At 49.4% G+C, this 69773-nt stretch overlaps 2 protein-coding genes across 18 annotated transcripts in view; both read left to right on the top strand.

Annotated features, from left to right (window-relative positions):
• Nucleotides 1-11172, top strand: part of TFRC (transferrin receptor) — a 26544-nt gene extending 15372 nt beyond the window's left edge. For all 3 annotated transcript variants that reach the window (XM_087439779.1, XM_087439778.1, XM_087439780.1), the window contains 8 exons: nucleotides 398-483; nucleotides 970-1033; nucleotides 2122-2189; nucleotides 3121-3179; nucleotides 3674-3755; nucleotides 5565-5786; nucleotides 6694-6834; nucleotides 8242-11172. In XM_087439779.1, the coding sequence (XP_087295905.1) occupies nucleotides 398-483; nucleotides 970-1033; nucleotides 2122-2189; nucleotides 3121-3179; nucleotides 3674-3755; nucleotides 5565-5786; nucleotides 6694-6834; nucleotides 8242-8484 (965 nt within the window). In that variant the 3' untranslated portion in view covers nucleotides 8485-11172. The remainder of the gene's footprint in view (nucleotides 1-397; nucleotides 484-969; nucleotides 1034-2121; nucleotides 2190-3120; nucleotides 3180-3673; nucleotides 3756-5564; nucleotides 5787-6693; nucleotides 6835-8241) is intronic.
• A 17499-nt stretch (nucleotides 11173-28671) lies between these two features.
• Nucleotides 28672-68629, top strand: TNK2 (tyrosine kinase non receptor 2). 15 transcript variants are annotated; one of them, XM_087439771.1, is made up of 18 exons: nucleotides 28672-29319; nucleotides 29470-29490; nucleotides 49075-49255; nucleotides 50293-50363; nucleotides 52198-52452; nucleotides 53386-53538; nucleotides 54067-54344; nucleotides 55828-55954; nucleotides 56373-56519; nucleotides 56602-56696; nucleotides 61763-61957; nucleotides 63439-63530; nucleotides 63844-63969; nucleotides 64107-64151; nucleotides 64889-66234; nucleotides 66337-66432; nucleotides 66592-66719; nucleotides 67842-68629. In XM_087439771.1, exons 3-18 carry the CDS (start codon nucleotides 49093-49095, stop codon nucleotides 67846-67848), a joined length of 3324 nt encoding a protein of 1107 aa, XP_087295897.1. In that variant the 5' UTR covers nucleotides 28672-29319; nucleotides 29470-29490; nucleotides 49075-49092; the 3' UTR covers nucleotides 67849-68629. The 15 variants fall into 15 exon arrangements, 14 of the variants coding, with proteins under 14 accessions (XP_087295897.1, XP_087295895.1, XP_087295893.1 ...); XM_087439768.1 differs by lacking the exons at nucleotides 28672-29319; nucleotides 29470-29490 and adding an exon at nucleotides 45395-45772 and having other exon boundaries at nucleotides 64889-65280; nucleotides 65371-66234; XM_087439769.1 differs by having other exon boundaries at nucleotides 28672-29490.
• The last annotated feature ends 1144 nt before the right edge of the window (nucleotides 68630-69773 follow it).

Genomic DNA, 69773 nt, shown 5'->3' with positions numbered 1-69773 from the left:
AGACTGGCGCTGGGCTAACATCCGTGCCCATCTTCCTCCACTTTATATGGGACGCCGTCATAGCATGGCTTGATGGGGGAGGTGTGTTGGTGCGCTCCCGGGATCTGAACCTGCGATCCCTAGGCCGCTGCAGCGGAGCGCACTTAACTGCTACGCAACTGGGCCGGCGCCTGTACTTGACCTCTTATTTGAGATCAAATAATCTCCTATCCTGTTCTTTGTAGATTACTTTTAAAATTTATTCGTATTCCTTTTTTCGTTCCTTCACCTGGGGACTCAAAGGAAAAGAAATATTGTTGAATCTGCTGTCTTGAATTAGAAGTTTCTGATTTCATCTTAAGTCAGTTGCTGCCTATAACCTTTCCCAAGATAAAGCTGACTTTTTGTTTTCTTTTAGGTGGGTTTAAGCCCAGCAGAAGCGTTGTCTTTGCCAGCTGGAGTGCTGGAGACTTTGGAGCTATTGGTGCCACTGAATGGCTAGAGGTATTGTCATATATCTTCCATACCCACAATGTGCACCCAAACTTGTATTTGCTTAATTTGTTCTCCAGAAATCATGCTCTTTTAGATTTGATTATATCATTTTTGCCTTTGTATATTTAGTCTCAGTAGAATCTAAATTTAAAAAGAGATTCCTAATAATAGCTACTTTCAGGCTGGGCCGGTGGCGTAGAGGTTAAGTGCGTGTGCACCGTTGCGGCGGCCTAGGGTTCGAATCCCAGGCGCGCACTGACGCTCGCTTGTCAAGCCATCCTGTGGCGGTGTCCCATATAAAGTGGAGGAGGATGGGCACAGATGTTAGCCCAGGGCCGGTCTTCCTTAGCAAAAAGAGGAGGGTTGGCAATAGATGTTAGCTCAGGGCTAACTTTCTTCACCAAAAAGAAAAAAAAAAAATAATAATAATAGCTACTCTCTGTCATAATTAGACTAATATATATTAGTACATTAGTATTTTTCCTTCTCTTCTAGGGATACCTTTCCTCCTTGCATTTAAAGGCTTTCACTTACATTAATCTGGATAAAGCTGTTCTTGGTAAGTATCATTTTCATTAGCTGCTTTTGAATTCAGGTAAACTACTTATAAAACAGCAGAAGAAAGCTTTCTAAAGCAGCGGTTGTTATATTTTACAATTTACATTGGCCATACCCAGCTTGAAAGATTGACTTAGCTTTCTCCTAATAGTCCAGTAAGTTATAGAATGGGCGCAGATTGCCTTCTCTAGAGCAGTGGTTCTGAAGGCGGGCCCCAGATCAGCAGCATCAGGATCACCTGGGAACTGTTAGAAATGCAAAATTTCAAGGCCTCCACCAGACCTTTGAGTCAGGAACTGGAGCATAGGTCCAGCAAACTGTTTTTTGGGGTTTTTTTTTGTTTTTTTTCTGTGAGGAAGATCAGCCCTGAGCTAACATCTCTTGCCAATCCTCCTCTTTCTGCTGAGGAAGATTGGCCCTGGGCTAACATCCGTGCCCATCTTCCTCTCCAGCAAACTGTTTTAACAAGCACAACAGGTGATTCTGATGCACTAAAGTTTGCGAACCACTAGTCTGGACAATATTTTAGACCAGAATGGTACTTCTAGAGACCAATTCACATCTTGCTAGCTTGTGGCATCATGGATAGAAATACCAGATAATTAAACTGCTAAAAGAGTTAGAATGTTATTAAAAGTGTAGATGTAGCCATTGGATGAACTGAGAATGGTGAAATGTCTACCTGGGGAAGAAAAAGGAAGGAATTACAATTAAACGAAATCATCATTAGATTAGTCATCATTGCTGTTTACCTACACAGCAGAATGTATTGAATACAGCAAGCTTACTATAGCTAGCAGATGACTGCCCTAACATGAGTGAACCAATAAGGTACCATAAAACAAATCATTAACATTAAAGTATACAAACGCAAGGAGTAAGAGCTTCAGTTGAGTCAAATTGAGGTTAGCAGTCACTAAAGAACTTGACTTGTAAATCACTTTTTTTTTCTATTTCATTAAGAGGATAGTTGTATATGCCACTGATCTAGGTTATTGTCTTCCAGTTGGTCAAGTGCTTTTAGTTGTAGAAGTAGTGTGAAAATTGCTTGACTAGAGATGGGGTAATGTTAAAATAATCTCTTTGCAGGTACCGAGAACTTCAAGGTTTCTGCCAGCCCACTGTTGTATTCGCTTATTGAGAAAACGATGCAAGAAGTGAGTGTATACCTAATTACAAAATTATATAACTTAATTTTTTGTCTAATTTGCTTAAGATGAAAAAAGTTGATTTTTAAACCATTGTAAGTAACCAATAGCAGAAATTTAGAATAAATTCTATATCAGCATTATTTAAGTCATGCTCTTGGCTTATTTGCCCCCAGCCTATTGAACCATGTGAAGTGAGGGAGGTGGTATATGAAGGGCTCTGATCTCAAACAATATGTAGTCTGTTTAGGAATGTTTAGCAGAATTCCATGAGACCTTAGCTGTAGAGTAGATGCCCACAGGGGCTTGACTATAGAGTCAGAATGTTAAGGAAGATTTGAATGGACTTGAACTATACCTAACACTTAAATAAAAGGCCAGATGAAATATTCATTGAATAAAGACAGACGTGTGAATGCCCATAGTTTTGAATGAGAGAGGAACAAGATTTGCCTAATGGGATTAGAGACTATATATTGGAGTGGTTAAAGTTGGAGGGAAATAAGAGTCAGAGAACTTGACTTGATCCCATGGGAAACTGGGGATTACTGTAGGGTCTCCAACAAGGCAGTAATGTGTTTGCAGGTTAGGCTGGCAGTAGTAGAAAATGTGCTAGAAGGAAGAAACCGTAAACCATACAGGCATATCATGAAGGCTAGAGAGGGCTTTTAAAATTATGGTTAAGCCACCTTTAAGATGTCAATTAAGAAGGAAAACATTTTTTTCTCACCACAACTAAAGGAACTAACAGCACAGCCTAGTAGGAGTAACTTCAGCAATTTGAGATCATTTTAATTTTCTTAAAGAAATTTTTTTCAAGAAGATAAAATAAAACTTTTATATTTTTTATAAATGTTTATAGAGAGAAACATGTTAGTGACTAGCCTGAATAAGTTCAGAAAGGTTCGTTTTAGTGATACACTAATTTCTTATTTTACAGGTGAAACATCCCATTACTGGGTTGTCTCTATATCGGGACAGCAACTGGATCAACAAAGTGTAAGCTGAGAAAAGTGAATCAGCGGCTAATAGAAAAGCAGAATCACCGAGTAGCGCTGACTATGTTAGGGGGAGATCTAAACCTAACCTTGCAGTGAGCTTACCTATACCTAGAGAGATTCAGTGTAAGAGTTTATTTGGGGGGCTGGCCCAGTGACATAGTGGTTAAGTTCACACGTTCCACTTTGGCAGCCTGGCATTCACATGTTTGGATCCCGGGCGTGGACATATGCACCGCTTGTCAAGCCATGCTGTGGCAGGCGTCCCACATATAAAGTGGAGGAAGATGGGCACGGATGTTAGTCCAGGGCCAATCTTCTGCAGCGAAAAGAGGAAGATTGACAACAGATGTTAGCTCAGTGCTAGTCTTCCTCACACACACACACACACATACACACACACAAAGAATTTATTTGGGGTAAGGGTAGGGTTGCATGGTAGCACAGTCTTTTCTTTAGAAAACTTTCTAAAGACACATCTTGCTTTCCTTGCAGTGAAAAACTTTCCTTTGATAATGCTGCATTCCCTTTCCTTGCATATTCTGGAATCCCAGCAGTTTCTTTCTGTTTTTGTGAGGTGAGTCTGAAGAACTCTAAAGTGTTGTATCTTAGATCTTCTTTCATCAGTTACGAGACCAAGTTTCCTGGAGTGCTTAACATGTTTTAAAAAGTTATACATATGCAGTTGTTGCATGCTCCTTTATAATCAGTCTTAATATAGAATTATCTCAGTGAGCTTAATTAGTCTTTGAATTTATTTCCTAAAACTTCTTCAATTAAGTATGATGAATTTTTATAAAAAGGCTATATTTTGGACAGTGCGGTTATAGAATATTTCCATCAAACAAAAAGTTCTACTGGACAATGCTGTTCTCGATACCTGTTGAAATGTGGTTCTAGATCTTTGTCCACAGGTGTTAGTCTCTTAAGCAGGGATTATGGGTAAAAGCACAAAAACCAAACAGAGGTAAGATTGTTATGAGACAGAACTTTGAACTGACCAAGTTGTAGGAAAACAAGATTGGCTTGGTACAGGAGCCAACTAGAAGGCACTGAAAGCCAAGCATAATCAACAGAATCATGAAGGCTTCTGTGCTGAAGTGCCAGAGAGTTGGGAAACCAGCCCTGTAGCAGGCTCTTCTGAGGGGTGAAGAGATCCTAAAGTTAGTATAGGGGGTCAGGATGGAAGCTGTTGACTTTGGCCTCTAATTCATGGTCCAGTAGAGGCCAGTTCGTTACTAGACTTCTTAACGTTGGGTGTTTTAGCCTGGGACTAGGATGGGAAAGGTCTGAAGTGAGGGAATGATGAAAGATCTGGATTTGGAGATTAATATAGCTGGAATTCCCTTGACCTTCTGCTAGAGCAGCAGTACGAATAGTAGTGAAATAGGCGGTCATGGGGCTGGCCGGTGGCGTAGCAGTTAAGTGCGCGCGCTCCGCTGCAGCGGCCCGGGGTTCACATCCCAGGCGTGCACCGCCACACCGTTTGTCAACCCATACTGTGGTGGCGTCCCATATAAAGTGGAGGCAGATGGGCACGGATGTTAGCTCAGGGCCGGTCTTCCTAAGCAAAAAGAGGAGGAGTGGCAACAGATGTTAGCTCAGGGCTAATCTTCCTCACGAAAAAAAAAAAAGAGCGTGAAATAGGTGGTCATGATATCTATCTAGTACATTAGGAAGAACCGAGTGTTGGGTCCTATGGTTGAGGAAGTTTACCTTCAGAAGTCATGTTTTTTAAAAACTTCTTAATGGCTTCTTAGATGTCAAAAACCTAGCAGTGCTGGTTCGGAGGTACAGGTAATACAGAAATGTACAGTCTAAAAGTAAAGGATTGTCAGTGACATTGTCACCAAGGACAATGGTAGGGAATAGAGTTGAAGAAATAGTTACGCAAGTTGTCTAGGGAAGGTAGAGAGAAGTTCTTGTGAGCATCAAACGTTAGAAAGGTAATGTGTATGAATAGATCTAGTGCTGCATGATTGGGAAGAAGGTAAATTTTAATCTAAGAGTAACACTTCATATTGAAGGTACTTTTGATGCATGCCTTCCTCTTTCCTCGTTAATGTGGACCGAACTTCCCAGAGAAGAGGACAAGGATATAACCTCAAAGAATTTGACTATAAATCTGTTCAGGGTATGTAATGTGATAGAACAGGGATTCTATAGAACCTAGAAGAAAGTAGTCATTCTAGGAGAAGGTTAGGTTGAAAGGAAGTAGCAAAAATGGTATCTTCTTAAAGTAGTAGATTTGAGATAAAATTGGAGTAGGAATATATTAGAAGCAAGGGAACAATTGCAGTTACTGTTACCTTGATGGTGAAGCTGGAATGTGAGGCTCCTACTCCTATAACCCACCTGAATACATTAACCTAGCTTTGTTTTCCAGGACAAAGATTATCCTTATTTGGGTACTACCATGGATACCTATGAAGTACTGAATCAGCATGTTCCTCAGTTGAGCAAAATGGCACGTGCAGCAGCAGAAGTAGCTGGTCAGCTCATAATTAAACTTACCTATGATGTTGAATTGAACCTGAACTACGAGATGTATAATGACAAAATACTTTCATTTGTGAAGGATGTGAACCAGTTCAGAGCAGACATAAAGGTGAGCACTAATTAAAATCAAGTTCTTACTGAAGTATTAAGCAGTTTGAAGAATGATGTTTAGCCGTTCCTGGGAAAGGACATGATTGGTAGCCGAAGTACAGTTTAAAGTGAACTAAGGTATAATTTTGCTTAGAATCCATAACTCATTTGAAAGGGAAGTTGAAAGGCTGTGAGTGATACATCTAGGATAGACCACAGCAAGTATTTCTGAATCTAGAACTGTGTTAAGTTTTCTGTCATTCATGTATTTCAGGCAACCCGTCGAGAGATAGGACTCAGAGAATATAAAGATCTCAACCATGACTTTGAACCTATGAGTTTGGGCCATATGCCTGTCAGAGATGACACAGATGGAGAGAGAATATAGCCAATAGTTGCAATCTTATTTGGTAGGATACAGGATACTAGACATATCCTGTAGGTCTAGTATTCAAACTTTTGATAAAATCAAATTGTAACTCATCAAGAAATGGGACTTACCACATGGAAATAACTAAATTCTGAAGTTCGTTGAACCACAGTGTTTGAAGTTTTCCTGCATAGGGAAATTGAACTGGAAATAATATACTACACAGGATTATATACTTTTACCAGGATTATATACTTTTACCAAGTACATTAAGTTAAATTTCTTGATGAGGATGATTTTCTTAGGAGGCTAAGAATGGATAATTGTACTGTCTGCTGGGTTTAAGTATGAGTGTATTACTATAGTTTGTAGAGCTTGGAAACGAACCTCCTGTGCAAGGTGCTTAAGTCTAGCTTTCTGAGTCTGGAACTTGTCTGTGAGTCACCTCCCTTTATCAGAATCATCTCAGTTGCTACACCTCAATTAGGAAGGTATATAGAATAACATCCTTAGAAATATAACGTCTAATAGTGAATTTAATGTCTTTCTGCTTCAGGAGTTGGGTCTGAATCTACAGTGGCTGTATTCTGCTCGTGGAGACTTTTTCCGTGCAACTTCCAGACTAACAACAGATTACAAGAATGCTGAGAGAGCAAACAGATTTGTCATGAGGGAAATCAATGACCGTATCATGAAAGTAAGTAAACTCTTAGAAAAGGAGGGACTAGAGTATGTTAATTTTTAATTGGTAAATCTTGCATTTCTTTTTTTTTTTAATAGAGTTTATTTATTTATTATTTTTATTTATTTATTTATTTATTTTTTCCCCCAAAGCCTCAGTAGATAGATGTATGTCATAGCTGCACATCCTTTTAGTTGCTGTATGTGGGATGCGGCCTCAGCATGCCCAGACAAGCGGTGCGTTGGCGCGCGCCCGGGATCTGAACCCGGGCCGCCAGCAGCAGAGCACGCGCACTTAACCGCTAAGCCACAGGGCCGGCCCAAATCTTGCATTTCTAAAAAGTAGGGTAATAACTCCAGAAGCCTAGAATGTTTTGCTGCTTTAGAATTCACAGATTTTGACTTTTAACTTATTTATTAGCAAGATCTAGAACCAGCACATCTAAACTGGAAATACAAGAGACATTTGACCTAGTATTAATTTTGTTAGGTCAAATGTTTTAAAGTTAAAACATTTTTTTTTGTGTGTGAGGAAGATTAGCCCTGAGCTAACATCCGATGCCAATCCTCCTCTTTTTTTGCTGAGAAAGATTGGGCCTGGGCTAACATCCATGCCCATTTTCCTCTACTTTATATGGGTCACTGCCACAGCATGGCTTGACAAGTGGTGCGTTGGTGCACGCCTGGGATCGGAACCTGCGAACCCCGGGCCGCCGAAGTGGAGGACTCACACTTAACTGCTATGCCAACCAGGCCGGCCCTTGAAAACATTTTTAAGAAGAGATCATTAGTAATTTTTTAGCTGTTATTTGCTCTGTATTTCTGCTGTCTAACTCAACCCTTAACTGCTTTTATCTTAGTCTACTTGGAAGAAGCATAGACTTTTTTACAGTGGAAAACTTGTAAGCCTTCCATATATATATTCTAACCCAAAAAAACCCCAATACAGTTAGTTCACTTTTACAAAGGAATTGATAGTTTGTTTTACAGTTTTAATGTTAGAATATTAGTATCCTGGTTTTCAACATACTTTTTTTTTTTTTTAAGGAAGATTGGCCCTGCACTAACATCTGTTGCCAATCTGCCTCGTTTTCTTTTTTTTCCTCCCCAAAGCCCCAGTACATAGTTGTGTATCATAGTTGTAGAGTGGTAGCTCTTCTATGTGGGACGCGGCCTCAGCGTGGCTTGATGGGCAGTGAGTAGGACCGCACCCAGGATCCAAACCGGTGAACCCCTAGGCAGCCGAAGCAGAGCGCGTGACCTTAACCATTAGGCCACCGGGCCAGCCCCTCAACCTTCTTAAATCCAGGGAAATTTTAACATTTGAAGTGGGAGAATGACAGTTGCTTTACTATATCAGGTCCTTTCCTCATAAGAAAAGTCATGGCATTGTGTCAGCTCTCCTGTATGTTTTGTTTTGTAGGTGGAATATCACTTCCTCTCACCCTACGTATCTCCGAGAGAGTCTCCTTTCCGACATATCTTCTGGGGCTCTGGCTCTCACACTCTGTCAGCTTTACTAGAGCACCTGAAGCTGCGTCAGAAAAATAGTGGTGCTTTTAATGAAACACTGTTGAGAAACCAGTTGGCTCTAGCAACTTGGACTATTCAGGGAGCTGCAAATGCCCTCTCTGGTGACATCTGGGACATTGACAATGAGTTTTAAATGTGGCACCCATAACTTATGTAAGAACGTCAGGGTAGTGTGGTTTTTAGACTTGTGCTGGTTGTGCTACATTTTCAGTAGAGCTACTAAACCTCATATTGTTATAATTCTACCCAGTCATTTTGGTACTGCTACATGTTTTTAGGCAGCAGCTTTTAATACAGGGTAGGTACCTGCACTTCAAGTTAAAGTGAATAACCACTTAAAAACCTTCACGATAGAATATTTTCTCTGTGATCATTTCTAGAGTTTTAAGTGTTTTGTAATAGTAACTGCCTCTTGCCTGTTACAGTTATGAAAAAGTCAGAGCCAGTTACGTGAACTATTGCTCTAAATCCTGAGGACATGAACTGGTATCTTTTGAGTGGGAGGAGGAAGGTGATATTTGCTGAAGGTTAAGTGTTAGCTCAGTGTGTTCCTCCATCCTCATTTGATGCTAGATAGGAGATAACCGGGTTGTAAGACCTTATTCTCCAAGTGAGATATATTCCTTTCTTTAAGGATTTAGCTGGTTTCCACATTCCTGCATGCAACAGTTAACTTCCAGAAGAGATGGGACTTGTTTTCTTGCCAGTGAGATCTGAAATAGAGGTCCTACAGCTGGATAAAATGAGATTCAACTGTTTATCGCAGGAGTAAGGCCTTATTGTGTTAACCTCAAGGTCATATATGAAAAGAGGAGACCAGAAGCCAAAGACTTAGTATATTTTCTTTTCCTCTGTCCCCTGCCCCATAAGCCTTTGTTTACTTTTTTGTTGTTTTTATTTTTTCCAAAGTATTTTGAAAGAGAACCAGTTTTAGATGTTTAATTTCAAACTCAGTTTGTCAGACTTTAAAGAACACACTGCCAAATTTTGGCCAAAGTGTTAATTTTTTTGGAAAAGCTTTCTATCATTTTGGCACTGAGATATTTATTGTTTATTTATCAGTGACAGAGTTCACTATAAATGGTGTTTTTTTTATAGAAGATAATTATCGGAAGCAGTGCCTTCCATAATTATGACAGTTATACTGTCGTTTTTTTTTAATAAAAGCAGCATCTGCTAATAAAACCCAATAGATACTGGAAGTTTTGCATTTATGGTCAACACTTGAGAGTTTTAGAAAACAGCGGCAAGCCAAATAAAATTATAAAGCTCTCAGTATTGGAGAAGATGAAATTTAATGAGGGGTTGCTAATCAAGTTAGACTTCTGTTTAGCCAACCAGATCAAAATGGCAGTTCTCCTAAATGCAATGAATTGTGACCAAGTTATAAATTACAGGCTGTGATAGTACTCATATGTTTTACAGCTCAGTTTATCCAAGGTGTAACTTGAATTCAAATTTTGCAAAATTTCCAGTACCTTTGTCACAAACCTACTCACATTATCGGGAGCAGTGTCTTCCATAATGTATAAAGAACAAGGTAGTTTTTGCCTACCACAGTGTCTATATCGGAGACAGTGATCTCCATATGTTACACTAAGGGTGTACATAATTATCGGGAACAGTGTTTCCCATAATTTTCTTCATGCAATGACATCTTCAAGGCTTGAAGATCGTTAGTATCTAACATGTATTCCCAGCTCCCTATAATTCTCTAGTTTTAGTTGCAGAAGCATTTGTGGTCATTAAGCATTTGGTGGGTAAATTCAACCACTGTAAAATAAAATTACTTCCTTCAAGATTCTTTGTTTTTAAACTTAACACAGTGTTTGTTGTATTTGTGGTTTCTCCAGGTCTTCTGTTTAGCAGGATAGTAGCATACATTTATAATGTTTGCTGTTGACAAATGAATTTAACTTTATCCCCTTATTTGCATGTTAGCTTCTATAAACATAGTTATACAAGTTTGAATCCAAAATTGACCTTTTAGCTTAAAGCAGGGGAAACTTGCATGGGAGGTTTGGGGGGAGGGGGGAGCGAAGGGTTTTGGGAGGCAAAGCTTGCAAAAGGACCTGTGATCATGTCTACCTACCTGTTAGTATATGGTGATCGTAAGTTAAATGTAGATGTGAACAAATAAGTTTGAGGCTACATGAGTAAAGACTTTATTTTCTAGTACTTAGTGTTACTTACCTAAGTTAAAATAGATCTAGATTAGCCTCACTGAATTGTTTCACTACTCACAATCTATTTAGTCTTCACAGTGTTTTATCTTGAACTGATGTTGAGTGCAGCTAAGTGAAAAGGTCATAGCTGGGATTCCTGGTTTGGTATCATGCTTCATCGTACTTTAATGAAAGCTGAGTGACTTCAAGGCATAATATGAATAATGGGCATATATTTTACAGCAGTAAATCTCTTCAAAAAACTCTTTTCTATGGTTAGTGTTATTAACAATCAAATGAGCCATTAAGTGGTAAGAGACTTATATTCTTGAATGAAATGTTTATCTGACTAGTGACAACCTGCTAGTCTTCAGATTTTTTATGGCTGTAGATATCATGTGCTTTTTGAAGGTAAAGGATAAAATGAGTGAGCTCTGTCATGATTCACTATTCTAGAACTTGCATGACCTTTACTGTGTTTCCTCTTTGAATGTTCTTAAATTTTAGTTGGCTGAAGTTGGCTTATTAGACCTGCCAACCTATTGCTCTGCTGTATCTTTGTAAACAAGTGATATGCCCTTATAGTTGTATACAATCTGGTATGTGCGACAATGTGGAGATTTCTTATCTGATTTAATAAAGTGATTGAACACTGAGTTGTCATTTTTTTAATAGATTTTATTTTTTTAGAGCAGTTTTAGTTTCACAGAAAAATTGAGCAGAAAGTACAGAGAGTTCCATATATTCCCTGCCTCCACACCCCACTCCCAGCTTCCTGCACTGTCAGCATCGCCTGCCAGAGTACATTTGTTACAATTGATGAAAGCTACACTGACACATCATTATCATCTGAAGTCCATAGTTTACATTAAGATTCACTCTTGGTGTTGTACATTCTGTGGGTTTGGACGAACGTGTGATGGCATGTATCCACCATTATCATGATACAGAAGGGCTTTACTACCCTGAAAATCCTCTGTGCTCTGCCTCTTAATCCTCCCTGCTAACTTCTGGCAACCACTGATCTTTTTACTGTCTCCATAGGTTTGCCTTTTCTAGAATGTCATGTAGTTGGAATCATACAGTATGTAGCCTTTTCAGATTGGCTTCTTTCACTTTGTAATATGCATTTAAGCTTCCTCCATGTCTTTTCATGGCTTGATAACTCATTTCCTTTTAGTGCTGAATAATATTCTGTTGTCTGGATGTAGCACAGTTTATTTATCCATTCACTTACTGAAGGACATCTTCGTTGCTTTCAGCTCACTTGGGTAATACCAAGGAGCACAATTGCTGAATCATATGGTCAGAGTATATTTAGTTCTATAAGAAATTGCCAAACTCTTCCAAAGTGGTTGCGCTGTTTTGCATTCCCACTAGCAATGAAGGAGAATTTCTGTTGCTCCACATCCTTATCAGCATTGGTGGTGTCATTGTTTTGGATTTTGGCCATTCTAACAGCCCTTTATCAGATATATGTTTTACAAATATATTTTCCCAGTTGGTAGCTTGTTTTCTCGTTCTCTTGACAGTGTCTTGCAGAGCAGATAAGTCCAACTTAAATCACTTCTTTCTTTCATAGATTGTGCCTTTGGTGTTGTATCTAAAAAGTCATCACCAAATCCATTGTCATCTAGATTTTCTCCTACGTTGTCTTTTAGGAGTTTTACAGTTTTGCGTTTTACATTAAGGTCTATGAACCATTTTGAGTTAATTTTTGTAAAGGGTATATGGTCTGTGTCTAGATTTGTTTTTTTGCATGTAGATGTCCAATTGGTCATTGGTTTTTGTTAAGAATATTCTAGCAGGACTGTCCCCCCAAAAATATGTGAGCTACCCACGTAATTGTAAATGCCCTTGTAGCCACATTAAAAACTAAAACAGGTGAAATTAATTTTAGTGTATTTAACTCAGTATATCCAAAATACTATCATTTCAACATATACACATTAAAAATCACTGAGATAGAGGCCAGCCCGGTGGCGTAGCAGTTAAGTGCGCGCACTCTGCTTCAGAGGCCCGGGGTTCACAGGTTCGGATCCTGGACGTGCACTGACGCACTGCTTGTTAAGCCATGCTGTGGCAGCATCCCATATAAAGTAGAGGAAGATGGGCATGGATGTTAGCTCAGGGCTAATATTCCTCAAAAAAAATTACAGATATTTTATATTCCTGTTTGCATACTAAGTTTTCAAAATCCTTTGTATTTATAGCACACCTCAATTTGAGCTACCCATATTTTAAGTGCTCAATAGCTACTTATGGTTAGTGGACATTGCTGCTCTGTATCAAAGGGCATAATTGGTAAGGGTTTTCTTTTATAGGCTTTTTATTGTGCAATTACCAAAAAAGTTTTTATGCAATTTAATCTCATTGCTACAAGTGCCAGCCAGGATTCTTCGGTGTGATTGCAGGAATTGCAGCCACTACAAATTGGGAAGTCTTTTAATTGCCTCACCTATGTCCAGGCTTTCCTCTGTCAAAATTAGTAGCCACATTCATAGCCTTGAGGAGAAGCAAGACAATAATTAAGCTGCTGTTTTCTACAGGAAAGTGCCTATGTGAAAAGTGATGGGCCAGGAGGCAGCCCTAAACAAATATTTGAAGACATCTGATTATCTGTAAGATATACCTTAACTTAGAATTTAACACATCAGATACAAATATCTTCATGTGGATATCAATGGGTTCACCTCCTTAGGTGCTTGAGTTAAAGCCTTTGCAGTTTGCTACATCTGCCTTTTAAATTGCCTAAGGCTTAATCCATCCCAAATGGACTGTTCTGACTAGTTGTTAATGCCTTTTTTGAAAATATTCACATACTAATGGTAATAGTGCAGAAGGGTCTGGATTGAAAAGTAAGTGTTTCCTCTTGGTCTTCACAATTTCTCCCTGTAAATATCCATAGTCACCAGTTTGCTGTGTGCACTTTCAAAGTAGTCTGTGCCTAAGTGGGACTATCCATGAAACCTTCATAAAAACACACATGGGGGATTTGGTTCCACTATCACAATGTAAGCCCCTACGACCCATACTTGCCACTGCTTATGATGATAAACTCTGGGTAAAATAGAAAAAAAGAAGGGAAAAGAAAACTACCTGAAGACTTAAAAAAATAAACAAAGGCAAGCAGACTGTGGAGGGGAGGAAAACTTGGAGAAGTGACCTAAAAAAATACAAGGTGAGATAGTTGGCTAGAACAAAAAGAACGGACAAACAAAAAACTAATAAGATAAAATAATGATATGCCGAAGTCCAACCATATCAATAATTACATTATTGAAATGTTGACATTCTAATTAAAAGACTGAGAGTGGGTTTAAAAAAAGACCATTTATATGCTGCCCACAAGAAACACTTTAAAGACACAGATGAGTTGAAAGTCAAAAGATGGAGAAAAACCAAACATGCAAATTAGCATAATAAGCCTAGAGTGGCTATATAAATACCAGATAAAATAGACTTCAAGACAAAGATTATTACCATAAATAAAAATAGACATATTTCATAATGATAAAAGGGACAATTCATCAGGAAGATAGTACAATTATAAATATGTATGTGCCTACTAGCCTTAAAACACTTGAATAAAAGTTTATAAAATGGAAGGGAAAAATAGACAATTCTGTCGCAGATTTTAACACCTACTTAGCAGTCAATAGAACAACTAGACAAATCAGGGCAAAAGGTTTGAACCACTTTATCGGCCACCTCAACCTAATCGACATTTACGGAACACTACATCCAACAACTGCGAAATACTTTTTTTCAGGCATGTATGGAATATTCATCAAGATAGACCATATGCTGGGCTATAAATCAAGTCTCAATAAATTTAAAAGTGTTACAATTTCACACGGTGTATTCTCTGACCACAATGAAATTAAATTAGAAATCAGTAACAGGATATCCAGAAAATCCTAAAACATCAGGAAATTAAAAGGCATATTTGTAAATAATTTACAGATCAAAGATGAAATCACAAGGGAAATTAGAAAATATTTTGAATTTAATGATAATTACAACATAAAATCTGTGGATGCAGGTAAAGCAGTGCTTAGAGATGCACAGCTCAATACAGTAGCCACTAGTGACGTGAATAAATTAAAATGTTCAATTCCTCAGACACACTGGCCACATTTCAAATGCTCAGTAGCCACATGTGGCTAGTGGCTACTATATTGGACAGCAGAAAATAGAATATTTCCGTCACTGCAGAAGGTTCTATTGGGCAATCGTGGCTTAGAGGGAAATGTATAGTTTTAAATATTAGAAAAGAAGAAACATCTAAAATCAATGACCTAAGTTTCCATCTTAACAAGTTAGAGAAAGAAAAACAAAGTAAGCCCAAATGAAATAGAAGAAAGGAAATATAATAAAGCAAAAATCAATGAAATGGAAAAGTGACATAAAATTGACAAAGCTAAAATCTGTTTCTTTGGAATGAAAAAATTGAAAAACTTCTAGCTAGACTAATCAAGAAAAAAAATAGCAGAAAACAATTACTGATATCAGGAATAAAAAAGAGTTTATCACCACATATCCTATGGACATTAAGGGATAATAAATGTATACAATGAATAACTTTATGCCAACAAATTAGACCACTTACATGAAGTATACAAATTTATTGACAAATTCAACTTAACAAAATTAACACAAGAAAAATTGGGAAATCTGAATGGCCCTAAATCAAAGAAATAGAATTTATCAAAACTTTCTGAAAAGGAAACTCTAGACTCAGTTTCACTGATGAAGTCTATTAAACATTCAAGGAAGGAATACCACCAATCTTACACAAACTTTTTCAGGAAATAGAGGAGGAAACTGCTGAGGCCAATATAACATGCCAAAACCTGACAAAGACATTACAAAAACAAAAATTACCAATATTATCATGAATATAGATGCAAATTAACAAAATACTAGCAAATCTAGTCCAACAATACATAAAATGATAATATGTCATGACCAAGTAGAGTTTATTCCAGGAAAGCAGGGTTAAGTTAATATTCAAAAATCAATGTACTCAGGAATTACACACCTATGTATATACCCAAGAAAAATGAAAACACATATCTACACAAATGTTTATACGAGTGTTCATAGTAGCATTACTAATAAAATTAAAAAATTGAAAACAACTCAAATGTCTATTACCTGATGAATGAATAAACAAAATGTAGTATAAGCATACAATGGAACATTATTTGACAAAAAGGACAGAAGTAGAATGGTGTCACAGAATATGCAGAGCAGGAAGCCATTCCCCCACCTAAACAACTGTTGAGCTGGCAAGAACTGTCTAAAGTAACTATTTTGGAACTCTGGAGTCTAGTTGAACACTTGCACAGTCTCAGTAGAGCTTGATGAAAAGGCTGGTAAATTTCAGTAAATTCTAGTGAATTTTGGCTTTTCATGGTGGCTACTGTTCCCCACTTCCCAGCTCCACAGCAGGTAGCTGAGAGGAGAGATGGTGGCCCAAATTCCTGGTGCAGCTTCCTGGACCCAGAGTAGGCAATAAAGACCTTGTCCTCCAAATATCAGGATTCTGTGTTTTGATTGATGATTACTGCTTTTGATCACCGAGGCCAGCACAGAGGCTGGCCATTGTTCCAACCCCCATGGGCTGAAGTGGCTCACAGGGGATTTAAAGAGAAAGTATTTCCCTTTAGGAGCCAGACATTTAAGGAAATCTTTGTCAGGTCACTGGCTGATTGCAGAGATAACAGAACAGAAACTTCAGTGACCACACACAACAAGGGATACACACTCGGCAAAAATAGTTTGGCAAAGTCACAAACACATGGCTCTAGCCCTTAACAAGAAAGATTTAGCAATCTCTGAGAAGTGGGAGAAAGATTCCCAGAGTTACCACAATATAACGCTCAATATGTCCAGTTCTCAATAAAAAATTACAGAAAACAGAAACAGAAAAGTATAGCCCAATCACAGAGGAAAAAAAGAATTTGACAGAAACCGTCCCTGAGGAAGCCCAGACATTGGAATTATTAGTTAAAGATGTTAAATCAATTGTCTTAAATATGTTCAATAAGCTAAAGGAAACTGTGGGCAAAGACCTAAAGGAAATCAGGAAAACTATGTAAAACAAATGAAAACATCAATAAAGAGATAGAAATTATAAAAAGGAACCAAACGAATTCTGGAGTTGAAAAGTAAAATAACTGAAGGGAAAATCTTGCTACAGATATTCAACAGCAAATTTGAGTGGAGAAGAAAGGACCAGTGAACTTACACATAAGACAATTGAAATCATCCAGTCTGAGGAGTAGAGAGAAAAACGAACAAAGAAAAATGAACAGAGACTAAGGGACCTGTGGGGCACCATCAAATGTACCAACACAGGCATTATCGGAGTCCCAGAAGGAGTCCCAGGGGAAGAGAGACATAAAGGGGCAGAAAAAATATTTGAAGAAATGGTGGTTAAAACTTTCCAAATCTGAGGAAAGACATGAATATACACATCCAAGAAGCTCCATGAACTCCTAAGGAGATAAACTCAAAGAGATCTACATTAAGACACATTACAGTCATGAGCTGAATAATGACATTTTGGTCAACAGATCGCATATATGATGGTGGTCCCACAAGATTAGTACCATACAGCCTAGGTGTGTAGTAAGCTATACCTTCTAGGTTTGTGTAAATACTGTAGGGAGGGAAGAAATCTTCCTCTGCCCTTCTAGGTTCTTCCAGCTGGTTTAAGAATTAAATTGACATGAAACTGATTAACAGAAGAAAAAACCCAAAAGTGTAATAACATGTGTATATGGGGGAGACCTAGGAAAACTGAGTAACTTGCCAAAATGGCCAAAGCCCTCACCTTAAATACCATCCTCAGATAAAGACAAAAGAAGATGTAAGATGTTGGGGGTGGGGAGAGTCAGGGACTTCAAAGGGAAGGAAGGCAATTCACAGGTAGGTGAAAAGAAGCAAATGTTTGGAAACAGGTGTTTGGCCACACAGAAACAGAAGAACACAGAGGGGAGCCCAAGAAACAGGCTTTTCTATGTTCCTCCCTGTCCACCACCTAGTTCATGTTGTACTAAGGTAATAGCTTGCTTCCTGAGACAAGTTTTTTATCCGAATTCTTTTAGTAGTTAAGGGGGAGGTATCAAGAAAAACTTCCTGAGTCCTTTGTTTCCTAAAAATAATCAGCCGAAAATAATCTTCATGTTAAAGAGACACATTTTGGGGTAGCAAATTTTTTTCCCCTTCAGTACACTCTATGATGTTTGCGCAATGACGAAATCACTTAACAACATATTTCTCAGACATATTCCCATCATTAAGAGATGCATAACTGCACTCTAGCCTACGTTTGGTTTCTAATTTGCATAAAAATGCTGTACAAGAGGCCTTAACCATTTGTCTTAATGGTGAAGTGATATAAGAGGGTTTCTGTTCTGAGCCTCCACCCCCCAAATTTCATCCTAGGTTCCTTATTTGTGGTCTAGTAGTTAGGATTCAGTGCTCTCACCACCGTGGCCTGGGTTCATTTCCTGGTCAGGGAACCACACCACCCATCTGTCAATTATCATATTGTGGCCACTGCATTTTGCTGTGATTTTGAAAGCTATGCCACTGGTATTTCAAATACCAGCAAGGTCACCCATGGTGGACGGGTTTTAGCAGAGATTCCAGACTAAGGCAGACTAGGAAGAAGGATCTGGCCACCACTTCTGAAAAAAATAGCCATGAAGACCCTACGTAGAGCAGCGGAGCAATGTCTGATATAGTGCCAGAAGGTGAGAGGATGGCACAAAAAGACCAGGCAGGGTTCTGCTTTGCTGTACACAGGGTCACTAGGAGTTGGAATCAACTCAAAGTCACTAACAATAACAAATTTTTGTTTGCTTTGTTTTCTATTTACCTTTTATTATTTCATCCCCAAACTCTTTGACAGAACCATAAATCTCCCCTCCATATGTTCAGACCCATAAGCTAATTGATCAGTTTCATATTTATTCCTACAATTGTCTCTTCAGGAGCTTCCATTCTCCTTCTAGCCTCCTGACTAGTGGTTCTTTGGACTGCTACACAACTATTGCCATTTTTCCTAGATCTCATATCTTTTTACTTTTTTGATTTCTTCTCTTATCTTGGTGGATAAGATATCCACCAAGATAAGATACCAGCCTTAGGTATCTTCCTAAGAAAAGATGCATGGGATGTAAATGTTGGGGGGTCTTGTATGTCTTAAAAAGCCTTTATTCTACCACACTTTATTAATAATTTGGCCGGATATATAATTCTACATTTAAATAATTTTTTGAAGTAATTGCTCTGTTGTCATCTACGAAGTTCTGTACGTTGCTGACTCCTAATTATATATAACCTGTTTTTCTCTCTGGAAGCTTTTACTTAGGGTTATCATATTTCACAGAGATGTACCTTCAGGTGGGTCTTTTTCTAATCAAGGTGCTAAGTACTTGGTGAATGCTTTTATTTAAAACCATGTGGGGACATTTTTTCACGTGTGATTATAATTTCCTCCCTTCTGTTATTTTGTCATATAGGAACTCTTTTTTTTTTGGCTGAGAAAGATTTGCCTTGAGCTAACATCTGCTGCCAATCTTCCTCTTTTTTTGTGTGTGAGCCACTACCACAGCACGGCCACTAACAGATGAGTGGTGTAGGTCTGCGCCCGGGAACTGAACCCAGGCCGCTGAAGCGGAGCATGCCGAACTTAACCACTAGGCCACTGGGGCTGGTCCATGGAACTCTTTTTATTTGGATATTGGACTTTTGGGACTGATCTTCTAATGCTATTTTTCCTCTACAATTTTCTATTTCTTTGAATTTTTGATCTACTTTCTGAGAGATTTCCTCAACTTTATCATCTAACCCTTCCATTGAATTTTTTTGCTATTACATTTTTTTATATTCTTTTTTTTTTTTTTTTGTGAGGAAGATCAACCCTGAGCTAACATCCGTGCCAATCCTCCTCTTTTTGCTGAGGAAGACCGGCCCTGAGCTAACATCTATTGCCAATCCTCCTCCTTTTTTTCCCTTTTTCTCCCCAAGCCCCAGTAGATAGTTGTATGTCATAGCTGCACATCCTTCTAGTTGCTGTATGTGGGACACCACCTCAGCATGGCCGGAGAAGCGGTGCATCGGTGCATGCCCAGGATCTGAACCCCGGCCGCCAGTAACGGAGCACATGCACTTAACCGCTGAGCCACGGGGCCGGCCCTGCTATTACATTTTTAATTTCCAAGAACTCCTTCCTATTCTCTAAATATTTCTTCTTCTAGCCTTCTGTTCTTGTTTCATGGATGCAATATTATTTCATCAGACAAAATTAATGTATTTTTGAATTTTTCTCCTGTTCCCATTGTTTCTGTATCCTCTAAATTCTTTTTTTAAATGTTTATTTATGTATTTATTTATTTATTTATTTTCTGAGATCAAACCATTTTATTGAGGGTCTTCGGGAGGGGGTCGAAGGGCTGCGAGGACAGTGAGATATGACGTCCCCCGCCCGGCGGGGATCTCCCCAGCTTCACAGTCGCCCAAAGCTCTGAATTCTTTTCTTTTACTCTGTCTTTCATGTTGAAGCTTTCCCAAATATGTGGTGTGACGTTTGGTGGTCTGTTTATGCTTAAGACAGAGACAGTAAATGCTATGTATGCATGGGTGGCATTTTGTCACCTGGGGAGCCTCTCACTAGAGTGATCAGGCAGGGGTCCTGACATTTCATTGGGCATCTCCCAAAGGTTAGTATCTGTAGGACTTATTCCTGGATTGGTCTGTTTCTTCGGAGAGGAGTTTCTGGGGAAACTTTATCTGGGGAGTTATAAGCCTGGTTCCTAGCATTCTGGGTCCCAAGGAGGGACCACTGGGGCATCACCATTCAGTTTGCACATACTCATTTGACCAGTGTACCTTACTACCACTCATGTGTACCTGGTGTCCCCACCCAAAGCCCCTCTGTTTCATCCTCTCTGGACGGTAAATCTCTTGTCTTCCACCTGGCTGGGGAGGAATACTCATCTGATTAGGTGGATTGGGGAAGGGAATCTGCAGATCCAAGGATTTTTGGTAAAGACTCTCCACCAACCTGCATATCCTGGATTTGGTCTTCTTTTCCCTATTTAAATTAACATCCTTCGTTCTCTAACACTATGAAGACCTCAGCATAGCTTCTGGTTTCTGGCAACCATGGTGTTATCTCCCCTCTGTAGTGATTAAAAAGTGCTTCTGAGAGTTTCTAACCCTAAAACAAAGCAAAGCTGACAGTAGCCATGTGGAAAAATAAAATAAAATTGGATTCCTACTTGAATTCTTACATCAAAGTACATTCCATAGGAACGAAAGATTCACATAAAAAAATGAAACCATAAACGTTCTAGAAGAAAATACAGGAGAATTTTAAAATAATCTTGGAGGAGGGAAGGCCTTTCAAAGCACGACAAAAAAACCTCAGGTGCCATGTGGGAAAAGACGGATAACTGATTTCATACAATCGGGGTTGCATGGCAAAGAAATAGCATAAACCAAATCATAAGGTAATTGACAAACTGCTAAAACATGTTTTCTCCACACATAAGGGGCTTCCTTAATACCTAAAGAGATTCTATAATACCTTTCTGATGCAGCATCACTCCCAGGGCCCCTTCTTTTTCTGTACTTGCTGCCCTGTTTTCTGCTCCTCTCCTTGCCAAAAAGTCTATCCTGTGTAAGTGCTCACACCAAGGACCAGGAACCTCATCAGCTCAAGTGTGTTTGACTGTTATCCATGTGGGCTTCTAGTACTCAAGAGGAAAGTGTGTGCGAGTGCATTCGTGCATGTGCGAGTTGGGAGATAACAAAGAGGCCTAACGGTCCAACCTGTCCCCATGTTAGAACTCAGTCCCAGCCTTCCTGAACACCCAGCTGGTCCCCTCAACTAATTCCTCTTTTTTTTGTGTGAGGAAGATTAGCCCTGAGCTAACATCTGATGACAATCCCCCTCTTTTTTTCTGAGGAAGATTGGCCCTGGGCTAACATCCGTGCCCATCTTCCTCCACTTTATATGGGACGCCGCCACAGGATGGCTTGACAAGCGGTGCATCAGTCTGCGCCCAGTATCCGAACCTGCCAACCCCGGGCCGCCGAAGCAGAGTGCACGCACTTAACCGCTACACCACCGGGCCGGCGCCTCAACTAATTCCTTAAGGTGCTTTCTCATCACCCCAGTCAAGCATAGAGAGACTAGGCCGTATATAATCCCTACGTGTAAGTCCTCAGAATATTCTAAAACATTCACTAAATATTTCACTAAAATATTCACTCTCTTCTGTTTGTTTTTGCAGCTCGGCTTTGGCGTTGTATATATTTATGTGCTCTAGGGGTTAGGGAGTTGGGTAAAAGAGAATTAGTACAGTAGCTGTCCTGGATTTGTATCTGGGTAATGGAGATTCTAATCCAAGTTCAGGCACCACCCTTAAGTTTCTGGGTGTCCTTGGGTAACCTGCTATACCTCTCGGAACCCCAGTTTCCTCACTTCTCAATGAGGGGGTTAGGCCCAGTGTTCTCTCAGATCCTTTCTAGCTCTAACATGAAATCCCTCTCCCATTGAGAACGTATGTTTCCTCCTTCAAACCCACATTCAATTCTATTTTTTTAGGGTACCTTTGTAATCCTTTCTTCCCCATGCCAATAGCACAGATGTAATGAGACTGTGTTGATCTGTGCTTATCTTGTGGACATTCTTCAGCACTGTGCAGGCGCCCTGGGTCTCCCTAGCTCGTGTTCCCCTTGGTCGAACCAACTGATCACCTCTGTTGCTATTGAGGTGTCTTGGATGACTCAAACTAATGTTCCCGGAACTTGTCTTTTTACTACAGGCAAGCCCACTATTGCAGTAGCTATAGGTTAGTATCCTTGCAGATGGTGACTTGTATCTGCTGTTCCAGCTGCTTCCCTGATTTCTGACATGACTGCCTTGTCTTCTGGAAACAGAATTTCTAATCCACAGACTTGTCTTGACCTCTAGCTTCAGCTTGTTGGGTCTTCTGGACCCACTTTCCCACGCTGTTGCCATGATGAATCACCTGCTATGATTTGCAGAACACCTAGGGGGAACTAGGGAGCAATGACGAGTTCTTGAGTCAGGGAGTGATGTGCATGATGTTTTCGGAAGATTAGTGGAGAATTAACATGGAGGCACAGAGACTGAAGTCAGCAAGTCATCTAAAGAACGTTTACAGTAAAACACCATTCAAGGGTATAAATATCACAGTATTATCTCGTTTAATCCTTATAATCTCCCAGTGAGGGGAGAAACAGAGGCCCGCTGATGAAAAGATTTGCCCCGCCTCTCAGGGAAGTAACTTCATAGTTAGGTATGTGGCATTCCAAAGGTGCTTGGTTACCATTTAGGTGAAGAAATGGTGCGCTGAAGGTAGGACCTGGACCCAGGTTCTCCCTACCTACACTGAGGTGGTAGCAGAGACGAAGTGAGTCAGGAGAGGAGGCAGGAGGATGGAACCATGCAGTGTTTGGGGCCTGCATAGACTGCTGAAGGAGGAAATGGGTAAAGAGGCTGGCAGGAACCTGAGTCTGGTTTCCAGGCAAATGAGAGAGCCAGGGGAGTATGTGAGAGAGGGCTGGACTTGAGAGCTTGGATTCTGTTGCCACTTGCTCAGATCAATGTGACCAAACGGAAGTGTCTGGTAGTCAATGAACACAGTCGCTCAGGAGGACAGCCACAGAGCGACCTCTATCCACGTGGGCCTAATGAACTCAGACGTGTGGGGGGGGTGGTGTGGCAGAGTGGAAATGAGCTCACCAAGCTGGAGAGGGTGGCCAGAAAGGCAGCAGAAATGGGCTTGCCTGGGATGGTCGTCATCGGAGCAAAAGGATGAAGGAACAGTCAGCTAAGGATTGTGCTGTGTCTACACTATGGACGGGGAGATTTAAACAAAGAAGGAGAGAGGAACAGCAGTGAGGTACAAAAGTGAAAAAATACCTCCCCATTTAAGGGTAAGCCCTGACGGGTCCTCGTTTCTAAACTTAGTGCATGAGTGCCAGGGGAAGCCGGATTTCAGGGACGTAGAGTAGGTGAAGAATAAAAGGAGACAGACCTTCATATGTTTAGTCTTGTCTCCCCCTCTAGCAGTTTCTTGATTATGCATTTGGGGCCATGTCGTATATGACTGTGCCTAACACCAGCTGGACCCAGGATAGATCATGAGTGCCTGTACCCGCTGGTCCATTTGTTCGTTACCAACTTCACTCTATGTGTCCACCAGGGGGCATCAGAACACAGGACTACGGCACTCCAATCTGAACAGCCCATGTTGATCCAGGGCTTGTAAGCTCCTGGTTTGTTTGGTCCTTTCTCTAGCTGGGCAGAGGAGACAGGCCCATAGGATCAGCTGGCAGCGCCTCCTCCCAATGCTCTAGAAGGTTTTGAAACAGTCTAAATTGATGGGGGCATGTGAGCCCGGCCCCTGAGTAGCTCCGGGAGCTCTGCCTTGCTGGATAGGGTGAAGGCATGGTCTGTTCTTGGTCCTAGGAGGACGTGGCCTGGGTTAGTAGATATCTAGCCCCACGCCTAGGAATTCCTTCAGAAATCTCGCCCTTCACCTCCACTAAGAGGCAGATGCTCCCATCCTGACTAAGAAATCTTTTGCCCTTTGTCAAATTAGATTGTTTGCTCAGATACCAGTCCTGACCCCACACCTCTCTTCCTCCCCCGTCAGCTCAGCTCAGGCATTGTCCTAGGCACTGGGGGTGCACCTGCTGTTTCTGGCTGCCTCCTGGAATCACCTACGGAACTTTTAACAACCAGGGAAGCTAAGCCCCACCCCAGAGATTCGAATTTAATTGTTCTAGGGTAGGTCCTGGGCATCAGTGCTTTTCAAATCTTCCCATCTGATTCTTTTTTTTTTTTTTTCATGAGGAAGATCAGCCCTGAGCTAACATCCATTGCCAATCCTCCTCTTTTTGCTGAAGAAGACTGGCCCTGGGCTAACATCTGTGCCCATCTTCCTCCACTTTATATGGGACGCCGCCACAGCATGGCCTGACAAGTGGTGCGTCGGTGCACGCCCAGGATCCGAACCTGGGCTGCCAGCAGCAGAGTGTGCACTTAACCACTACGCCACAGGGCCGGCCCCCCATGTGATTCTTTTTTTTTATATATAATTTTATTTATTTATTTATTTTCCCCCAAAGCCCCAGTAGATAGTTGTATGTCATAGCTGCACATCCTTCTAGTTGCTGCATGTGGGACGCGGCCTCAGCATGACCGGAGAAGTGGTGCATCTGTGCGCTCCCGGGATCCGAACCCGGGCCACCAGTAGCGGAGCGCGCGCACTTAACCGCTAAGCCATGGGGCCGGCCCCAATGTGATTCTTAATGTGCAGCATTATTGAGACTCTCTGGGTCCAAGGCCGTGCTCCTCAAAGTGTAGGAGCTTGCTAGAAATGCCGAATCTGAGCATCTGCTTCCCAACCTGCTGAATCAGAATCTGCAACAATTTCAACAGGAGCCTCCGGTCATTCAATGGCACACTGAAGTTGGGAAAGGGTTGATCTAGTTAGCATGTCGTCTGCTTCACCCATGCTAATTTCCGCGGCCTGAATCACAGCCTCCACAACTTTCTCAAGCAGGAGCAGTGGCTTTCAGAAGTGTTTGTGATGAACAGAAAGAAATCGAGTTTATATTAAGGTGTAGAGGACACACGTGTATATATGAAACAAAAATGTCACAAAAACAATACCTTTACTCCCTGTGATGGACTCTCATTTATTCAGTAGTTGTTGTCAGCACCTACTGGGTGCTAGGAATTGTTCAAGGTGTCCATGCCACTGTGTTCCCAGACAAAAATCCCTGTCATTGCAGAGTTCACATTCTGTGTGTGTGTGTGTGTGTGTGTGTGTGTGTGTGTATGTGTGTGTATGGGGGCAGGGTTGTCAGAAAGTTAAAAAATAAATCATGAATATGAAGGGTATGAATGAATAAAGAAGATGAATATAATAAAATTTCTTTTAAAAATTACATTTGGGGGGACTTCCGGATGCTGGTTATGTTCTGTTTCTTCATCTGGGTGTTGGGTATATTCACTTTGTTAAATGTGCAAGTTTTTGCACTTGTCTGGACGTATGTTATACTTCAATAAAAAGTTCAAAAAATTACATTCTGATATTTTCTATTCTATTATTGTCCTCTTTCATGAAAAAAAAAAAAGCCAGTCAAAAGCCACTAAATTCAGTTCACTTCTTAATAATAGGTTGTAACATTAGTTTAAAAACATTGCTCTATTTTAAAAAACAAAACAGAACAAAAAAAGCCTTCAGCCCTGTCACTCAACAGCATCCACCACTCTTGGCTGAGCACCTGCCTGCAGGTAGGAGGCAGGCTGCCTGTCACCACCCCACAGGTGCCTTCCTTGCCCTCCCTCTTACCCCGCAGTGCAACCATCTCTGGTGGAGATTCTTACGGACACCGCCACAAGCCTCCCTTGAGCAGCTTGGTCCGCCTCCACTTAGAACTAGACCCGACAAGCCCTTCTCCCTGCAGAGTCACTCTGCTGTGGGCAGCTCTCCTGACGTTCCAGATCTGGGAAGAGACTGGCACAGGCACGTTAGAAGATTGGGGTTATCCCCGCAGCCACCTCCTGAATCTCCTGAGCCTTATGCTTCTAGACTGTGTCTGGTTTCCTCCATTATGCTGTCAGCTCCCTGGGGCAGAGCAGTCCCCTAGGTCTCTCCCTGTACCGGAGTCACAGAGCAATGCAGAGAAGGAGACAGCTTCAGAGACGCCTCCCAGCACAGCCACAGTGCTCAGCGTGGTGGTGAGGACAGTCTAGGAGCTGGGACTAGGCAGGATGGGGGAAGGGAGCAGGAGACCTCTTTTCTGTGAGCCTAAAGCTCCAGCTAACCCTGCATGAGGGATAGAAGAGGCATGGATCTGGCTTGAGGGCAAGTGGAGGGGAGAATGGGGGGCTGGGCTCCCCTAAGAGAATCACCTAACAGGACCAACCAGAATGCAGGTGCTTTGACCTCTTGCTTTGTTTGATTTGGAGCTTCATTTACCGGCAGAGAAGCTTGCTCCAAATCAGCTGTTTGCATCTATTGACCCCAAAAATCCAGTCAGACCTGATGCTTCCCAAAGTGAGGCTTTGGCGTTGCTTTCTTGTGCCTTAGTGGTTCAGAGCAGACTTTGGAGTCAGAAAACTGGATTAGAATCCTGGCTTCACTACTACCAGCTGTATGACCCTGAGCAAGCTACTCAACCATATAGAGCCTCAGTTCTATCATCTATAGAACGGGGATGATACTGTGCACCTCATTAGGTTGTGATGGGGGGTTGGATGAGAGTAAATGCCACGTGCAGGGTCTTATCCATAGGAAGGCTCCATAAACTTTAGCAATTGTCACTACTGAGGTAGTGTGAGAGAGGGTGGGGAGAGGGCCCCCCTCAGGTTCCTTCCCCCTGATTTTTCCCTTCCTGAGGCCAGGCAACAATGGGGAAGATCCCAGCCTGGCTGTGCCCAGAGATGGGTTCAGGAGTCCTGCCTACCCTAGACCCTGTCTTGGCCCAGATAGGGTGCATTCACCTCCTGCTCCGTGGCCCTGGCTCCATGGCAAAAGGCAGCTGTTACACACGCTGTTATCAAATGATTTAGTAGAAAGTTGTCCTGCCCACCTCACAGGGCAAGAGGCCGTGACCCGAATCCACCCAGTCCAGCCCCCCGTAGGTGTCTGGAACCCATCCCCTTCTCGTCGCCCCGTTGTCCTCTGGCCAGGGTCCTTGAGCCCAATGCTGGACAATGGGAGTGGAGAAAGAGCCATCCTTACACAGTTCTCTGATGTCTGATCTTCGGGACAGTTTCTGTCTGGAGTTGTTTTATTACTACACCCATTTTATAGATGAGGTACGGTCAGTACCTCAACTGGCCCTAAGCCTTTGGGTTCTAAGCTCCAAGGCCCAAGGCTGCCTCCAGCTGGGCTGGGGTCTGGGTCTGGGTCTGCAGGCTGCACTGTCACCGGGAGGAGGAGCTCTGAAGTTTTTCTTTCTTTGAGAGTGCAGGGAGGAGAGGGCAGGGAGCAGTGCAGGAGGAAGACCCCTTTGCCTGGAATTCTTTCTGCCTGTGTTCCCAGCAGGAAGTGTCACAGGCCTGAGACCAGCTCTCCTCTCATTCAGGTGCGCCCTCCACCCTCCGTTGGCCCCGGGGAAAGGATAGAGGTGGCTCTGGGCCCCTGCTGAGAGATTAGGACTAGAGTCCCTCTGCAATCACCTGATTGTGACCTTTGAAACTTTCCAATCCAACCTTTTCATTTTAGAAACGAAGCAACTGAGGCCAGATGGAAGTGAGTTTTTACACTGTTACATGATAAGTCAGCAGCAGCTGAACTGTTACTTAGAATTCAAGACTCCTATTTCAGTGCTCCTCCTTTGAGCCCAGTGACTACACCGTCTCAGTGTGAGCTCCCTGCCTTCTGCTTCACCTCTTCTCCCTACGGCACCTCAGGAAGGCGCAAGGAGGGCCTGGGGTATGGGGTTGGGGGTGGGATGAAGTGGGAGCGGTAGAGGGACTGAGGAGACAGCAGGAGGAGTACGCGAGAGCTGGCCCTTTAAGAGGGCGGGCCGACCCCGCGGGGCCCCACCCCCCCGGGCGGCGCAGGCGCAGGGGGGCTCCAGGAACTCAGGCGGGAGGGCGGGCGCTCCTGGCTCGCGGGCCGGCGCGCGGGGCCGCAGCACCTGCGGGGGCCGGCGCGGGGCGCGGCGCCCGGCGGGCGGACGTCGACGTCCCGAGGCCAGGGCGGGGAACCGGTGGGGGACGCGACCCTGCAGCGCCGTCCCGTGGGTGACGGGGCGGAAGGAGCCGGGGGACGGGCGGTGTGAGCGGGCGCCGAGGGCAGCACCATCTGGAGGGGCGGGACCGCGCGGCCTGTGGGGGGCAAGCGAGTGCGCTGGGCAGTACGGGCGGAGGGACGCCGGCCGGGCGCGCAGGAGGAGCGCGGCGGGCTCAGCCCCGCGCTGCCGGAGCAGCAGCCGCAGCGGGTGGGGGTTCTCAGCTGGGGCCCGCAGCAGCTCCGCGGGCTGAAGCTCGGCGTGGAGGAGCAGGGGGGCGTGGGTCCGGCCGTGCAGGAAGAGGGCGGGGTGGGCTCGGGGGTGCAGGAGCGGGGCGGCCGCGGCCACGAGCCCAGCCTGGGGGTGGTGTGGGGGCCCCCGGACGGCGCGGACTGGAGGCGCTCGCCGCTGTGGACGGGCTCCGCGGGCTGGCCTGTGGTGCAGGAGGAGGGGCTGGGACCCCGCAAGCAGCACCAGGAGAAGGGGGGAGGCAGCCCCGCAGTGCAGGAGTGGGGGGAGGTCCGCGCCGGGGTGCAGGAGCGGGGGGAGGGGAGCCCACGCAGGCTGCTGCAGCAGCCCGAGCAGCCGTCTGAGTTCGGGGACGGCTCCTCGGAGCGCGGGGAGGGGCTCGAAAGTTCCGGGGAACAGGGGGCGCAGTACTGGGAGAGCTGCGGGCACCTCGGACGGGAGGCGGTTGTCCTGGGAGCGGCCCCGGCGCGCCGCGGGAGACTGGAGGTGGTGGGGAGGGCCCGGCCTGTGGGGCCCCGGGGGCCTGAGGGGGAGGGGCGCCCCGGGGTGCAGGAAGCAAATTGGCTGCCCGGGGTGCAGGAGGGGCAGGTGGTGCGGGCTGTCCAGGAAACATACCTGGACGGGAAGGGGTCCCAGGAGGGAGGGGGCCCCCCTGAGGGGCACAGGATCCGGAGGCGAAGGCGGAGGAGGCGGTGGTAACCCACAGGCAGGCTGCCCAGCACCGGGATCGCTCCAGGGCCGAGGTGAGCGCAAGATGTAGGGGTTTGGGGAGTGGGGAGCAGAAGAGCGCTGTGAACCCGGGAGCGTGGGAAGCCACTGCCCGAGAGCAGGCTGTGCCTGCTGGATCCTCTTTTGCCACCTCAGCCTGGACATCATTGAAGCTGTGTCTACAGGAAGGCAGCGGAAGGCAGCAGGTAAGGAAGCCCAATTCTGTTCTCAGCTGGAATTGGTGTGTTTGGAAGCAGGGGCTACAGTTACCTCAGGAGAGGGTGGTCTCCACACTGCCCCTGTTCACTCCCCTGAGTTTAAACCTGGGGAGAGAGGAAGCACTGCAGTTTTCAACAGCGAGGCAGGCCCCTCCCCCCCGGTACTCTGTATGCCAAGTGGAGTGATGGGGCATTTCCTTAGAGTCTAGACTGGAGGTGAGACTGTCTGGGCTGCTGCCAGGCCTGGGCAGAGAGAAGAGACAGGTAGCCCCAGGCTGTGGTTGCAGAGGAGGCAGTCACCCCTCCCCCATCTACCTGTGGAGATAGGGGTGCCTCCATGCTGTAGCTGGGATGGTGCAATCAGAGTAAGTTGTTTCAGGTTCTCAAAACACATTCCAAAAAAGGGAAGTGGGTAGCACTGCATAACAAGACCTTATCTTGTAACCCTGTTGGCCATGTGAGCTAAGATGTGAGCGTGGCAGCCAGTGACTTGGGCACGAGCCTGACCTGCTCCCGCCACACCTTCTTGTCATAGCTGATTAATACTGAGGGCCCAGAGCCAAGGATGCATCGTGGGCAGAAGGGCGGAGAGCTGCGGGTGAGGCCGTCTGTCTCCTGTGGGCTCTCAGGACCCCAACCTGAAAGGAGTGGGAGGGGAGAGGTATCTGCACTGCTGGAATCTGGGTGTCCTCTGTGGCCCAGACCTCAGCCCCACCCTGTAGAGGTGGACTGATGGGCAGTTGTGGCATCATGGATTCTGTACCAGCCAGGGCCCAGCTTCAAGCACGGCCGAGAGGTGGGGCCTGCAGGGATGGGAGCTAGATTTGGCTTCCTGCTGACTCCCTCATGGCCTGGCTGCCAGGCCTGCTCGTTCCTGGCTCACAGTGGCTTGGTTGGCCAGCCTATGGGCCTCATCCTAGAGCTGTTCAGCTCTTACCTGGCACTGTCTGAGTTCTTGCTTCCTAGCTCTCAGGTGGGGTGGGTGCAGAGTTGTTGCCTACCTCAGGGCATTAGTTGGGACCCATCTCTGCCCCAACCCAAGGTGTGGCTCTGAGTCAGATGGCCCCCAGACCCCTGTCCGAACCAAACTGGGTGGAGGTAGTCCTCTCCTGTCGGGGCAGGGGGAGTGGTGGCGTCCTGGGCAGGCAGCTGCTGGGACTGTGCTGGAGGAGCCGGTTAGCCTGCTCGTCATGCAAACCCAAACCCGACTGTCAGCTTCATCCCATGCCTGCCTCTCACACTGCCACCGCAAACACTCATGCACCAGAAGTTCAGCTGCTGTGTCCATGGTGCCTGGCTCTTCTGGGATGGCCAGACTGGTTCTGGCTCTCTGGCTTCAATGGAGAGAATTATCTGTTCTTAACGCATACACACTAGCACACATCTTCACTTTATTTCAGGGCGACTTTTTTGAATTTGTGGTAGATGAAGAGAAGGACTGACAGATCTGGGTTTACATCTGTTTAGACTGACTTACTAACTGTGTAACGTCCTGGGGCAAGATCACATCTCTGGGCTTCAGTTTCCTGTCTGTGGGGTGGTCCGTGGCTTTCCCTACGTTGTCCTGAGTGCAGAAGGCTCAGACCCTTCTTTACCAGTCTTGGTGCCCACCTTCCCAGGAGCTCTGGCTGGCGGATGTTGGGGAGGAGCGGCTACGATTATCCCCCTGCCCTGTACTATTTTTTGGAAGATGAAGGGCTTTTGGTTTTTGTTTTTGTTTTGCTGGGGAAGATTCACCCTGAGCTAACATCTGCTGCCAATCTTCTTCTTTTCTTTTTTTTTTTTTTTGAGGAAAATTGGCCCTGTGCTAACATATGTTGCCAGTCTTCCTCTTTTTCTTTTTTTCTCCCCAAAGCCCCAGTACATAGTTGTATATCACAGTTGTGTAGTTGTAGCTCTTCTGTGTGGGATGCCGCCTCAGCATGGCTAGATGAGCGGTGAGTAGGACCGCGCCCAGGATCTGAACCGACGAACCCCGGGCCACTGAGGTGGAACGTGTGAACTTAACTGTTCTGCCACCAGGCCAGCCCCGCAATCTTCCTCTTTTTGTTTGAGGAAGATTTGCTCTGAGCTAACATCTGTGCCAGTCGTCCTTTATTTTGTATGTGGGTTGCTGCCACAGCGTGGCCGCCGACGAGTGGTATAGGTCTGCGCCTGGGAACCAAACCTGGGCTGCCGAAGCAGAGCCCACCAAACTTAACCACTAGGCCATGGGGCTGGCCCCTGGTTTTTGTTTTTAGTAGCAGCTTTATTGAGATATAATGACATACAGTAAATGGAATGTATTTAAAACATATAACTTAATAAGTTTTAGCATATGTGTATACCCGTAAAACCACACCACAATTAAGATAATGAACATACCTATTGTTCCCAAACCCCCCAAACTTTTTTGTGCCCCTTTGTAATCCCTCCATCCCACCGCTCCTTTGCCATCTCCCTTCTCCAGGTGACAGACTGGTCTGTTGTCTGTCAGTATGTGTTAGTTCGCATTTCCTAGGATTTTATGTAAATAGAATCATACAGCATGTGCTCTTTTTTTGCCTGGCTTTTTTACTCAACATAATTATTTTGAGAGTCGTTTGTGTTGTTGCATGTATCAATAGCTCATTCCTTTTTATTGCTGGTTAGTTGTATGTACATTGTATGTATATACCACAGTCTGTTCACCTGTTGATGGATTGTTCTCAGTTTTTGGTTATTACAAGTAAAATTACTATGAACATTTGTGTAAGTCTGTATGGACATATGCTTTTATTTCCCTTAGATTTCTAAATCCTTAGGCCTGGAATGGCTGGATCATATGGTAGGTGTACATTTAACTTTTAAGAAACTGCCAGACTGTTTTTCAAAGTGATTGTGCCATTTTACATACCCACCAGCTGTGTGTGAAAGTTGTAGTTCGTTCACTTCTTTGTCAGCGCTTGGTATGATCAGTCTCTTTCATTTTAGACATTCTAATAGGTCTGTAGTGGTATCTCATGGTTGTAATTTGCATTTCCCTAATGATTAATGTTGAGCATCTTTTCATGTGCTTTTTTGCCATCTGTATATCTTTGATGATGTGTCTGTTCAAATTGTTTACCCATTTTCTAATTGTGTGGGTTTTTTTCATGTTGAGTTTTGAGAGTTCTTTATATATCCTGGATACAAGCCTTTTATCAGATATGTGATTTACAAATATTTTCTTCCAGTCTCTGGCTTGCATTTTAATTCTCTTAACAGTGTCTTTTTTTTTTTGCTGGGAAAGATTCACTCTGAGCTAACGTCTGTTGCCAGTCTTCCTCTCTCTCTCTCTCTCTTTTTTTTTCTTCCCCAAAGGCCCAGTACATAGTTGTATATTCTAGTTTTAAGTCCTTCTAGTTCTTCTGTGTGAGCTGCCACCATAGCATGGCTACTGACAGACGAGTGGTGTGGTTCTGCGCCCGGGAACTGAATCTGGGCCGCTGAAGTGGAGCGTGCCGAACTTTAACCACTAGGCCATCAGGGCTGGCTCCGTTAACAGTGTATTTTGAAGAGCAGAAGTTTTAAATTTTATCAAACTCCAGTTTACCAACTTGTTCTTTATTGGCTTGTGCTTTTGGTGTCGTGTCTAAGAAATCTTTGCCTAACCAAAGCACAATGGTTTTCTCCTAGAAGTTTTGTAGTTGTGGGTTTTACATTTAGGTCTACTATCCATTTTGGGTTAATTCTTGTATATGGTGCAAGATATGAATTGAAGTTCAGTTTTTTGCAGGTGGAGATCCAGTTGTTCCAGCACCATTTGTTGAAAAGACTTGTCTCTCCATGGGATTGCCTTTGTACCTCTGTTGAAAATCAATTGTATATGTGTATATCTAATTCTCGACTCTGTTTTGTTCCGTTGATCTGTTTGTCTATCTTTATCCCAGTACCACACTATTGATCACTGTAGATTTACAGTAACTCTTGAAATCAGGGTAAGATCTTGAACTTTGTTCTTCCTTTTCAAAATTGCTCTAGTTATTCTAGGTTCTTTGTACTTCCATACGCGTTTTAGAATCAATTTGTTAATTTCTACGAAAAAGCCTGCTGGAATTTTGATTGAGATTGCATTGAATCTATAGATCAGTTTGGGGAGAATTGACATCTTAGCAGTATTGAACCTTCTGACTCATGAACAATATATATCTCTGTATTTATTTAGATTTTTAAGAATTTTACCAATGTTTTGTAATTAACAGTATACAGATCTTTCACGTCTTTTGTCAGATGTATCCTTAGTATTACATATTTTTTGATGCTATTGTAAATGGTATTTTTTAATGGTATTTGGTTTCTTTATTTTTAAAAAAATTATCTTAATTGTGGTAAAATATACATAACATAAAATTTACCATTTTAACCATTTTTAAGTGTATAGTTCAGTAGTGTTAGATTCACGCACTTTGTTATGCAACCATCACCACCATCGTCTGCAGAACTTTTTTCATGTTGCAAAGCTGAAACTCAGTACCCATTAAACAGTAACTCTCCATTCCTCCCTCCCCACAGCCCCTGGAAACCACATTCTACTTTCTGTCTTTATGAATTTGACTACTCTAAATACCTTATAGGATTAGAATCCTACAGTATTTGTCCTTTTGTGACTGGCTTTTTTCACTTACTCTAATGTACTTAAGGTTCATCCATGTTGTAGCATGTGTCAGAATTTACTTCCTTTTAAAGACTGAATAATAATCCATTGTATGAATATACCACATTTTGTTTCTCTGTTCATCCATTGGTGGTTGCTTCTACCTTTTGGCTATTGTCAGTAATGCTGCTATAAGATGGTATTGTTTTTGAATTGCAGTTTCCAATTGTTTGTTATTAGTATATATAAATGCAATTTATTTTTGTGTATTGACCTTGAATCTTGCCACCTTGCTAAACTGACTTACTCTAGTAGTTTTTTTGTAGCTTCCATTGGATTTTATACATAGACTGTCATGTCATCTGCTAATAAAGACAGTTTTATTTCCTTTCTGATCTTTGTGCCTGTTACTTCTTTTTCTTGCCTGATTGTACTGGCTATATTCTCTGGCATAATGTTGAATAGAAGATTAGATACCCTGTACCTGATCTTCAGCAGAAAGCCTTCAGTCTTTCACCATTATGCATTATATTAGCTGTAGGTTTTTCATATACGAACTTTATCAGGTTGAAGAAGCTCTCTTCTATTCCTACTTTGCAGAGAATTTTAATAGGAATGGATGTTGGATTTTGTCAAATGTTTTTTCTTGTGTTTATCAAAATGATCATAGTATTTTCTTTTTTAGTTTGCTAACATGTTGCATTACATTGATTGATTTTCAAATGTTAAACCAACCTTGCATTCCTGGGACAAACTTCACTTGGTCCTGATGTATTATTATTTATATATATTGTTGGATTCATTTGTTAAAGAATTTGTTGAGTTTTTGCATCTGTGTTTATGAGGATACTTTTCTCTTCTTGTAATGTCCACAGGGTTCATAATATACATCTTTAACCTATCATAGCCTGCCTTCAAGTGATACTAGTATAAGAACCTTAAAATAGGAGGCTGGCCCTGTGGTGTAGTGGTTAAGTTTGGCGTGCTCCACTTCAGCAGCCCAGGTTCATTGGTTTGGATCCCAGGTGTGAACCTACACCACTCATCACCCATGCTATGGTGGCATCCTACATACAAAATAGAGGAAGATTGGCACAGATGTTAGCTCAGGACGAACTTCCTCAGCAAAAAAAAAAAAAGAACCTTAAAATAGTATATTTTCATTTCTCTCTTCCCTTTATGCTATTAGGGTCAAAAATTATACTTGTACATATTATAAACCCCATACTACATTGGTGTTATTTTTGTTTGAACAGTCAATTTATCTTCTAAAGTAATTTAAATAATAAGCAAACTATCTTAACTATTTATCCCTGTAGTTGCCATTTTCAGTGCTCTTCATTTCTTTGCACAGATCCATATTTCTGTAGGGTGTTACTTTCCATCTGTCTGAAGGACTTCCTTTAACATTTATTGTAGTGCAGGTCTGCTGGTGATGAATTTTTTCAGCTTTTGGATATTTAAAAAGTTTATTTACAAATAAACAAAATTACTTGTTATTAAAGAACATTTAACCTTTAATTTAAAAAGATAATTCCAGTAGAATTCTAGGTTGTTAGTTTTTTTCTTTCAGTGCTTTAATGATGTTGTGCCACTGTCTTCTCATTTCTGTTGTTTTTTTGTGGGAAATCTGCTGTCATCTTTATCTTTTTTCCTGTGTATGTAACATGTCTCCCTCACCCACCCCAGCTACTTTTTAAGATTTTCTCTTTATCACTGATTTTGAACAATTTGATTATGGTGTGCATTGGTGTAGTTTTCTTCATGTGTCTTGTGTTTGGAGTTCATTGAACGTCTTGACTCTGTGGGCTTACAGTTTTCATCAAATTTGGAAGAATTTCAGCCGTTATTTCTTCAAATATTTTTTCTGTTCCCAACTCTCTCTCATTTCTTTAGGTGATCTGTATGTGCATTAAAGTCTGAGAAACACTACCTCATTTATCCATCCAACAAATATTTGTGAGCACCTGCTCTGGGCTGGACTTTGCTGGGTGGGGTGGGGATGGGTCTGTTGAATTTTTTGTCTCCTGTCGTGTTTGTAATTTTTTGTTCCCCCAATTAAAAAAAAAAAAAAATCCTGTTCTTATTTTGTGGATACAACATCTTGTCTCTCTGAGAATATCAATGAGTGTTTTCTGTCTGAAATCTTCTGCATAGTCTCTTTCCTCTCGGTTGCTTTTTTCTGCGTGTTTTGTTCACTTCCATATTAGAGGCTTTCTTCGGGTATCTGGTAATTTTCTGTTGTTTGCTCTTGACTGAGGGTGGGGGCTACAGCTCTGGGTGGCCCCTTTGATGGAGCTTCTTTGTATGGTGACCTGGATGGGCCATTTGTTGGGAACTCCCCGTGTCAGTATCTTTACATCTTTCTTGACCTGGTCAGAGGCCCCAGAAAAGACACTGTTTTTTTTTGTTTGTTTTTTTTTTTAAATCTATTTTTTTTTTTTTTTTTTTTTTTAAGATTTTATTTATTTTATTTTTCCCCCCAAAGCCCCAGTAGATAGCTGTATGTCATAGCTGCACATCCTTCTAGTTGCTGTATGTGGGACTCGGCCTCAGGATGGACGGAGAAGTGGTGCCTCGATGCGGACCCGGGATCCAAACCCGGGCCACCAGCATTGCAGCGCGCGCACTTAACCACCAAGCCACAGGGCCGGCCAGAAAAGACACTCTTGTCTCCTGCCCAGAGGTGGAGGCCTGGCTCCGTGTTCTGGGAGTGAGTAGAGAAGGGGACTGGGATCTCAACATCTGTGGGTGCTTTCCTTTCTTGTTTGGGGTGTGGCACCCCCGTTCTCAACCACGCCTGCTGTGCCAGTCCAGAGACCTTGAGTTTATGCCCTCTAGGGAAATCCCTGGCTCTTGGAGCATGGTAGAGGGGCGGTCACCCAGTAGCTTTGCTTTGGGGAGGGAGTCTAGGGGGTCTTACTGCTTCTTAAACAGCTTTTAACTAATCCACTGTATTTTTAGCACTTCCTTCTGTCACCTCTTCTTCTCCTAGAGGTTTCTGGGGCTGCCAGTTCTTAGGCCTTTTGAGGGTTCTGTGGGGTCAGTCAGGCGCCTCACCTTGGGATGTGTAATTTTCTCGGCTCTGTGGTCAGTTGTCCCTGGCCCGTCTCCTTTCTAGCTTCCACAGTTTGGCTGTGGTTGTCTCCTTACTGTTCTTCCCATCCTCAGGGACTTCTGCCATTCAAAAAATTTCTCTTTTATAAATGGTAGTTTTGGTGGGGTTTGGGGAAGGAGTAAAATTATGTGCACGTGTGCAATCTACTGGCTTTTCTTGGAACCTCTGTCCCCTCCTTAAACTTCTCACAGAATCCATGAGTTCATTCAGTATCCAGTATATATTTAACATATAAGATGCTGGCTCTACCCTCCACGGGCCCACATCCTTGAGCCAAGCAATTGAGTATACAGTTGTCTATGGACTGAATCCTTTCTTCATTTCTTACTCTCTCGGTGACCCTGGTTACCTCTCCAGAGCCTCAGTTTTCTCATCTGTAAAACAGGATAATGTAAGGTAGTAAGGGGAGTTTTTAATCAGTTAATGAAGATAAAGCTTGTAGTAAACAACCTGCACATAGTGTCTTGGGGATCCAGACCGTGACTTCTCCTTCCTGCTTCCCCCAAACCCTAGCACAGGGTGAACATGTGGTAGGTACATGGTGAGTGACTGAAGAGGGGTGGGGTGAGAGGTTTGTCCTGGTCCCTCCTTTGAGCAGCTGTACCTCCTGGGAGCCCCAGAGCTAAGGGCCTCTGCTGAGTGTGAGATACTGGGTTCTTCCTGTCTCTGCTGGTGCCCTGTGTGCTGTGTCCTAATGAGGCAGGGGCTCCTCTCTGCACCCCTGACCTGTACTAGTCCCTGATCTTGGCAGGGCTGCCCCTCCATGGCCAGATCAGAATCACTGTCACTCTGAATTGTTCATTTCCCCCAGTTCCTACGGATTCATTCCCTATGACAGCTTTATAAGTTCCTTGGATCAGGCAAGTCCCTTCCCCTTTCAGGGTCTCAGTTTCTTTATTGGTAAAATGGGTGGGCAGCATATAGTGGGATTTAAGGTGTCTTAAATATCCACAAGTCCCTGACATTTCTCTCACTCCCAGGTGCAGACCCTTCCTCTGCTGGGCCCTGAAGCCTGCCCTGCACTGGATGTTCCTGGCTCTTGGGGTTCTGGTGTGGACGTGGTCCCAAGGGGATGAGCAGTCCATCTTGCAGAGTAAATGCTCTGCAATTCACAGCACTGACTTCTTTCCCCACCCCACCTCCAGGGCCCAACAATAGGCTCCTTCAGATGTAGGCTTTCGCTGAGGGGGTGGGGGTGGGCTGAGGCCTGAGCCAGCAGGCAGGGTGACCAGCTGGGTGGCTTCTGCCCAGCCCTGGAAGAGCTTCGGGAGTGTCTGGCTGCTGGGAGCTGGACTACATCCTTCCTCCCTTCCTGGGAGTCACTGCCGGGCCTTGGTGCCATGATGATGCCTGGGCCAGAAGATTGGAGAGAGGCAGCCCTCTGCAGGACCCTGCATCCCGGCCCTGGCACCCGGGCATGCGTGGTGTGCCTGTGCACAAGGCCCAGACAGCTGCAGGAATTTATCCTCTGTCACACGCGAGTGGTGTTTGTGTGCGGGGGAGGGATGCTCTGGGAATGCGTTAGGGCTGTCAGTGTCCTGTCTCTGGGTGTCAAGGTTGGCACGCCAGTCTTTAGCACAAAGCATGCAACAGCTACAAAATACTTCAAGACCAAGTTGATACACGTGAGGAGGTGTTGAGTTCAGTGCAGTCTGTATCGTGTTTAGTCAGATCCTTTCCTTTCCTCTCTGAAAGTTACACCTCTTTCTCCATTGGAGTCGAAGGAGATGAGGTGTAGGAGGATCCCTGTATCTGGTGTGTCTGTCCCTGCTTCTGCGTCCTGCCCTCCCACCCTGCCACTCCCCTGTCCCCTTCCTCTCTCTTGGGAAGGCTGGAACGCCGACAAGCCAGACCTTCCCATCAACCCTGTGGTATCCTATACCCCAGCTCTCCCTGCAGAGTCTGATGAGAAAGCAGCTTTCGTGGAGAAGGCTGATGCAAGGCTCTCTCTCTGCCTAAGGGAGTGGGCATGTGGTCCCTGGGGCTGAAACGGCTTTGTGGGAGCAAAGTAGCTTAGTGGGTCTGGGGATAGGAGTGGCTGTAATGAGACTGGCAGCCCCTCTTCCTGTGAGGGTGCTTGCTTTTCTAAGTTAGAAATACTGGGAGTGGGGTGGGGGAGCAAAGCCCAGATTGGGCAAGAGCAGCCAGGCTTATTCCTGGTATCCCCTGGAAGTAAGGTGACGGCACCAGCTCACTGGAAAAGAGGCAGGCCTCCTTTCTCCAGTGTCCATCACAAAGGCTTGAAGTCCTTTTCAGCAAACTCTCTTGACCTTTCTTCTCAGGTGCCTTTCCAGATTCTGCCTGCAAGGTGACAGATATAAACAGATGGTTAGTTACTTTACAATGTACAAACCACAGCAGAGGTGTCTGTGTAGGGCTCCCTCAATAGGATTATGTATTCATTCAGGTATTACAGGAATAATGACCTTTTAAGGATCAGAGCATGATGGATAATTTAAAAATTTTTAATTCTTTTAGCTGTTTTCCACATGTACTATTATGCGTTTATACCACTGTTGTTTTCAAACATTACTTTAATAAAATAACATGGGGAGCATGGCAGAAATAACCATTTGGGGGTAGGAAATGGGAATTTACAGAGGAGATAACGTTTGATTTGGATCTTGAGGGTTGTGTAGGAGTTCATCATGTAGACAAAGAGAAGGGGTATCACAAGGAGAATAGCTCAAAGACATTAAAATTAAAGAAGAGGGTGTGTTTAGGGAGGGGCAAGTATTTGACCTGGTTGGAACGTGGAGACATTTGAAGGAAATGATAAGAGATGGAGGTGGACAAAGAGGCAAGGAGGGGATCCTGAAGGGCCTTGTGTTTGGCTCAGTGAGGCGTACAGAAGGATGTAATCGGGAGGGACTTCAGATCTGCGTTCAGATGACAAGAACAGCAGTAGGCAGCTACGTGCCGTGTGATGTGCTAACTGTGCTATTCATGACCTCACTGAATCTGCACTCTAGAAGGAGGTACTATTTATGCCCGTTTTACAGATGAGGCAGTTAAGGCTTAGAGATTAAATCTTTTGCCCAGAAGTTGCCTAACTAGAAAGTGACAGAGCCAAGATTTTAGCCCAGGTCTGTTTGAGTCGATCCCAGTGGTATTGATGGAAGGAATAATGAGGCAGAAATAACAAGATTTTGTGGCCTGCCTGGTGGGGAAGGTAGGGAATTATGGTTGGGGTGCCAGGGGTGAGGTTTCTAGTCTGAAGGCTGGTATTGGCTTGTGATGTTCTCAGTCAGGATACAAGAGCACGCATGAGCTGGGTTTAAGGGGGTGATGAGGAACTCAGTTTGAACATGTGGAATTGGTGGTCCCTGTGCATCCTCCTGGTGGAGCTGTTCTGTAAGTGTCTGGAAACATGGGTCTAGAGCTTCAGGAGCTTAGAATGGAGACAGACAGCACCTGGTGATAATTGGAGCCCTGGAAGGAGAGAAGGTGACCCCCAGGGAGGGGAGCATCCACTGAGAAGAGAAGGAAGGGTGAGTTCAAAAGTCGTAGGAAATACCAGTACTTAAAGAGAAGGGTGAAGAGCCTTCAGGGCTGCATTCGGGGCCTGTGGACCTAGCACTGCGGGTGAATACGCCTTAGCCTTGTCTGTTCTCAGGACCTCAGCTGCCAAGCTCCCCTGAGAGGGAGTGGGCCCCTGTGTCCTGGAGATGGAGAGGGTGTGGACAGCCATGGTGTGTGTCTAAATCACCTCGTTCTCTCCCTTGGCTTCTGGCCAGCCTCCTCCCCAGACCAGTGTGATGTCAGACCTGGGCTGACCTGAAGGTGTGGGGTTGTCTGGTGCAGTTCCCTCTGGGATGAGGTCCCGAGGGGAACCAGCCTGGCCTTGGTCCAGAAGCTTGGGCCCTGCGCGCACAGAGGAGTGAGTTGAGGCTGACCCGGCTTGGTGGGGCTGGCATGTGGAAGCAAGATGATCCTCTGTCTGGGAGAGGAGCTATAAAGTCCCCTTCCTCCTCCCCAGTAAGTTATTTTCCCTCCAGGGCTTGGAGAAGAGGGAGGGCAGAGGTGGAAGAGGGCTGGTTTGGAGGGCAGGGTTGGCATATATTCCCGAGAATACGGTAGATTGTTTTGGAAAAATCCTCTTGGCCGGAAATTACATGTCACGTCTGCTCCTCAGTGTGGATTTGTCACTTCACTGATGCTGTTGGAGAGGCTGGGGGAGGGGAGTGGACAGCAGAGGCAGGCTGGTTCCTGGCTGCTCCTGGCTGCCTTTAGAGATAGGGGGCAAGTTATAGACCAAAGGGGGGTACCTGTGAGGCAGACTCCCCAAATCCTAGAGGCAGTTTGGATCCTGTGGATATCTTATAACCGGATGGCATTAGGAGGCAGGGGCTTTATGGGGGAGGAGGTAGGGAGAAAGCAGGAAGGAGGAATGGTTTGGACCAGACCTTTCATCCAACCAGAGGAGGAAGAGATGGGCCTGACGTTTTCAGCCTCTCCTTCTCCACAGCCTCCTGGCTTTGGGTTCTTGCAGCTGCTCCCCAAAGTAATTTCTGCCAAAGATGCAGAGGCGCTTCTGCCTGCCGCCCCAGCGTGCTTCAAGGTGGAGAAGGAGCTTGTGAGGAGACTGAGCCTTATGGGAACTCCCCTAGTGCCCTCCTGGGGTCTCTTTCCTCAGGCTTGAGGTTGGGGGGGGGTGCCGCGGGGGCGAGGGATGTCTCAGCATCCTCCTCCTCCTCTACCCCAATCCGGGAAGGGGTGAAGGTGCCCTGAGCTCAGCCCTAAATACCTGGTACTGAGGAGTCAGTGGATGCTTCAGATGCCAGCAGAATGAGAGGGTGTGCATGTGCGGCCTTGGGGCCCTTGGGGCTGGAGGGAGAGGAGGAGCCTCTGCAGTGGGACTTCCTCCGCCAGCAGTGGCCTCACCCCAGCGCTGGGTGACAGAGCCCTGCGTGGGCTGTGTTGGAGGGCTCCTTCAGCAGGGAGTGTGGGCACTCGAGGCGCTCTGCTGAGGCCAGAGAGGTCAGCCCCAGGACTCTGCCCCGCCTGAGCTCCCATGCGCACAGCGCGTCCCGTGCAGTCGTGGGGGGTAGGCAGGGAGATGTCAAGGCCGGGTGGAGAAGAGGCGCGGGGCCGGGGCGGCTGCAGCTCGCTCGGTGCCAGCCGCGGAGTGGGCCTGGCGGTTCGCTGGGCGCCGGGTGAGTGGAGCAGTGGAGTGCGGAGGGGAGCGGCAGGGAGCCCGGCAAGTGGGCGCGTTCTTGGAGCCGAGTGGAAGCCCGGCAGGTGGAGGGATGGGCTTCCGGCCCCACTGTTTAGAGGGAGGGGTCTCAGGTCTAGTCAGGACGGGGGCTTCTCCTCTGTGAGCATCTTGGATGGACCCCATTGTCAATGGAATAGGGGGGCCCTTGAACCCTCAGGACCGAAGTGGCCGCGGAGCTCTGGGGTCGTGGAGGCGGCCGAGGGGCTGAGGAGGGCTGTGGCTCTGTGCTCAGGGAGGTCGGGGCCCCCGGCACCTGGCTCTCGGGGGGTCAGCGGTGGCGTGGCGCTGCGGAGAGGCGGCGACTCCTTGGAATGGAGGCTGGGACGGCATGGGGGAGGGGCCGGCCGCAGGCCCAGCGGGAGAGACCGCCCCCGCCGGCTCGGGCTCTGGCCCTGGAGGAGAGGAGGCTGTGGGGCGTGTGCGGGGGCCAGGGACCGGGCCCTCCCCCGCTGGGGCTTTAGCAGCCTTTGCCGTCCTTTTAGAGGATGCTGGAGGCCCAGCCCCTCAGGACGCAGGGCAGTGACGCCGCCGGTGCCGCTGGAGGGGCGGGGGTGCGGGAGGGTTCTGCTCCCCTCCCTGGCCCTAACGCTGCTCTTGGGGTTCCATGGGGGAGAGATCTGCATATCAGCGCCTGGCTGGGGGCGAGGAGGGACAGCAGGTAATGGGGGAAGTCTAGGGGATAGCCAGGTACCCGGGCTCCTGACTCCATCAGGAGCTGAGGGCCCAGCCCTGCTCTCTGCGGCAGCCTGGCAGGAGTGAGGGGTGTCTTGTGTCCCTGGGCCCCAGGACAGGTCCTGGGGGCTGGCAGGCTGGGTAAAGAAGAGTGGTGTGTTTGTAGGGGGGGAGAGGTGGGGCGAGTGAGGGGTGGTGAATTACTGATGCTGACATTTGCCTTAGTGTCTCTGGGTCCCCTGGGACCCAATTAAGCTGCCCTTTGGGCTTTCTTCAGCCCCATGGGAGCCCCGGAAGCACTGCCAGGATTTGGGTATAGTCTTTTATGGGCACTGAGTCCCTGTGTGCTGGACATTCCCCTCTACTGGCCTTTTGAATAAGCATATCAAGCCAAATGTCCCGGTTTGCTTTGGAAAAGATGATCCACGTATTTAGCGGGCGATACCCTTCCCTTTGAAGATCAAGCAGTTTCTCTCTTGGCCAGCAGAGGGCAGAAGCTGACAGGACAAGGCGGGCAGAGAGGTGAGGGCTCTTTTCCAGGGCTGAGAGAAGGGATCCAGGAGCTGGCCTGAGCTCTGACCCCTGACCATGCTTTGCTTTTCCTCATAACCTCCCACAGCTGGATTGCTGAGCAAGCTGCTGAGACTTGTTCTTATCTAACGTCCAAGGAAAGAGTCAGGCATGAGGTTCTAGTGGATTTGGGGCACATCTTTCAGGGGATGGCTAGAATTTTTAATTGGGCCATTCCAATCCAGCAGCCCCCATCATGCAGTAAAGGGAGTAATCCTGCTTAAATTGTCCCTTGAAGTCAGGTCCCTGGGTCTCCTTCAGGGTGGTGCCTGGAGGGAGGGTAGGCAGTAGGCTCCTCTGAGCTGTGGGCATTGTCTGCCAGGGTCTGGGGAAAAGTCAGCTCCAGTGTGACCTCGGCCTGACCTCATCATATCTGTTCCTCTGACCCCAGCCTCAGACTGATGATTCACTTGGACTGAGGGCAGGCTGCACCTGGCTGGTTCCACAAGCATGGGTGGTGGATGACGACGGGGCTAGGGAAGAGGGACTGATTGCTAGGGGTGTCCCCCTTCCCACTCCCCGGCGCCAGACCAGGAAATTGTGTCTCTTCAGATAGCTCCCTGTCAAGGAGGGCAAGCACTGAGAGAGGCCCTGAAAGAGAGCCTGGGATGCTGACTCCCCAAAACTCTCTCACCCCAGCTGCCTACCCCACCAGCCAGCTGGGGCTGCCAGAGCTGTTGGCCAGCTGGATAAGGACAAGAGAGCAGTGTGCAAGAAACAGGGGCTCCCTCGGCATGGCTGGGGGGGTGGTGCTGAGGGAGCCTGAGAGGACTTCCTGCAGCTGTCAGGTGTGTCTAGGGGCTGTAGGGAGGAGGGGTGTAAGAGCAGCTGGTGCTCTTGAGGAGGGGCAGAGGGATCATTTGTCAGCTCTAGGAACGTAGGGGGCCCACGGGGGCTTGATGGAGTGTCTCCAGTTCCCTTTAGCTGGGGCTGTTGTCTTTGTGTGTGGGTGCTGTACATGAGACGTCCTACAGCCTGGAACCCTACAGCTTTGGGGTGGGGGCATCCCAGCAGTGTCTAGGGGCATATTTGTTTGTTTTGAGGGGGCTTTGGATCTTGGCCAGCTGGTTTGAGGAGGAGGCACCCTGGGGGTTGTGGGCAGCAGACAAGGCAACCCCAGGGAGGGGGAGGAGATTCCTTACCCCCCCCCCATCCCTTGTTCTTGGCTAGACTGCCCCACTCTGGCAGGCTGCCGGCCTCCTATTTCCGTTGGGCACCAGGGTAACAGGGCCACATTAGGGCCTGAGCCAGGAGACGCCCAGCCAAGACTGGGACTGTGAGATGGGGGAGGGTCTCTCAACAGTCTGCCTGCAGAATCCAGGAATGACTCTCTGGGGTCTAAGCCCCCAACTCGGGCTGTGTCCTAGCCCCCACAGCTCCAGACAAGCCTATATGGGGGCCTGCAACCCTTCTTTGTACATTGCTACTTGATTCACTTGCCCCCACCCTAAAATCCCAGGAGTTGTCTGCAACTATGGGGGCTGGGATGGAAGCTAGAGACAGGGGGCCTTGTGTATGGGGAGGCAGGGGGGCCAGCGCGGGTGGCTGGGAGGAAGAGTCCCCCCATTCCCGCCGCCCTCTTGGCAGTGATTCAGAAAGGTCCTTTTTCAGCCAGTGTCAGAGCTGCTCAGCTGGGGAGGGAGGGAGGAGGAGGGAGGGAGGGCGGGCAGTCGGGTGGGGGAGCCAGGGAGTAGGGCTGGAGCTGTGACCACTGCACTGGAGAGAAGACAGAGAAATAGGACAGAGGACCTAGGCTGCAGTCCGCCCAGAGAAGAGCTGATCTGCTCCCTACCAGACTAGCCAGCTGTGGAAACAGCTGTGCAGCTGAGAAAAGGGGCCCACCCTATTCTTCTGCCCCGTTTCCCACCCCTGGTGTGGGATTTTGGGACTCCTGGGGCAGACCTCTGGCCAACTTCCCTTCTGGGCAGAACCTGAAATTCAGGAGCTGACACCCCTGCTCCTCCACTTCTCGGGCCAGAGCCCCAGTGACCCAGTCAGGGGGTCCAGCTCCTCCGTGGAGATGCCAGCAGCTCGTCGGTTCCCTGGCCTAGAGCTCTCCTTCCCTCTCCTGGCCAGACTACGGCGACGGCTATACACAGTGAGTGGGGGGCTGAGGGTGGGGGTCGGGCTGAGCGGGAATTGCATCAGCTTCTCAGAACCAGCGCTTCACTGAGGGCAGAGAGCAAGAGTGCGAATGGCTGAGGGGCACCTCCGGTGAGGGCTTGACAGGGACATCTGGGCCGAGCAGCCTGTACCCTCCGGCTGCTGCATTCTTGTTGTCAAGTGTGTTAGAAAAGTGTATGCGGGAGTGTGCATGCCAGCCACAAGAGCTGCACGCGTCAGACACAGGTGTGCAGGCTCCAGGCTGTGCTGGGGGCCGGGCACACACAGCACTGGAGACTGTCAGAGCTGGGGGAAGCTGCAGCACGCTCACTGCTTCACAGACAAAGACACTTGGGCTGGAGAGGGGGTTACAGGAGGGGAAGGGACTTGGGGGGGTCACCCTGGGCTTGGTGGTAGAGGCAGGACTGGGACCCTGGTGCTTTCTCCTCACCAGGATCCCAGTGTTCGTCCCAGTCTTCCCACACACCCGTCTGCACAGAGCAGGCCTGTTCCTGGGGTCGGGGAGCAGGGAGGGGAGTGTCCAGCTGAGCAGGGAGATTTGTTAGCTGATATTTCAGGGAAAAGGAACAGGCCGGACTGTGCTTTCTAAGCAGCTTCAGGGGAGGGGGCCTCTGGATCTCCCCCAACCTGACCACCCAGGACACGACTTTGAGCTGTTCTCAGGAGCAGCTGCCTCCTACCCTAGAGGAGTCTAGGAATGGGGAGACGGGAGCCCTGGGACTTGGGGACTGGGAAAGAGGAGGAGGGGGCCTTCAGACCGCTTGCCCTGTGGCAAGCCCCGTCGTATGGCTCGCTGTGTAGGAGGTGGGATCACTTTGCTCCAGGGACAGGGTAGTGACGGTGGAAATGCTGGCTGGCCCTGCCTGGTCACTGCCTAGGTCAGTGATTTTCACAGTGCACCTTGGGGTCTTTCTTCTGGAGAGCAGTGGTGCCCTGCCCTCTGAAGCCCACACCCTGTTGTTTGTAGCTGATGGTTTTGTTGAGGGTAAGTGAGTTAATACAGCTAAATGCTTAGAACTGTGCCCAGCATATAGTAAGTGTAGTTGAAGTGTTGGAGTTATTTTTATTGTTATTCTTCTTAAATAAAATTAGTAGAAATATTACCTGTTTACTGTGTGTTTGTGTGGATAGTCAGCATAACGCCATCTGTAACGTGAAGGAGAAATGAAAGGAAAGGAGTTATAACATTTCATGAATTGCAATGTGTCCGTACATCTGATGTAATAAAGTTGTCAGGTGCTGAGCCCTCCGGTAGAACCACAAAGGCAGTATCTCCAGGTGCTGACTGAGAGGGGAGTTTTGATATAATAAGGACGGGTTGCCTTCAGTGACATTTTTCTGAATAGTGGACAACTTTTTCTAAGTTCTGAACAAAGCAGAGGCTGGTTTTCCCTCAGTTTACACAGTAGGTCCGTTCCAGGAAAATTCAATGTGTATTAAAACTGCAAAAATACTTTTCTATTCACGTGTAAAATGGAATTTGATTTTAGGTTCAGATGATGATAAGCAGATTTTTCACCTGCATGAATTAAGTTGTGTGGGATTTGAGACGAGGTGAGACTGTCCTGGGCATTGGTGGATGACTCGTGTTCTTGTCCCCTACTACCCACTAAATGCCACTAGTGGCCCCCAACATTGTGACAACCAGAAGTGTCCCCTAGGGGGTTGTCAAGCCCTCGTGAGAACCATCTGGGTAAAAGGTTACAACTTAAAGTTTGGAAACCCCCTCTGGCCCAGCCGCCTTGGTGGAGGAGCCAGGGTTTGAACTGAGGGCTTCTCATTCGCATTTGTCACTCTGAGCTGCCTGGGAAAGGCTGAACTCCAGGCACTGGGTTGGCAGCACCGCTGGGAACTGTGGGGGCAGGAGGCTCAAGCTGGGCCACAGCTATGAGCGCCTGCTTCTCTTAGTGCAACCTGTGATGAGAGCTGGGGGACAAGGCCACCTCTGAGTTGGGGAGGAGGGGGTCACGGGGCAGCTGACCTTTTGCCTCTTGCCTGTCTTCCTCAGTGGGGATTGAATACCGGTCAGAGGCTGGCCTGGCCAAGCCCTCAGCTCTGAGGTGTCTTACTTGGACAGGATGAGTTAGGTGTCCAGTGGATCAGGCTGCTTAGCTTTGAGGGTGCCACCGGCCTCTTTTTTCTGGGCCCAGAGGTCACTCACTGGTGGCCCTTTGGCTGATTGTGGCCTGCACATGTGTTCTGTTTGGGCAGCACATCGCGTGTGTGTGTGCAGTTCAGACGTGAATTTGTCGACATAGTTAAAAAGTCAAGAGAAAGATACAACGTTAAGTGAAAACAAGGAACAGAATGGTGTGGGTAACGTGTGAATATTTGTGTGGGGGAAAGGCAAAGTCTGCAACGATTAAGAGTCGTTAATGGCAGCGGGCTCTGGGGATGGGGAGCTAGGTGGCTGTGCAGTGAGGGAGGGAATGAGACTTTATGGTTCCTGTGTGCCTTTTGAATATTTTACCATGTGCATATATTACCTTTACAAAAAAATTTTTAATGGCACAATTTCACATATACATTCAGATTTCTGGTATTTCTTGAAAAAATTGAAAGCTTTGACAACACTGGGCCACAGTCTGTTATGAAAGCTATTGAGGGGAGCTGAGCAGTGCTGCCTCTTGAGCCCCCACCCTCCTTCTTGTCTTCCCCTCACCGTGGTCCTGGTGGCACTCGAGTGGCAGCCTGTGAAGTGGTCTTTGGATTGGGGAGAGGCTCTGGCGGTGTCAGGCTTTGGGAGGAACTTAGCTAGAGCTCATCTAGTCCAAGCTCTTTCTGTGGGGTCCGTCAGGTCTGGGGAGCCCATGGATGGGTCTCAAGGGATGGTGTATCCACTGCACCCCCCCCCCAATTTTTCATTAAAACTTTATGAGTGAGAATGTGTATATTTTCCTGGAGACACAACCGATCGTTTTCATCAGATTCTCAAAGGACTTGTGACCCTAGGAGAGTTTCAGAGCCCATGGAGAACCTGAGAACAGAGGGGTTGATCTCAGGTCACTGGGCCATGGACCACAGAATTTGAGGGTAAGACCCTGACTCCAGGGCCTGGGCTCTATCCCAGCTGCCCTAATTCTACCTCTGTTGCTGGCAGGATGGGCCGGGTGGGTATAGGCATTCTATACAGCCCTTTTAGGGGAGCAAGACAGTGGTTTGAGTCCTTCCCCGCAGCAGCATAGTGGGATGTGGGTGAGTCCAGGGCACTCGGGGCAGGGTTCCCTGTTGCTCCCTGCATCCCCTGGTCCCTGAGCCGTTCTTCGGTCCCCACAGAGGCTGGGGAGCAGCAGCATGCAGCCGGAGGAGGGCACAGGCTGGCTGCTGGAGCTGCTGTCCGAGGTGCAACTGCAACAGTACTTCCTGCGGCTCCGCGACGACCTCAACGTCACCCGCCTGTCCCACTTTGAGTATGTCAAGAATGAGGACCTGGAGAAGATTGGCATGGGCCGGCCTGGTAGGTGGGGAGGTTGGCCTTGCTTGTCGTTTCCCCACTGACCCTTTACCTCCTCTATCCTCAGGATGGCCAACCTCAGGGAATAGCCCTCCCCCTTTATTCCATGGGGTGGCCTAGCTGAGAACTCTCACTGCCTGTCCAGCAGCCCCCGAGGTGGGGGGAAGGGCATCGGTAGGTGCTGCCCACAGAGAGTGCATGAGGACAGTTGGCGGTGGTAAAGGGGAATTGGGGTTTGAGGAGTCTTAAAGCTCTGGCTACCCAGGATTAATTACGCACCGCTTTTTGTTTGTTTGGACATTTGTAGGACGTATTTCTTCTGTCTCCTCCTCCTTTATAAGTGTAGAATTGGGTCTGTTCTCTTCATTTTGAACCCCAAAGTGGTCCATGTCCAGTGATCTCTGGAGAAGGGAAGATAAAAACGCTTAGATGCTTTGCTAATTTTCTGTTACTCCATCTCTTCCTCTCTTTGTCTCTCTGTCAAAGATCTGCTCTGTAAGTTGAACTCATTTCTTTTCTGTGTATTTATGCTAAAAGTGGTGGTTGTAGCGTCTAGAAAGTCATGGTGTTCTCTGTAGAACATTAGAAACTTATTAATGCATTCAACTTAAAATAGCTAAATAACTTATAATGTGCTAAATTAGACACTTATGCTACTTTTGGCCTGGATAGTTGGTGTCTGATGCCAGTAACGTAATAAAATTATATGAGAGAAAACTAAAAATTGGGAAAATTCTATCCGTTACTTTGATTTTTTTTTTTCCCCCTTGAGAGTTGGGAAGAGAACAGTACTGTTCAGTTTTGGTGGTTAAACCCCTCCATCTGGTTTGAGAACCACTGCTAGAAGTGGAATGCAGTGGCCGTCTGGTTAATTGCAGCCCCTGGTTGGTTGGGACGGTTTATTTCCTTGGTGTCATTGTGCCGTGTGGTGTCTAGTGGTGGACCCACCTCGGGGACTGAGGAAGCCTGCCGGTGGGCAGCAGCATCTCTGGGGGGTGTGAGCCGCCTTAACCACACAGGTTACCCTTCCCTCCGCGCAGGCCAGCGGCGGCTGTGGGAGGCTGTGAAGAGGAGAAAGGCCATGTGCAAACGCAAGTCCTGGATGAGTAAGGTGTGTGAACAAGGAGCGAGATGGGGTGGGCAGCCTCACGGGGCCCCACTCTGTTGTCTGTGCTGGGGACCTTCCCCCGTTCCCAGGCAGGTATCATCTCGCACTTTGTACAGACCTCCGTCCTCCAGGGTCTTATCAGGCAGGGTACTTGTAGAGCTGCCTGACTGAGTGTCTGTCTCCGCCAGAGATGGCACGTGAGCGGCCTGCGTGCAGCCATGGCTTCACATCCCTCCCGCTGTGGAGTGCTGGGTGCTTGTTGACAAGTGCCCCGTAACTTGAGCCCTTGCTCTGTCTGAGTGTTGGGGCCAGTGTCCAGCATGGGGTGGTGGGGACTGTCTGGACCTGGGATATCTTTGCTTTGCTTCCCTCCTCCCCCTCCCTAGTCTGTGGAGGGTTTCTCTGGTCATCTGGCCCTGCTGACAGCTTCCTTCCCCTCGGCCTGCCCCCCTGCCCTTTGCCCTAATTTGGGTCTCTGGAGTGGTGAGTCCCTGGTCTGACTCAGTGGAACTTTGCCCATTGTCTGGAAGACAATGCCGGAGGAAGTGAACCAGCCAGAGCCTTCCCTCCCCACTTCTGGCCTCAGGGCTGGGGTGGGGGACGGGCAGGGCAGAACAGCTGGAGTGAGATTGGGCAGCAGAGATTTCCTGGCTGTGATCTAGCAAAGGGGCTGTCTCTTGGGATCCTGTGGCCTTTTCTGGGGACACTGTCCTGGTCCCTTGCCCAGGTTTTAGGGAAGGATAAGTGTGTGGGGCAGGTGAAGCTATGAGGAAAGAGCTGTGCAGTGTGCCAGGATTCAGGGGTCTTGGATCTACTACCGACTCGCAGGAGGTCCCCAGGCCGGATTTGAGGCATGTCTTCAGTAAAATAGTGCTGGCCACGCTTGCCTAGCTCACCTCCCAGGGCTGTGGGGAGGGTCCCTTGTGGTAAAGGCTGTGAATGGCCTTGTCAGCTGAACATTGCTTGCAAACGTAAGGGATTCCAGTTTCTGGGAGGAAGGACAGAGCAGCAGCCAGAAGAGCCCTCCAGATTGGAGACACCCCCTACCCCATACAGATAAGGCTCTGCCAAAGTTGGGGGGCAGGGGTCCAACTGGGCAGAGTCTGCAGCCTGAAGCCAAGGCTTTGGGTGCCCTAGTGGGGTGGCCAAGTCAGACTGACGGGGCCAGCTCTGACCTTCAGGGCCTCCTTCTTCCTGTGCGCTGACCTTCGGCCCTTCCCTCTCCAGCCCAGGCTGCAGAGTCCTTGGTAATCTTCCTTCTTTCTGAGCCTCAGCTCTAGGTGCCCCTCCAGAAGCCCAGTTGTCTTCCCAGGCCTTTCCCCAGCAAAGCCTTGCTTCATCTGCACCCCCACACACACTCACGGTCCAACCTCAGGCTCAAATTATCCTCTCCCCTGGCAGGATGAAGGGCAGCCGACTCCCTGGGGAGGGTGGACAGACAGCGCCAAATGGGCAACTCAGAAAAGGGGCCAGGGCTAAAAATGGACGGGGAGGTGGTTGTGGAGGGCCCCTCAGGCTCCTGCCCATCTGCTCGGGTTAGGGTTGGAGTCTGTGCTGGGTAGAGGGGAAAGGGAGGGACGGCTTGGGCAGAAGGTGATGCCTGGAGTGGCTTTAGGTTGTCCCTGACCCCACAGCTGGGTGTGGGGCCACGGTAGCCACAAGCTACATGCATGTCAGTCCATGTCTGGCACACACCCTGAGGCCAAACTGTGGGTTCCGTTTGGGGGTGTGGTCAGGAGGGGGCATGGGCCTCCAGTTTGGCAAAGCCAGGACATATCTGAAGGCCTATCCCAGGACCAAGTGGGGCAGGACTGAGTGACTGGCTCTGGGACCTCAGGGTTCCATCTGGCCCCTGGCTGCCTTCAAACAGGTGTTCAGTGGAAAGCGGTTGGAGGCTGAGTTCCCCCCTCATCACTCTCAGAGCACCTTCCGGAAGACCTCGCCCACCCCAGGGGGCCCAACAGGGGAGGGGCCCCTGCAGAGCCTCACCTGCCTCATTGGGGAGAAGGACCTGCATCTCTTCGAGAAACTGGGAGATGGCTCCTTTGGCGTGGTGCGCAGGGGCGAGTGGGACGCCCCCTCGGGGAAGACGGTGAGCTTTCTGGGTCCTCTGGGGTGAGGCCCTGCTCTGCCCTCTAGGTGGATCTGTCCACTCTGCTGGGACGTGAAGGGAGCTGGGAATAGGTCGCACAGTGGCACGCCCTGGAGTCTGTGCTCAGGTTAACTAGACACGTCTGTTTCTTTTTTCAGTTATAAAAATAATTTACTTATAATAAAGTTTGGAAACTATTTAAAAAATAAGAAAAAAAATTTGCCTGTAATCCTGTCACTCAGAGGAAGCAGAGTTAGCATTTCTGCCTTTTCTCCCTTCTCAGGTATATTGTTGAATTTAATTAAGATACTAATTTTGGATACAGTTTTTAAATCTTGCCCTTGGGTCTTGGTGTCATATTTCAAAGTTTCTTGCCAGAGGATAGATAGCTTGTAAACAATAAAGCGTACAGTTCTTGAGGTTACACTCAGGGAGTTTTTACACGTGCTTGGACCCATGTAAGCAATGCCCGGATCATGATGGAGAACATTTCCATCTCCCCAGAAAGGCTCCCTCATGTCTCTTCCACTGTGTAGCCCCTTTTTCCAGGGAAGCCGCTATTCTGACTTCTGTCACCATAGATTAGTTTTTTGGCATTATATTGAAAGCATTTTCCTTTCACACCAAAAATGCTTTTAATATTCCATTTTATTATGACAGTTTAGTATTCTGTTGTCATACTGGTCATCTTTTACCTTATGGTTGCTATTTAACCTGGGCATTCACCCAGGGAGGGGAGGCCCAGCTGATGGCCCCTGGGGGTCAGCCAGCTGTCCTCCCCCAGCCAGGCCACAGGCACCTGTGACATGCTCACCCACCAGGATGAGCAGCTCGGAGGCAGAGATGTTTGAGCTGAGTTGGAGGGAGGAGCCGACTGGCTCAGTGTTGGTGGGTGGGCTCTGTCCTGACTCTCTGTGATCCCGCTCTGGGCAGGTGAGTGTGGCTGTGAAGTGCCTGAAGCCTGATGTGCTGAGCCAGCCAGAGGCCATGGACGACTTCATCCGGGAGGTCAATGCCATGCACTCGCTTGACCATCGAAACCTCATTCGCCTCTATGGTGTGGTGCTCACGCCGCCCATGAAGATGGTGAATACGGGGAGGGGCTGTGGTCTCTGGGCCCCTGGTCCCCCCATCCTCCTGCCTGTGCTGTGGTTACTCCCTTCATCCTGACAAAGGTCAGAGGTCCCCCAGATCCTGCTTTGGATCCCCTACCTGATACAGCAGAGGGGCTCATGGGCCTGGCCCAGTACTGACGGTGTCCACTGGAGCCATGTCCATCTCTGGATTTTGCTCATGTTCATCTCTGGATTTTGCTCATGTTCATTGGCAGAGAGTTACATCCATGGGAGGGGCTGGCCCTAGAGTTTAGTTTTTGGAATTTCTAACCTGAGCCTCTTTGGGTTGCTTCTCTGGGCCTCAGTTTCCCACATTGCCTAGAGGGAGAGGCTTGGGAAGCTGTAGGACTCCTAGAGGTCCCCAGAGGACAGGCCAGGAAGGGGCACCGAGCATGGCTCTGGCAGGCCTTCAGGAGAGGGACTGGGAGCCCAGCCTGGGTGCTGAAGGAGGGGCAGGGCTCAGTCATGCTTATTCCTCCTGCCTTCTCTGTGGCCTCAGGTAACAGAGCTGGCGCCTCTGGGATCTTTGTTGGACCGGCTGCGTAAGCACCAGGGCCACTTCCTCCTGGGTACTCTGAGCCGCTACGCTGTGCAGGTGGCTGAGGGCATGGGCTACCTGGAGTCCAAGCGCTTTATTCACCGTGACCTGGCTGCCCGCAATCTGCTCTTGGCCACCCGCGACCTGGTCAAGATTGGGGACTTCGGGCTGATGAGAGCACTCCCCCAGAATGATGACCACTACGTCATGCAGGAGCATCGCAAGGTGCCCTTTGCCTGGTGAGGGGCAGGTGCTGCCAGCTCACAGGGCCTGGACCCCACTCTGCCCCACCCTGGTCCCTGCACACCCAGGCCTCAGCTTCCAAGGCCTTTTATACTCACAGCAGCCCTTGTCTCTTCTGGGCCTGGGCTGCCCGTCTTGTGTGCCCATCCGTTCACTCATCCGTCCAGGAATTCTTGAGGGCCCGTGTGCCAGGTACTGGAATGCACAGGGATGAGTGCTGTGGGGACTTCTAAAGGCTTCCTGGAGAATTCAACATTAAGCTCCTGAAATATCAGGAGAAGTTAGCCAGGCAAAGACTGGTTGGTAAGCACATTCCAGGTAGAGCTAGCGGCAGGTAGGGCCAGACCACGCTGGGCCTCGGAGACTGTCACCAGGGATGTTTACCTGCACACTGGGGTGGTACTTGGCCCTGCCCTCTGTGTGAGCTTATCCTGTGCTGAGACCATCGTGGTCTTCTGGTGTCTGTGGCACCCAAAGGAGAGTGGTCTCCCTGCTTTGGGGTGGGAGGAGTCAGTCTAGTTCTGCTTGCCAGAAAGCCCTTATAATCCAGGATGTACAGTCACCCTGATTAATAACTAACTTTACACCCTGGTGACTGTCCATCCTGGATTATGCCTGTTGTCCTGGGGTAATTAGTAGCACCCCCTTTCATACTCAAGCATGCTGGTTCAGATGGTAAATTATAAGGCCACATTTTTTTATGCAGCACCCTTGAAACAACCCTGTGAAGTGAGCAGGTTGTTGTTATTCCCATTTCACAGATGAGGAACACAAGGTTTAGAGATGTTGAGTGGCTTTCTGTGGGTCCCACCCCCTTTGAATGGCAGGGCCAGCTCATGAGCGATCCCCTGAGTGATCCTCCGATTCCCATCCAGGGCAGCGGCCTCTCACTCTCCGCCTCAGCCTGCCATGGAACACCACTTTGCTGGCTTCACTGCAGGGGTGTTTCTCTTCTTCACCCAAGGGGGAGTTCCGGAGGGAGTGTGGGGATATTTGCGTGAAGCCACTGTGACTGTTCCCACCCATTTTGGTTCTTCCCCAGGCCCTATCCAAATTTCCCACCCACAGCTTCCTGCTGAAATGACCCAAATCCTAGGATCCTGCCCAAAATCTGGAAATTGTCATCCTCCCACCACAGTTAGAAGACAGCCTGAAATCTCCCCCTTCCTCCCCCATGCCCCTGGAGCTTCTGACCTTCTTCCTTTCCCTGCTCCCCTGACCTGGGGCCTTCACCCTCTCCCCGCCCCAGGCTGCGTGTGGATAAGAGACCTGAGCATAGATGATTTACTGCGGGTCTGTGCCCCCCACGGTCAAGAGGTCCTGCCCTGTCCATGTCATACCGTGTCCCCAACACCTGCTGTTGAGCCTGGCACACGGGGCAACTACAATCTTGTTGAATGAGCATTTTATGTCTATTGGGGCTGATGCGGGTAGGGTGATCTGAGAGGCCTTCTTCTGTCTGACCCCTGCCTCTGCCAGGTGTGCCCCTGAGAGCCTGAAGACACGCACCTTCTCCCATGCCAGCGACACTTGGATGTTTGGGGTAACGTTGTGGGAGATGTTCACCTATGGCCAGGAGCCCTGGATTGGCCTCAATGGCAGTCAGGTGAGGGGCTGGGGACGTGCTCCCCATAGGGTGGTGGTGGTGGGGCATTGATTTGATCCCGGGCTCACAACCTAGTTCTCTTGGACTGGCTCTTCTCTGCAGGAGTCCCATCCCCCATACCCTGTGTCTGCATGACCTCTTAGATAGCTGAGTAGAGAGAAGGGCCCCCAGTGATCAGGAGAGGGATGGGCTGGGGTTTGCTCGAATTCTTAGCCCTTGCCACAGCCACCTGTCCAGAGGCCCTAGACCTGGGGGTGAGGGTCAGAGGCCTGGGGATAGGCCCAGCCCCTGTAGGCAGACCTCTTTGGGGTGCAGGCATGGCGGCCTGCACCTCTAGTTATTCCGTGGGCTGGAGGGAAGATGGGAAGTGAAGAGCTGAGTGCTCTGCTTGTCCTCACACTGCACCACCCACCACCAGATCCTGCATAAGATTGACAAGGAGGGGGAGCGTCTGCCCCGGCCTGAGGACTGCCCCCAGGACATCTACAATGTCATGGTCCAGTGCTGGGCTCACAAGCCAGAGGACAGACCTACCTTTGTCGCCTTGCGGGACTTCCTGCTGGAGGTGGGGGCTGGTCTGCCCAGAGGGCTGGGGTATCCAAGCAGGGGTTGGTCCGGGCTGGGCAGTGACCTGTCTCTGCCCCCAGGCCCAGCCCACTGATATGCGGGCCCTTCAGGACTTTGAGGAACCAGACAAGCTGCACATCCAGATGAATGACGTCATCACCGTCATCGAGGGGAGGTAGGGAGCTCGGGGCCGCACCTGCACTGCCTTGAAGGCGCAGGGTGGTGGGGCCTGTGGGTGAGAGCTCTTCTGCCTCCACGGTCCCCCGGTGACCCACAGGCTGTGGTGGGCCAGATCCAGCCTCGGGAGAGGACAGGCCTGCATCCACCCGAGTGCTCGGAGTTAAGTACGCAGGTGCTGCCGCTCCCCGGGAATTTCCCTGTCTAGCACCGCGCCGCCTACACCACCACCACCCAGTTCCCACCTGGCTCTAGCCCTGGCTGTGTGCGTCAGGGCCAAACTGCCCTTGTGGTGTTATGGTGAGGCATAGGAAGTGGCTCAGCCTGGCCTCAAGGCCACAGCTGGGGACTCTGGAACTCTTGAACATTCCTCTTGTAGTCCTGCCCTCTCCTCCCTACCTCCTCCCAGGGTAAGGACTCTTAACTACCCACCTGGGTGCCTTTCAGTACCCAAAGCAGCCCCACCCTCTTCCTGGCAGCCTCTGCCCTCCCACTGAGCCCCACTGCTCCTTCCTGGGGCTCCCCTCCATCCTCTGCTGCCCCCGCCTCCACCTTTCTGTCCCCAGTCTCCCCTCTCAGGGCTTCGATTCCTGCACCCTCCCTCTCCCTCACACCTGGCAACACGGGTCTCTGCCCACAGGCAGCATCTCCTGAGTCACCCTCTCCTACCTGCAGCCCCCGCAGTTCAAGCCACCTGCCCTGGAGGCCCCACCCACCATCACCCCACCCTCTGTTATCTGATCCCCAAGGTGTCTGAGAAACTGGTTGGGGCAGGGCAGGCTTGAGATGCCTTTGGCATTGGGGGTGAGCATGGAGGACCAGGAAGAGGAGTGATGCAAAGGAAATTCCCTGTGCTCCCAGCTTCTCTGACTCAGAGCCAGGCAGGGATGGGGGCAGGGGCTGCTTCCCACAGAACCCTTTCTACCTGGACTTCAGATTTGGGGGTCTGCAGCCTTTGGTTAAACCTGGTGCCTCATGGGGGTTGTGAGAGGGGAGAGCCTCTGGGTCTGGGTCAGAGTGATGGCGTAGGCCCTGGAACCCAGGCTGGTTGTGGAGGAACGTGACCTGCACCCACTGTGGACCCAGCACCTCTTTCCCCGGCTGGGGCCCCCCTGTCTTTGGGCCCAGTGTCTGGGACTAAGAATGGCATACCAACAAGTTGCATTGGGCGGGGGGGTCTGTGGTCAGGGAGTCAGTGGTGGTGGACAGAAGCAGAAAGCTTCTAGAAGGAGAGAGGCTTGGGGGACAGGAAGGAATGTAGTCTGTGGTTTGGAGCTGAGGGGCCAGGGAATGGGTGGCAGGCGTGGCACTCTGGGGAGCAGTCTGGAAATAGGAAGACTAGCCTGAGGGCCACTCTGGAGGTACATGGCAGGACCTTAAGTCAGAAGTCCAGGCCTACAACCATTCCCACCTCCAGGAGCCAGAGGGCCTTGGACCTGACCCCTTTCGTGCCATGTAGTCCCCAGGTCTTTACTTCCTCCATCCCTTGCTTTCAGTGGGGGCCTGTGTGCCAGGGCCCCATGTTCCCCGGGGGATGACTTAGGAGCTTCCTGAGAAGCTCAGGGTGTTTCTGGGGCATGTGTCTCTGGAGCTAGCGCCCTGGGTCACCACTGGAGGTGAGGAGGGGTCAGGACAGCCACTCCTCCTGGGAGGCCACCATGGGTGTGCCCTGCCCCGCCCTTCCGTCTCAGGCTCCAGTTGGCCCCAGCTGCTAGCTCTGCTGCTGCCTTCCAGTGTGGGCTCGCTGGGCTCCTCCTCCAGGGCCACCAGCCCGACTTGGACCATAGCGCCTGCCCTTGGTCCCTGGAGCTGCTCAGGAGGTGGGAGGTGAGGGGCAGGAGGCCACGACAGCCGGTGAGGCTTTGGGAGTGGGCCTGTGTGTCGGTGGTACCACAGCTTGACCTCTGCCCCCTTGTTTTCTCGGGGCCTGAATATCTGTGTTTGTTTGGCTGGCTCTGTGTCCATGTCTTCGGGTGGATGGGCTTTCTGTTCCTGTGCGTCCCTTTGGGTCCAGGTTTGTGTGTGTGGGTCTCTATGTGTTTCTCCGCCTGCTCTCAGCCTGGCTCTCAGCTCTCTCCGCATCTGTGCTCTGCTGTCAGTCTCAGATCCCTGCTTGTGGCTCTGTCTCCGGTATTTGTTTCCTAGTCCAGAGTCTGGGAGCCCCCTTGCCCCTGGCTCTGACTTATTCTGTAGGCCCAGTGCTTCTCGGGGGACCAGGCAGTGGACAAAGAGGAGACCTAAATGCTCTGTCAGCCAGGCATGTGAGGCTCTGTTTAGACTGAGGGACCGTGATGACTGCTCTTTCCCAGGGGGTCTCATTGGGAGGCTGGGATGCTGGCAGCACTTTCATGTTCTGTTTTGTGGAACTGGAGAAGAGGGACAGAGGTTTTGAAATCCATTTGCAGGTCCTTGGCCTGGCCTGGTCCCTGGAGCCTCTGTTTCCTGTTGTAGGTGGGGGAGGGGGAAGCAAGGGTCTGTGCTGTCCCTCGAGGCCAGGGGCTGCTTGGGACACCCGGAGAGAAGTGGGCTAGCTGGTGTTTTGAGCAGAAAGTTCAAGCAACGTTTGTCAACCTTTTCTGGCCTCCCTTAGGCAGGACTGGGACAAGGACTGACACTTCTGGTCCCCAGTAGAGCGGGGCAGCCTTAGGCAGTTCTCAGCCCAGGCCTCAGTTTCCCAGGTGCTGCCTCACCTCTTGCTTGTCCCAGGACGCTGACAGGCAGCAGGAAATAGAAAACTCGCGCTGGGGGTGCTGGGCCTTCTCTCACTCCCTCAGGGACTCCCCGTCTGTGTCTGTCTTTGCTGCAGTGACTGCCCGATTGCTTGGCCCTGCTGTTGCCGTGGAGACTCTGGCCTGTTCTCTGAGGGGCAAGTCAGAGTGTGGCCAGAGCAGGCCGGGTGGGAAGGAATGGCCTCGGTTCTCTCTGGGCTGCTGGTACCCCAGCCCCACCGAGCCTCAGAGGGGATGGGTGGGCAGTGCAATGTAGCATTGGCCATCTCGGGAGTTACATTTGAGCCTTGTCAGGAGGATGCTGCTTCTGCGTGTTTGGATGCAATTCCCAAAGAATTGCACGTAGTCTGTGCTCCAACTCCCCCTCCCCGAATAGCAAAGACGTTTTTGAGAAGTGGCATCAGGACTGCCAGCAGTCATGGGGGCTCTTGCCTCGGCCATACCTGTAATAAAGGGAGGTGGGCTCGGCTCTCTCCTCCCTCCTCCCTCTCAGAAGTGGGTCCGAAGGAGGCTTCTGTGTGAGGAGCTTGGCTGTGTTGGCAAAAGGAGAGGAGCAGAGGGAGTGACCTCCTGTCAGTCTGGCTTTGCTCAGGGTCCACACAGCGGGGCATGGTCATGGGGTAGACCTGGCCTTGAACGTGAATCCATTCTACTCTGCACTGCATCTCTGCCTCAGCTGCGTTTCTCACCCAGGTTAATGAGCACCTCTGAAGAGGTGTGGAGAGCAGAGTCCAACGTCCAGCCCTGGGTTGGTGCCTGAGACAGTTCCGTGAAGGGGCACACGGAACCCGGGTCGCCAGTGGTGGTGGGGGAGCACAGCAGCGGGGTCCCCTGGTGCCAGGCTTTCTTCCCTGCCCCGCTTCACAGGAGGTCCTTGACCTCAGCTGGCCCTGGGTGGGGGGTTCTCTTCTTGGAATGGCTCTGCTAAATTTGGATGGGCTTTGTCCCTTCCCGGGTGTTGTCCTCTCTTCTTCCTTTCTTTCCTGCCCTTCCCACCCAGAGGGCAGGGTGGTAATCACAGGGTTGCTGTGTCTGTGGTGGGCCGGTCAGCGGCCTTGTTTACAAGGAGGCTGGACTCCTACCCCTCCCCCACCCCACCTCTCGGCTCCCCAAGGACTGCTGTTCGTGGGGTTCAACTTTTGCTCTCTGAAACAGGCTGTGTGGGGGTCACGCTGCCCCAGGGGGCTGCATCACCTCACAGAGGAGGGTCCAAGTGCTCAGGCCTCGCTGCCTCCTTGCAGCCTCCATCCTCCCCTACCTTCTCCGGTCTGGCTGCAGTTTGGAGGGGACCTTTCTTTACGCTCCTGGCCACGGACAGGTGACGTACAGGTGGCGAGTTGACTGTGAGGGCACGCGGTTTGGTGCCACGTGTGTCCACCACAGCAGCATGATGCTGTCGCCACCTCTGCCTGAGCCCAGATTCTGCCCACGTCCTCAGGTGTGAGTGATCCCTGTTGGCTGTTTAGCATTCGAAGCCTCCAGGAGGGTGCTCTGTTCTTTCTTGCCCGCCTGCCCCCACCCCCAGTCCAGGCTTAGGCCGCGTTCAACTGGTTTTGTATCTGAGGTCAGAGTGAGGGGTTGGTGGTCCCACAGTCCAGCCACACTGGGAGGTAGGTTCCCTTCTAGACCCCTTGTTTAAGACGAGGAGAGCTCCCAAGGAGGGAGATGGGGACAAGGGTGAGGGTCCCACAGCCCTGCCAGGGGGTGGCAGAAGGCATTAGAGACACGTAAACTGGTGGTGTGAAGGTGTGGGTTGCCCCAGGTGCTTCCAGACGCGTGAAGGGCTGAGTGCAGGAGGTGGGTCCTGGTTGGAGGGCTTGGCCCCGGCCCACTGCTAAGGCCATGGTGCCCCCTTGGGCCTCTGCAGCTCAGAACTCCCGGAACCGGCTGAAGAGTGAAATTGGGTGGTCAGAAGAGGACTGGGGCCCAGGCTTTGCCAGAGGGGAGGGAGGCAAGGAGGTACTGTGAGAAGGGCACTGGCTTTACAGATCGACAACTGGATTCGAATCCTGGGTTTGCCACAAGCTTTCTGGTCACTGTAGGCAAGTCATGTCACTTGTTTGAACCTGTTTCCTTATTTGTAAACTATAGGAAAAGCTGTCTGATCCACGTAGGTAGCTTAGGGTAAAGACTGTGTGCAAATAGCCAGGCCCATCCTGGGGGAGAGGCAGGTCATGGGGGGTTGCTGGAAGGAGGTGGGGTGATTCTGGGGCCGTAGCCCTCTGCCGAGGTGGTCAGGTATCGTGGCTAAAGAGAGCTTGGTATGAAAAGGGTCCCACTCCTTGGGGCCGTCCCACCACGCCCTGGTGTTCACCATGTCATCTCTCTTGGGCAGGGCTGAGAATTACTGGTGGCGTGGGCAGAACACGCGGACACTGTGTGTGGGGCCCTTCCCTCGCAATGTGGTGACCTCTGTGGCCGGCCTGTCGGCCCAGGACATCAGCCAGCCGCTGCAGAATAGCTTCATCCACACAGGGCATGGCGACAGCGACCCCCGCCACTGCTGGGGCTTCCCCGACAAGATCGACGAGTGAGTACCGGGCAGGGCCCTGCCTGGGGCTCAGGGCCAGCAGCCACTCCCTGGGACTCAGGCTCTTGTGGCTTCCGAGGTCCCCGTCATGACCGTGGGGGGAGTCTCTCATTGTTCAGCAGCTTTTACCTGTAGGCAGAGCTGAGATTAGGAGCTTCAGAGGATGGATCCACACTCCATTTGGTGGAAAGGCCTCCAGGGGCCGCAGCCTAGCCCCACCCCGGCTCGCTGGCTATAGGGACATGGACTTGGGCACAGCCTTTGGAACTGTTAAGTAGGAAAACTTCTCTAATGACCCCCAGCGATTGAGTAGCAGTTTCCTTTCTCCTGCTGGGAGTACCAGAGTGCTGGGGACAGGAGCTGCTGGGTCAGGCCTAGGGCACAGAGGCAGAAAGAACTCGCTGTGAGGAAACCTCAGAGGGAAGGTTAGGCAGCAGCTCAGCGCCCCCACCCGCCTGCTCACTTCAGGGAAGGGGGTTCGTCTTCTCGAAGTGAAATGATGAGGTCAATGGGGGGGCCTCTGGGGAGGACACAGAGGAGAAGAATTAGTCACTTCCTGGGTGCCCCGCCCCAGGGAGCCACCTGGCAGCTTCTCAGCCCAGGCCACCATGCCTCACTGCTGGCCCCAGGGGGCTTCCGGGCCACGCTCTCTGCAGCTCTCTCTCCTCTGACTTCTCCTGACACAGGTTTCTGCCCCCAAGGAGTGTGCTGAGGCAGGCCCTTCACCCCCGTGCCCCACCACACCAGAACACTAAGCTCTGGGAGGGTGGCCTGTGTCTCTCGCTCACAAGAGCCAGGCGAAGGCCTGAGAGAGTTGGGGCAGGAGAGCACAGACACCCTCCAGAAGGAGGCCCGGCACCCTCTGCCCCGTTCCTGGTGTGCCGTGACCAGCCCAGCCCCATTCCTCTGGGCTTTAATCAGCCCCAGTGACTAAGTCCCAGATCCTCACAGTTGGCACAGGGGTTGAGGGTGCATCGGGAGCAGGATGGGTGGCCCAGCCCCTACCGCGCCTCCTGGCAGTGGGGCAGAAGGATGCCTCCCGCCCACCCTGACCAGGAGAGTGCAACCCCCATGCCCCTGGGCCTGGTAGGGGAGAAGAGAGTGTCAGCAGGTGGCCTCCAGGCGTGGGTTGGTGTGCCGTGGGGGTTGCAGAGGGCCAGCTCTGCCCTTGTAGGGTCTTCTCGGAGCCCATACAGTCCTAGGCTTTTCAGCCCGCAGTCAGGAGCTCTTTGTCTGCCCTCTCTCCATGATACCCTCCCCTGCATACAGCTTAGATCTGCAGAAGGGAGCTACTGGGAGTTGCAAGTCCTGTGCTCGAGACCCAAGTCTGCAGGGGGCTAGGACGAGGTGGTCCCCTGGACACACTCAGGTTTTTGTTTTCCGCTTGACCCTGTGGGACGGCCCGGCATCTCCTGCAGAGATTCCTCACTGCTGCCCTCCACACCCTTTCCCCACCCCCTGACCTGGTTCTCTCCCCGCAGACTGTATCTGGGAAACCCCATGGACCCTCCCGACCTGCTGAGCGTGGAACTGAGCGCCTCCCAATCCGCCCAGCATCTGGGAAGGGTGAAAAGTAAGAGCCCCAACTTCCCGGCGTCCCCCGGCTCATCAGCCTCCCACGAGGGGCACTGTCTTCTCAGGCCATCCTGAGCCGGCTGTTCTGGCTCTGGAATGGTTGGGTCAGCACGGCAAGGGGACAGCTGTGTCCCTGGCTCCAGCTGGGCGTGGGGTGGAAGATGAGAGGCAGCTGTATCCGCCGAGGTGGGCATCCTCGGTCACTCCTGCGTTGGCCTGCCCGCCTCAGCTTCCCTCCTCCCTCCTCCTTCCCGCCGTGCTCAGATCCTGGCTTTCCTCACTGCCCCCTAATCCTGTTCTCCTCTCCCGAGCCAAAACCACCCCACGGGCTTCATCTTGGCCAGGAGCCTCATCCATCTCCCGGATCCTGGGCCTGTCGTTCCGGAACACGGTTTTCCCATCCTGCCGCCCCATTGCTTCCCATTGCTGTTGGGTTTGTACGTCACTCGCCCCTATTCACGGCTCTCTTTCTCTCCCTCCCCACTCTCTGCCCTCTTGTCTGGCTGTCTTCCCTCCCTGTCCTCTGTCTCTCCTGCTCTGCCCTCCTCTACTCTCCGCATGGCCTTTCTTGCAGGGGAGCCTCCACCTCGCCCACCTCAGCCTGCCATCTTCACTCAGAGTAAGTGGGGCCGCTCTTGGTGCCTCGGCCCCCGCCCCCTCTCTCCTCTCTTTCTTCCTCTCCTCCTGGAAGGTACAGAGCCCTGGCGGGTGGGCTGGGTGGGAGTGGAGTGGGTGAATGCTGGGAGCTTTGCTGCTGACCAGGCCCAGCATGCCTGCCTCTCCCCCACCCCAAAAGCCTGGGCTTCTGAAGCATGTGTGGTCCTGGCGCCCACCTCCGCCTCTCTCTGCCATTGCCTGGCCCTGTCCCACTCCCTTTGGGACCTGCAGAGGCTGTGTCTGGGCTTTCACGGCGGTGGGTCAGGAGCTCTGTCCTCTCCAGGGATAAGTTCTGTTGCCCTTGATGGTGGGGGATATCCCATAGCCCCCTGCCTGCACTAATGGTCTGCCGTAATGGGGTGGGATAGGGATTACTAACCAGGGCCCGTGAGCAGGGGTGTTTGGGCTCGTGTGTTGATGGAGGGGGCATCAGAGGCAGCCAAGTGTGGGGTGTTCCTTGCTCTAGCTGAGATAGAGGCACGGGTTCCATGTAGAGGGCTGACGGCATCCAGAGCACGTTCAGCCCTCCTGTGTGAATAGGGTTGGTGTGCATTGAGAATTTTGGCCACTGAGGGCTGACCTTGGGAGGAAGTGGGAGTGGGGAGTTGGTGGGGGATAGTTGGCTTTCTTCCCCACAGCCACCTTCCCTGTCCCCCTGCCTAATGCTGCCTCCCTGTCGGGGTCTCCCTTCCATCGCAGAACCAACCTACGACCCTGTGAGTGAGGAGCAAGACCTCCTGTCCAGCGACTTCAAGAGGCTGGGCCTGCGGAAGCCAGGCCTGCCCCGCGGGCTGTGGCTGGCGAAGCCCTCGGCCCGGGTGCCGGGCACCAAGGCAGGCCGTGGCAGCGGTGAGGTGACGCTCATTGACTTCGGCGAGGAGCCCGTGGTCCCAGCCCCACGGCCCTGTGCGCCCTCGCTGGCACAGCTGGCAATGGATGCCTGCTCCCTGCTGGACAAGACTCCGCCTCAGAGCCCCACACGGGCACTGCCCCGGCCTCTGCATCCCACGCCTGTGGTGGACTGGGATGCACGCCCACTGCCCCCGCCTCCAGCCTACGACGATGTGGCCCAAGATGAGGATGACTTTGAGGTCTGCTCCATCAACAGCACCCTGGTGGATGCAGGGGTCTCTGCTGGGCCCAGCCAGGGCGAGACCAACTACGCCTTTGTGCCCGAGCAGGCACGGCTCCTCACTCCCCTGGAGGACAACCTGTTCCTCCCGACCCAGGGTGGGAGCAAGCCGCCCGACTCGGCTCAGACCGCAGAGATCTTCCAGGCACTACAGCAGGAGTGCATGCAGCAGCTGCAGGTCCCGGCTGGCTTGCTGGTCCCCTCACCCAGCCCGCCAGGCGATGACAAGCCTCAGGTGCCCCCCCGGGTGCCCATCCCCCCGAGGCCCACACGCCCACGTGGTGAGCTGTCTCCAGCCCCCTCAGGCGAGGAGGAGATGGGGCGATGGCCTGGACCTGCCTCCCCTCCCCGGGTGCCTCCCCGGGAGCCCTTATCCCCTCAAGGCTCGAGGACCCCCAGCCCCCTGGTGCCACCTGGTAGCTCCCCGCTGCCACCCCGGCTCTCAAGCTCACCCGGGAGGACCATGCCCACCACTCAGAGCTTCGCCTCGGACCCCAAGTATGCCACCCCCCAGGTGATCCAGGCCCCTGGCCCACGAGCTGGTCCCTGCATCCTGCCCATCGTCCGCGATGGCAAGAAGGTCAGCAATACCCACTACTACCTGCTGCCTGAGCGCCCCCCCTATCTGGAGCGCTACCAGCGCTTCCTGCGTGAGACCCAGAGCCCTGAAGAGCCAGCCCCCCTGCCTGTGCCCTTGCTGCTGCCTCCACCCAGCACCCCAGCCCCTGCCGCCCCCACTGCTACTGTTCGACCGATGCCACAGGCTGCCCCAGACCCCAAGGCCAACTTCTCCACCAACAACAGCAACCCAGGGACCCGGCCACCACCCCTGAGGGCCACCACTCGGCTGCCACAGAGGGGCTGCCCTGGGGACGGGCCAGAGGCTGGACGGCCAGCAGATAAGATCCAGATGGTGAGTATCAGGCCTGGCTGTCGAGTGAGGAGGGGCAGGGGCCCGAGGGACACACAGAAACGGGCCCAAGTGGTGCTGACAGGTGGGGGTGGGTGTGCCCAGCTGCAGGCCATGGTGCATGGGGTGACCACAGAGGAGTGCCAGGCGGCCCTGCAGAGCCACAGCTGGAGCGTGCAGAGGGCTGCCCAGTATCTGAAGGTACCACCACCTCTTGCCCACTCTGGCTTTCAGGGACCCTGAAGACTGGTTCTGCTGCTCTCCCCTGCCCTCACCCCCCACCTCTGCTCTCCTCTGCCCCCACCTTGGTCTGGTGCCCCTCAGCCCGTGTGTCCCATGGCACCACCCTCTGCTCCTCAGGTGGAGCAGCTCTTTGGGTTGGGTCTGCGGCCGCGAGGCGAGTGCCACAAAGTGCTAGAGATGTTCGACTGGAACCTGGAGCAGGCCGGCTGCCACCTCCTGGGCTCCTGTGGCCCAGCCCACCACAAGTGAGCAAGCCCCACCCTGGCCCCTGCCTGTCCCTGGAGGGCTGTCCCGGGGCACACCACTCCAGGAGAAAGCCCAACACCTTGAGGCCACTCATGGCCAGGAGACACAGGGCTTTCCAGCTGAGCGGAGGGAAGGCGAGCCCCAATCCTGGGGCACAGACAGTTCTGGGGGAAAACAGTTTCTCCTAAGTGCGTTTATTTAGACTTTTTAGCACGTGGTTGTAGTGAACTAATGAGTAAAAAGGGAATCGGAGCATCTCTCGTTGCAGGGGGCTCGCTTCCCGGGCCTCTCCCACAGCACCCCCGAGCCCGTGCCAGGAGTTCAGGACCCAACGATTTACACAAATATTTCTCATCTTTTCATTTCATAGTTCAGTTTAAAGTAACAGAGTTTTAATGCCTTTTTAAAGAAACATCTAACAAAAAAAAATCTTTCCTATAAAAAATTCATGTGTATATATAACAAAATATCTAGATATATAAATAACATACAATGATATATATAGTATCACTATATATATATGAAAATTTTATCAAGTCAAAAAGTGCTGAAATGGGTAAATGCCAGCATCATCCCAGGAGAGGCGCTGGTGGGTGTGGGTTTCAGAGTCGTTGGGCTCTGGTGGCGGACAGACGGCCTGAGTTAGAGCCCTGCCCTCTGCTCATGGGCGGCGTCAGCCCCGCACGGGTCCTGATCTCTTGAGGTCCTTGTCTGTAAATGTGTATGAGTGATGGTGCCCACTTCACAGCAGTGGTTAGAAGAATCAGGAGAGCTGCGTCTGTCGTACCACACAGCAAGTGCCTGGCACACGGGACACCGTCATTGAACGTTAGCCATTATCTCGTGCTTATTCTTATTAACTTGCGTTCAAATAAACTTAGGCTTTATTGTGCCTGTCGCCCTCAGATGCTCTAATACACAGGACTGCTTATCTCGTATTTTTAGTTTGTTAGAGAAAAGAAAAAAGGCATCCCAAGATGATAAGTTTCAAAATTATTACCTAGAACTACCAGTTTTCAACTGATTTGCCTGTCACTGAGAGGCGCTCTCAATGGCCACCCACGCTGGACATCCCAGACTCTGTTGATGGAGGGCCTTTCTGGTTGTTTCCGATCCTTTAGGCGCTGAGACATCTGGAGAGCCGGAGGGTCTGCCCTGAAGGAATCACTTGAGCCTGTCCATCTGACAAAGGCAGGGAGATGCTCTGCCCAGGCCTGGAGGACCTGCTGCCACCTGCTGCTCCCAGTGGCACAGTGAGGCCAAGGCAGCAGGAGCCTGGGAGCCCCGTCTTGCCTGTTCCTCCCTCACCCAGCGCTGGCCCTGCAACTTCGGTTTAGCCCTCAGTGCCCCCAGCCAAGGTGCAGGAAGGGGCCCCGAGAAGGCAGGCCTGAGGGTGGCCTCAGCAGGCCCTGTGGCTGACCTGCCTCTGGCTCCAGTCCCTGGCAAGGCCTGGGGCTGGAGTGTGTCCCCAGTCAGGGAGGGTGTGTTGGCTACACAGAAAGGTGGACCAATACCTGGCAGGCCCTTCCCAGGGCTGGGCCCTTCTCCATGGAGCCCCTGGTGGGCAGTTGGAGTGTCGGACAGAATGTGACTTATGGCCTCGCCATGGATGTGTTATGGGACTTGGCTGGTCTTAGAATCTTCTGCCTGGAAATAGCCTGAGGTGGCTCAGGAAGCAGAGCAAGGGTGCCAGATCATTCTGTGGCAGGGACCAGGGCCCAAGGCCCCAGGGTTGGAAGGAGACCAAGAGGGTGGCTGCCCTGGAGGGACACCAGTGCTTCCTCTTTGACCCAGCTCTTCCCCTGTGCTGTTCCGTGTTTTCCCACCAGCCTCTGTTGCCAAAGTTGCTGCCCCAGCTATGGATACCTGCTTCTTCCAGAGAAATAAAGTTAATTTCTATTTTATGTTACTTACTTGTGCCTGCGTGTTTCTTTGCCTCTTGGTCAGCAGCCACTGCCGTCCGTCCAGGGCAGCAGGCCTCATAGCACCACCTGTGGACAGAGGGAGGAAGTGCAGGCCTGGTTGACCCTAAGGTCTCTCCCCTTGCAGAGCCTCCACCTGATGTCAGTGACTTGCAGCCCCATGTTTTTGCTGTCGAGTTCCCTAAGGCAGGATACACTGCAGGAGAGTACAGCAACTCAATTAGCTCAAGCTAAGCCAGAAACTTTAGTAATAGGGAAGTCTGCAATATGTGTAAGGATTTTAATTTTGTTTTTCTGAATAATATTTCACATGGTTTAAGATTTAAAAGGTGCTAAAATGTATGCAGTAAAGTCTCCCACCTCCTCCCCAGCAGCTGCCCTTATCATCAGTTTCTCATGTGTTTCTGGTTTTTTTCACTTAGTATTTTGAAGAGTTCCATAGCCACACCGATAAGATCTCCCCATTCTTGTATAGGATTGCCTGGATGCAGCATAAGCTGCATCAGGCAAACCAGGCAAACCAGGCCCCTTTTGATGAAGGGATATTTTGGTTGTTTCTGGTCCTTTGCAGTTACAACCCTTGCTGCAGTAAATGGTGTACGTGGGTTACTTTCCACTTGCGAGTCAGTCTGAAGGATGAGTTCCCAGAAGTGGAACTCCTGAGTTGAAGATATGTGCAGTAATGATGGGTCTTGCTGCACTGCTGTCCACAGAGGAGATTGTTCCAGTTGTCACAGCCACCAGTGTGTGTGAGAGCTTCCCATGGGTTACAGAGCCTTCTGGTTTTTGCCGGTCTGACAGGTGGAAAATGGTGTCTCTCTAGTTTCAATTTGCGTTTCTCTAATGAACAAATACACATTATGAAAAATAAGTTGGGCCATTTATTTTTCCTTTTCTATGAGCTACCTATTAATATCCTTGGCTCATTTAAAGTTAGATTATTAATCTGTTTCCTCCTGGGTTTTGGGAAATTACTGGTTCAAGGAAATTAGTCCTTTGGGCTTTTACCATTTTATCATCTGAACTTTAGGAAAAGAGGTAAATCATGAGAGAGTAAGCTGACGGCTTGGGTTTATTAAAACAAAGCCCCTTCTGGACGGGCCTGGGGGCTCTCCTTTGTGTGTCTGCAGC

The sequence above is a fragment of the Ceratotherium simum genome, chromosome 15 (genome assembly GCF_057802395.1).
Source record: "Ceratotherium simum simum isolate JZ-2026a chromosome 15, ASM5780239v1, whole genome shotgun sequence".
Lineage (NCBI taxonomy): Eukaryota > Metazoa > Chordata > Mammalia > Perissodactyla > Rhinocerotidae > Ceratotherium > Ceratotherium simum.
The sequence above is the reverse complement of the archived record's forward strand: the minus strand, read 5'-3'. Positions and strand labels throughout refer to the sequence as shown.

Bases quoted from the DNA above. Each gene is read 5' to 3' on its own strand.
- TNK2 (XM_087439763.1), top strand. From the start codon at position 45,695: ATGCCAGCAGCTCGTCGGTTCCCTGGCCTAGAGCTCTCCTTCCCTCTC. The intron at 50,364-52,197 runs GTGTGTGAACAA...CTGGGACCTCAG, and splicing joins GCAAGTCCTGGATGAGTAAG to GGTTCCATCTGGCCCCTGGC. The intron at 52,453-53,385 runs GTGAGCTTTCTG...CGCTCTGGGCAG, and splicing joins ACGCCCCCTCGGGGAAGACG to GTGAGTGTGGCTGTGAAGTG.